Source organism: Chenopodium album, chromosome 24 (assembly GCF_948465745.1).
Source record: "Chenopodium album chromosome 24, dcCheAlbu1.1, whole genome shotgun sequence".
NCBI classification, from domain to species: domain Eukaryota; kingdom Viridiplantae; phylum Streptophyta; class Magnoliopsida; order Caryophyllales; family Amaranthaceae; genus Chenopodium; species Chenopodium album.
In genome coordinates this window covers 24,728,208-24,800,296 of record NC_137857.1, presented here as the reverse complement: position 1 = coordinate 24,800,296, position 72,089 = coordinate 24,728,208, and the positions used below count along the sequence as shown (strand labels likewise).

The window sequence follows — 72,089 nt, the reverse complement described above, 5'->3', positions numbered from 1 at the left end:
TGGTCCCAACACCCTGAGACGGCACTACCATTCCTAGACTCAGCCGTCCCTGGTGAACGGCTGGATTCTACCCTAGGTTGTGCCGTGTGTGTTGGTGATGAATCCATTTATTGCAAGGAATATATACAAGCGGTAAAATGAAAAAAGAGCTGAAAGAGTCAGAGACGGTACCTTTAGATTTGAGATCTGAAGGTAGACGGGTCCGCCTGTGTTGAAGAGGCTGAGTTTTCTTAAACTTGTGCTTGACTCAGACGGGTTACTTCTGCTCTCTCTTTCAAGATTCTCTCTAAGTTTACTCTGAAAATTTTTGTGAAACGTACCAAAAATATGAGGGTAAACGGCTATATAAAGAGGGTAAATGAAGGGGTATTCCCGTAATTTACCTAGAAGGTGAACAGTAAAATTTTGGCGGTAAAATTACCACCATTCAAAGAGTGACACGTGTCACAGATGCCACGTGGCGTACCACGTCACATCTGTGAGGGACAAATGTTTAGGGTAATTTTACCCCGCCATGTGGACCAACCAGAGGGCGACACGTGTCAGCCCAGGGATGGTCCAAAATGGACCTATCCTTGCTTGACACGTGTCATCCCAGATATTTGGGGAAATGATGGCCTTCAGGCCCGAATCCCGAGAAAGCCGCAATGCGGCGCAGCCCACAACTGATTAGGGTTCTGTGACCTTATCAGGGGCACAATTCCCAAGGACCCTATCAATAGGGAAATTCCCCTCTTTTGGAGGGGACGTTTTTTCCATTTATTACAAAATGTCCCTTTGATAGAGACAACTGAGCTAGAAATCCTAGCAGATCCCCACCTAAATTTCCGCACCTTTTTCTCTCTTTTCAAGTTACTAACTTGATCGTCGGAGGCGGAGCACCTACCAACAGGTGTCTCCGTTTGACTTGCAGGTACAGGCCGCTCCGGACCAGTCTTCGAGCTGTAACTCTCCCGAGGGACAAAAACACCCAAAACAATTATTACTCATTAAATTATTTTATTTTAAAATTTTTGTGAAATAAATATAAGTAAACGTTGTCTTTTATCTTTCTACTATTAATATATCATAAATATGGTACACATATATTTATGTTTTCACTCACCTAAATCGTATATGCACTTAATAATAATAATAATAATAATAATAATAATAATAATAATAATAATAATAATAATAATAATAATAATAGTAATAATAGTAATAATAATAATGACAATAATAATAATAATGACAATAATAATAATGACAATAATAATAATAATAATAACAACAACAACAACAACAAAAACAACAACAACAACAACAAAAAAAACAACAACAACAACAACAACAACAACAACAACATTAATAATAATAACAATAATAATAGTATTAGTAATAATATTGAAATTTGCTCTGCTCTGCACTGCTATCCTGAAATCTGCTCTGCTGAAATTTTATTTGTTCTGCTCTACTGACCCCTGCTCTGCTCTGCCCAGAAGCTTAAAAGAACAGGGTCTTAATTAGTTTAGGAATATGATTAAACCTTTGAACCCTCCACATGATCATTGGATCGTAGGTAAAATCCGGTTTGGGCCCAATTTAGTATTTTGGCATAACTTTCTCATTATTCTTCGGAATGGGCTTATAATATATCGTTGGAAATGTCTTTTTAAGCCCCATCCAACTACACTATTATTGGACCCTTATCATGGACCAAACTATATTGGACTGGACGTTTTCATAAATAGAGTATGAAAAGGAATATTTTCCAAAACATAGAGAAGTACGAAAAGGAATATTTTCGAAAACATCGAAATAATAGTTTTACTTTCGCTTTGTTCGATAATCAATGACGCGAAAGATATTCATCACTGGGTCTGGTTTTTGGGGAGACACAATTAGGTGTCTATAGTATGCCTATGAGATCACAGGAATCACTTTTCAGAATAAGAATCTAGTAGAGGCCAATACGGGCGAATGTGACTCCATGACTCACTTCGTACCATCACCCTCGATCCTCCTTTCGTAGTTCTAAACCATATGGAGTTAGTATTCTCATGGATTATAAATGGGGTGTAACTTTCACGGGCCAATCGTTGTTACCTATCGTTGTCCCTTAATCATGGTTGCCTTTTATGATATGATCCGTGAACGGTTTACAAGTTCGTTAAAAGCTTGTTAGCGGCTCCCTATTTTTCTTGTCCCTAATTGTTGTCCCTAACTGTATATCTCAATTTCCACTTCCGATGTGTGCCAAGCATATTCACCACATGCTTAACGTAGGCGCACTTTGAAAGACGCCTACAATTACTTTTCGTGTTTTTTTTGTACATCCTCGTATATGTCATCATAATTTTTTTTAAAGGAAACGAATTCTATAGCCAAAAACTTAAGTTCAAGAAAAAAAAAAGAATGATAATAAAACTTTAATCATTTATAATAATATCATTTTAATTACATTTTTAGATAAATTCTGATTACCTTATATATTATTGAAGACACGTACAAATATTCTAGTTAATTGTATACAAATTGAATATGCTTATAAAAATGTGAAGACAATAATCAATAATCAATCAATATTATGATACTTAAATTAAATAGACACCAGGAATGACATGTGTCAATTTCTTATGCAATATTTTCCGTCCAAAATTAAACCATCCTTCCTAGTTTATTATCAAAATCTTTTTAGATAATATATCTATATAATATGATTTGTTATTGGTTTTCTTATATATATAAACAATCAACTAAATATGTTATAATTAATATCTTTTCTTTCCAAAATCCTTTAAAAGAATATTTGTATATTATGATTTCCTATTCAGTCATTTTTTTTGGTAATCATGCTTTTTTATATAATGAGATGCAAGTTACATTGTGTTGGGAAAAATGAACTGATTTTGCTATTTTCTTTTCCCATAAAGATTTTTAAATCGCTTTGACTATCAAGCTAAAATCACTTTCCATTATTTAATCTCATCTCATCTTATCTTATCCCCTATTTTGTTTTTTTTTTTCTTATCCACTTCCTACACACTATTAAATTATGGATTGAAGTTTCTTGGTAATTATCAAGCTGAATCATGTCTTGGTAATCCTGCTAATATAGAGAAAGAAAAAGGCAAAGAAAAGCAAACTAAATTGTATTTTGAACAAGAACATGAGAGTGATGAGTTGAAGTGTGGGAGTAGGAATATTAATTTGAATAATGTTAGAGAGGCATTGATTCACATGATTATTGTTGATAAGTTATCATTCAAGCATGTGGAAAAACCTATTTTAGGCACCTTATGCAAGTTGCATGTCCACAATTTCACATTCCATCTCATGTTACTATTGCTCGTGATTGTTTAAAGTTGTATTATAGTGAAAAAGAGAAATTGAGAAAAATTTTTAAGACATGTCAAAGAATTTCAGTGACCACTAATACTTAGACTTTAATACAAAGAATCAATTATATGTGTCTTAAGGCTCATATCATTGATTATAATTGGAAATTGCATAAAAAGATTAGAAATTTTTGTCCAATTTCTAGTCATAAAGAAGAGGCTATTGGAAAAACAGTTGAGGCATGTTTAGAGTATTGGGATATTGATGATAAACTTTTTACTGTTACTGTTCGTTGATAATGCTTCTTCAAATGATGTTGCTTGTACACACTTGAGTAGAATGGTTAGAAGAACATGATGTATTAATGATGGAAAAAATCTTCATATTCGATGCATTGCTCATATGATTAATTTAATTGTGTGGGATGGTATTAGAGAGCATGGTCTGTGTATTGATAAAGTTAGAAATGCTGTGAAAAATGTTAATAATTCCCCTACAAGAATACTTAGATTTAAAGATCTTATGCAAAAAGCGAACATAGATTCCAAATCTTCTTTATCCTTTGATGTCCCCACTCGTTGGAATTGCACATACATAATGTTGGAAACAGCTTTGAAGTTTCAACATGTTTTTAGTGGGTTATCTCTTCCTGATGGAGAGCATTTGAATGACAATGAAAGGCCTCTTGAACCCGAAGTTTGGAAAAAAGTGGAGAGGTTGGTTTTGTTTTTAGAGGGGTTTTATGTGTTGACTAAACGTATTTCTGGTTTCCATTATGTACAACTAATAAAGGTCATGTGAAATCGCTTCTATGTATGAGATGTTGAATAATTGGGAAGAAAATGGGAATTTGAATTTTCAAGCTATGGCCATTGGAATGAAAAAAAGTTTGATAAGTATTGGGGGTATATGGATAAAATGAATAAGTTCATTTATGTTGCTCTTCTTCTCGATCCTCACTCTAAGTTGGTCATTGTTGACTTGACACTAATTGATATGCATGGAAAGGAAAAGGGTATGAAACTTGCTAATAATGTGAAGGAGTTCACTTACACTTTATTTGAGGAATATAGAAAAATGTATGCTTCTAATATTCCTCAAAGTACCCAATCTGGAGATAATATGGTGTAGGCGTCGTTTGAAGTGCGCCTACGATAGCATGTGTGAATATGCTTGGAACTCATAGGAAGTGGGAATTGACATATACGATTAAGGACAAGGAAAGTAGGGAGCCGCCAACAAGTTTTTAAGGAACTTGTAAACCGTTCACATATCATTTAAGGCAATCGCGATTAAGGGACAACGAAGGAAACAACGATTGACCCGTGAAGGTTACACCCCATTCATAATCCATGAGATTACTAATTCCATATGGTTCGGAATCACGAAAGGAGGATCGGGGATGATGGCACGAAGTGAGTCATGGAGTCACATTCGCCCTTAATTATTGGCCTCTACTCGATTCTTATTGTGAAAAGTATTTCTGCGATCTCAAAGGCATACAAACAAAATATTCAATTCGTTCCAAACTATTATTAAGCTAAATTGGTTAAATATTAATGCAACACATAATTCTAAAATATTAGTGATCACTTCGATTAAAATACAAGATTAAAGGAACCTAAACCAGTTTTCAAAATTATCTTATTAGGTATGATTTTCAATTACATATTCCCTTTAAACATGCAATATGGTGATCATAAATAGTAATAGAACAAACATTAATATTGGAAGCAATTTAACAATAAACCCAACAATATAAAATTGTTAGAAAATAATAGAAATAAAAGGAACATAATTCCTTATTACTTTGATTTTGCTTGCTTGGAACTATAAAAACAATAAACGCGTTAGTAACTTCAAGGAGAATTAATAATACAATAATATAAAATTAAATCAAATAGAGTTGATTTGGGGCCAAACCCTCAAACAGTTCTACCTTTCACGCCTTGGTTTAAAGACATAACCTCGGGTTAAGTACGAACTCCTTGGAGTGCTTAAGGAAGGTATTGTGAGAGAATAGGGTAGGCTAGTGTTTGGACTAGAACATAGAAGAGAGAATGAGAGAATAAATTGCTGCCTCGTACATCAGAAATGAGAGGGGTTTTTATAGGAAAAATGAGTAGAGGGAACATACACTACTAAAATTCGACTAAATTGCGACCGTTTTTTTACGACCGTCTGAAAAACGGTCGCAAAATTCATATTTTGCGACCGTTTTTTATACGGTCGCAATCTTACGACTACTTTGACAACGATCGCAAATTTGCGACCGTTTTACGACCATTTTTAGCCTTTTAGACGGTCGCTAGGATGTTTGAACAAATAAAAATAATTCCAAATTAAACTAAATCGTTTGATCTGCGACCATCTGTAAATGTCAAAATCTGCGACCGTCTCTGACGGTCGTAAACGTCATAATCTGCGACCGTCAAAGAGACAGTCGTAAATAACCATAATCTGCGACCGGCAAAGACGGTCGTAAAAGACCCTTTTTTTAATTAAAAAAATACGGTATAAAAGCATACCTTATTCACAAACCCTAATCTACTTCACACTCCCTCACGCCGCTCACCCCTCCTCTTTCTTTTCTCTCTCCTGCTCTTTCCTTCTTACTTCTCTTTCTCACGCTCCTCCATCTCTTTCTTCTCTATCCTTACTTCTTTTATTTCCTTTCTTCTTCTTCTTCTGACTTCTCCATTTTCGTTCGCTTCTCACGCCCCTCCATCTTCATTCTCTTTTTCTTCTTCATTTTTTTCAGAGTTGTAGTTTTGGTGTACGTATTTTCGTCGACAAACAAATTATGGTGTTTGGATTTCTTCAACAAACGAGTCATGGTTTTTCATGGTCAAATTCGACCTTAAAAATTCCAGATCTGGAGTTTTCTTGGTCAAATTTGACCATATAAACCTAAAGAGGAAGATATATTATGAAAGGTATGTTTATTTTTCTGAAAATTTTGTTTATTTTCGAATTTTTTGGTTGAAATTCGTTTTCCATTCGAATTTCCATGTTTGTTTGATTTTGTTATCGATTTTTAATTGCTTTTCTGTTCGAATTCCTTTGATTTTGGTTTTATTTTGAGTTTTTCATAATTTTGTTCGAATTTGTTCGAATTTCATAGATTTTTTGTTTGATTTTTTTTGTCAAATTTGTTGTTTGAATTGTGGGTTTAATTGTTGTGGGTTTAATTTTTTTTGGGTATAATTATTGGGCGATTTTTTTATTTAATTTTTGTTCGTTTTTTGGTTTAATTTTTGTGCATTTTTGGGCGATTTTTTTTATTTAATTTTTGTTCGATTTTTTTTATATAATTTTTGTGCATTTTATTTGCTCGAATTTGTTCTTTATGTGTTCGAATTTCATAGATTGTTTGATGATGTTTTATTTCATTTTTGTTTGCTTTTTGTTCAAAATTATGTAGGTGATTTTTTTTTCTTTTTCTGTTTTTCTGGGTTAAAGGTGGGTAGGTGGTGGTGAGTATTGGTTGTTGAAGGTGGGCGAAGGTGATGGTGGGTATGAGGGTGGCGGAGGCGGGTAGTGGTTGTTTAAGAAGGGTAGTGGTGGTGCGTGGTTTGGGTGGATCTGGGTTAAGGGTGGGTGGGTGGGTCTTTTTCTTTTTTTTTTTGTTTTTTTTAATGCTTTTAGCGACGGCTTATGGCAGTCGCTAAATTCAATATTTGCGATCGTTTCATAAGGCGGTCGCAATTTTTAATATTCGCGACCGTTTTTTTAACAGTCGTTGAAAATAGGTAAAACGGCGTTAAAAATTTGGGACCGCCAAACGGTCGTAATATTTTTTTCGGACCATGATAATAACGATCGCCATGTTGTGACAGTTGACGGTCGCAATTATGTATTGCGACTGTTTTCACTATTTTTTGCGACCGTTTGCGCCGGTCGTAATTTGGCCAATTTTTAGTAGTGATAAGGAACCCTAAAAAGGATAAAAACTCTAAAGAGACTGCCGCGACATGGCACAAAATCTCGTGACACGGAGAAACTTGTGTGACGCGGGAAATAATTAAGTTGCGGGATACAAAACGCGTGAAGGGTTTACGCGGAGAGGACACGGAGCAATCCCGTGTCACAGTACTGGCACTGTGTCACGGGAGAACATGTCGTCGCGCGACACAGTTTGTCGTTACGCGGTAGACTCTGTTTCCCTTTTTCCGTCGAAATACATTTTTCCCTTATTACATTCAGCCTTTTTAAGTGTCGCTTCATAATTTTGGGCTATTACAGGTTTATTATTTATTAATTGGGTTAAAATAACAAATAATGTGAAATGAATAAAAAGGTTTGGGCCAAAAATAAAAATTGAACTATGCTTTGACTAAACATTAGGACTGATCCGTTGACTATTTTATGAACGAACTGAATTTGATTGAATATGAAATTTAAGCACTCTCGAGATTAAATACTCAACTTGATCAATAATGGAGATGAAAGGTTGTTCATCATCGGGTTTGGTTTCGGGGAGACATTTTTAGGTGTACGTCTACATATGGCAACGGATGTTGATGTTGATGATGATAATAGTATAGGAGTGCGTTTTGATTATATAAAAATCTAAAAGAAAAAGTAAAAAGATTGAAGGGGACAAGTGGAAATGCGATAAGTGAGTTTGATAGGTTCTTAAATGATCAATTAGGGCCGAAGGAGGAAGAACAAGATACACTGACTTGGTGGGGGTAAGAATGGTGAGCGTTATCCGATTCATAATTGCATGGCACGTGACATACTAGTCATCCCATTGTCGACCGTTGCATCGGAATATGCTTTTAGTACGGGAGGTCGTACTCTAGATCCATTTCGAAGTTCTTTAACTCCTAAGGTAATGCGTCTTTATCTTTTTTATTTTATGAAATCAAGTTTTATTGTGTCTAAATATGACTTTGTTTATACATATTTATGTAATACTTTTGTATTGTAGATGGTTCAAGGTTATTTTGCACAGTGCACAAGATTGGCTTAGAGCTAAGGGAGTGCCAATTGTTGATGTTGAAGAAAATTTGAAAGATGAGGAAATGGAGAAAGGTAGACGATGAAGTTGTTTTCGTGGAGTTATGAGTGTGAATTAAGCAATCAAAGGGAAAGCAACTTGTCAAAATTCAAGTTGTCTTTGGATAATTTATGTATTTATAGTATTTGAGACTTAGAGACTTTATGTAATTTTATGAATTATTTGTTATATTTGAGACTTAGAGATTTTATGTAATTTATGTAGTTTTAATGATTGATAATTTCAGATTTTATGTAATCAATTAAATTATGCAATAGGTAACAGGTCCATAAACAAGTCCATATGAAAGTCTACAAGTTATTTATTAAAAAAAAAACACACAATACAGGTCTGTTGAGGTCCAAACCTGGTCCGCACCTGATTGTTCAGGTCTGGACCTTACCCAGACATGTAGAATCAAGTCCGGTCCTCAAAATTTGCTGATTCAAGTCCCGGTTCCAACAGGTCCAGTCTAGATCTGGTCCGATTTTGGACCGGTGTACAACCTTGATTGTAGTATGTTATGTATTGATTTTAAAACTATACAAATAACAAACAACTTTAATTTACACATATTGGTTAAATTCGTGTATCACATGGCACTAACCTAGTATAAGTTCTAAATAAATTGAGATTTTTAATTTGATACACTTTTGTAGAACCTATTGTAAATTTGTAATACACACTTAGGGTATGTTTTGATTTACTAAAATGAACTGAAATGATTGGAACTGGACTAAACTAAATTGAACTGAATTGAACTAAGCAAAATAAAACTGAAATGAATTGTGTATGAGAAAAGAAAGGAACTGTAATTAAGCTAAAGAGAACATGCCCTTAGTATGTATAAGTGAATCAATTGTAATTTAAAAATAATTTGTTTAATATATTTTCCTTGATTACATAGGAAACATTCCATTTATAAAAAAACAAATTACACTATCTAGTGACCTAAATACTCGTATATTTGAATGATACTAGTCAATGATATTCTAATTTGGTAAATGTATGGTAAACATTTTGTTTAAAAAAGTGGAGAGAAAGAACACTACCAAGAAGTGACAAGTAAAAAATTTGGTAAATGTATGTTATTGATTGAATGTAAAAAGCAGTTATTTTATTTTATTTTATTTTATTTATTTACTAGATTAAATCCCGTGCAATGCACGGTTTTCAAATAATTATAATGACAATAAATTTTATCCAAAAAGTATAACTCAGTATTAAACTGTATGAAATATATTTCTTCAAAAAAAAAAAAAAAAGTATGAATTATATTGTTTCAAAAAAAATTATGATATATATGTGAAAGAAAATAATTAAATATGTTAAGAAGTTATAATGGGCAATGTGATATTTAAAAAAGTTTTTGTAGATTTTGTACAAATCAAAAGTCAAAATTTAGATAAAAACATAATAAAAAGGTCTTTTTTAGTACTACGTAAGTTATTTGGAAGGAAAACTCTTTACGTTATATTGCCAAGTGTCTCTCCAAGTTCGCCTTTTTTTTTTTTTTTTTTTTTGAATATAATGTAATTGATTTATTATTATTTATTTAAAGTAAAAGTCAAAATTTCCAAAAAAAAAAAAAAAAGAAAAAACAAAAACGTGAGAGTGTTGTTTAAAAACATCGTACTAAATATTTTGCCATCTTATTTTACCATCACTAATTATCTACTCGTAATTTCTATTGTTACAATTAAAACAATAATACAAGGGGCAAAATGGGAAAGAAAAGGAGAGATATTTAAGGGGTAGAAACGGCGAAGTGTCGTCTGTCCTTTCCCGATAAGACCGGTGGTTGCTCAAATGGGGGAAAGCTTAGGGCATTGATCCTCTCGAGCACATACACAAAAACACAACTTCTCTTTCTCTCTCCTCTTCCTTCATTTTTCGTACTGTTCACTCATTTTCCGGCAACTCATTTTATTCATTATAATAAATAATATAGATAATTTTATATTTTAATTCTCCCGACACAACAACAACAACATTCAAATTTCAAACCCTACTTCTTCCCCTTTCTTCATTTTCCTTATTACAACTGAATTAACTGATTTCTCTTCACATTAATGCTTTATTTATTTTGGTAATTTATATTTCATATCTTTCCGGATTTTTTAGTGTTTAATTTTAATTACAAAATTCCCATTTATATAAAAATTTAATTAAGATCTTATTTTTAATATTCTAAATTATTTCTTAAAATTTTTGTTCAACAGGTTAGAAACAGCAGAAGTTGTAGATCCAAGAACCTGAGAGCTAGTAATTACTCAGGTAAACTAAGAGCTTTTATTAATGCCTTCATCGTCGTCGTCGTCTTGAAAACAACCCTTAATCAATTTAAATACAAATATTTACAGCTAATTTATGCGAAGCTAATATGAGCAATTATCATAATTCATAACCATCTATTTAAATTTTAACCATAATGTGATGATCAAAGGTTATTGTTAATATTGTTGTTTAGGTTAGAGAGAGAAAGAGAGAAAAAATAGGCTTTTGGAGTAAAATAGCTTTTTCGAGAGCATAAAAAAGTCTTGGTTTTAGGTATGTGCTTAACTATAAACAATTTCAGATCTCAACTTACAACTCACTAGCTATTGTACTAACTTAGCTATCTACCTATGTCTAAACTAAAATTAACTTCATAGCTTATTACACTCTCTTTAGTACTACTTGTACTACTGCAATTTTAATTAATATAAGTATCTGATGCTTCTTTTTATACTCTCATTTCCATTCTTTTTATTAAGAAATTGTATGTATAATATTAATACTTGTACATTTTCTCTTTTAAGAAATTAATTTTTATCGCGTTAAACAAAAATAATAATTTTACATTTTGAAATAATGATGACATACAATACCGAGTGCGGTTAATGGTTATTGTGTGTAGTTGATGAAGTGATTCAGATTGTTTTAAATTTTGATGATTAATTATTTATCACTGCACAAAAATAAAAAAGAGTTTGCTTTAAAGAGACAAGAGGCTGCTTACTGTAGCAGTGTTCAGCAGCAGTACATACTGAATTCTGAATTGTGATTAAAGCATTTTTTTTATTTTTTTATTTTTTTTGCTCTATGTATTTATTTTATTTTCTATTTTTCTTTGTTGCAGGAAAAGCCACAATAACTCTGAAACATCGTCATCAATGCATAAGAGATAGGACATACTAATAACAGCCTCACCACCCTCAAAAATCTAAAGAAAAAAAAAAGAGAGAAAAAAGACTGAAATATTTATTTTCTTTTATTTGTTTTACTTTTATTACTCACACTTCTGACAGCTGGGAGGAAAAGAGGCAAGTAGGAAGGAGGAGCAAAAGAGAGAAAAAAAAAGCTGATATTTATTTGTGGTTATTATGAAAGTGGGATGGTATGGAGGTGGACGAGATTCAGAGTTCACAGCAAGCTTGCAAGTACTCTAGGGTAAATTCTAATGGTAGAATTGATACGTCAAAGATAGGAGGGGGAGGTAGTGGTGTGCACGACAACGCCAGCCGAGGTGGGGATGAAGTAGAGGAGACGGACCTCCGCCGGGCTATCGTGCCCACCACCAGTACCTCCACCAACCCCGCTGCTGTCACGGGAAACGGCAGCAGCGGAGGGGTAGGAGGGGATATGCAAGTGGGGAGTAGTAACAGGTTTGGGAGGCAGTGGCAGCCTTCATCTAGGATAATTAGGGTTTCGAGGGCGAGTGGAGGGAAAGACCGTCATAGTAAGGTGTTGACGGCGAAAGGGCCGAGAGATCGTCGTGTTCGTCTGTCTGTTACTACTGCAATCCAGTTCTATGATCTGCAAGACAGGTTGGGGTATGACCAGCCGAGTAAAGCGGTTGAGTGGCTGATTAAAGCGGCTGCTGAAGCTATCAATGAGCTTCCGTCTTTAAATACTAGTAGTTTTCCGCCGGAGACACCGAGGCAGTTGAGTGATGAGCGTAAGCCTCTTTTAAATGGTGTAGATTCGGCCGATGTGGAGTTAGATGGTGACCCTGGTTATGGTCAGAACCAGCAGCAAATTAGTACAAAATCAGGTTGTTGTAGCAACAATTCTGAAACAAGTAAAGGATCTGGTCTGTCACTGTGTCGGTCTGAGAACCGAGTTAAAGCAAGGGAACGAGCGAGGGAGAGGAGGACGGCGAAGGATAAGGAAAGAGATGGTGAACCAACACGGGTTAGTGTTGCTTCCCATCAACACCATCAGAATGTAAGCTCAATACCTCAAACATCGTCTTTCACTCAATTGTTAACGGCGGGTATGAGCAATCTGAATGAGAGTAACAATGGAGCTGCAGCGAGCTCAAGCCCTTCACCTCATCACCATGTAGATTCGGAAGTAGATTTGTTTCACAAACAATCAAGAGGAGGAGGAGGCAATAACAACAATCAGTGGTTATCAACAGCAAGTACAACTTCTATGGCAGATTACTTTGGGACTGGACTCATGAGTCTATCCTCGTCTCGAGCAGGTCAGATCCAAATGGGAAACAATACATCATCACTCCCCCAAGTGATGACCATTTCATCCTTCGGGGGGTCGGAAAATCAGCATCAGTCACACCATGATCAGCTTTACCACCACCAGCATCAGAACCAGCACCAGCAGCAGCATTTCCCCTTCATGTCAGACCAACAACACCTAATACAAGTCGCAAACGCAGCGGCCTCAGCCGGAGCGAGTGGGGGAGGAAATGACTATAACTTAAACTTCAGCATTTCCTCTTCTTCTACTCCTACTCCCAGCTTAGCCGCTGGTTTCAATAATAGGGGGACCCTTCAGTCCAATTCTCCGTCTCTGTTGCCTTACCTCCAAAGGTTTTCTACTACAGACGGATCAAGCTTGCCCTTCTTCCTTAGCAATGCAACAGTCTCTTCCGCGTCACCAACAATTATCGAAAACCACCACCACCACCACCAGCAGTTTCAGCCACCAGGGTTGCAGCTCTATTACAGTGACGGAAACCGGCAATCAGACCAGAAGGGGAAAGGAAAGAACTGAAAGTTTTTCTCAAATCATATTCAGTTTGTAAGTTCTACCCTTCCTTAACCTTTTTAAAAATTTAACTTAATTTCTTACTGTTCTTCGTTTCTGTAAATTTTAACCTGTTTGATTGATAGTCTTTTGCTAAACTTTACAATTGTGGGCCATTTTTTAATTTTCTTAGTATGATATGATGCTTCAAAAGTTGCTTGTTGCATTATTACTTTTTGGATTGACGTGTTATAAATTCATGGTACTGTGAAAATAAAGGCTTAGCTTTCTTGGTAATCATTAAAATATAAATAAACCTTCTTGTTATTTGGTAATGTATAATTGTTGTTGTATTCTATCAAAGTATAAATGCTTATTGTTATACTATATAGTTTGTCCTATATGATTTATATGCTTGGATTTTGGAGATTAGGATTCGACTGGTTGTCTGGAATTTTATATTTGTGTTGCTGAATTGTTGTCCTAGAATAAGATTGGAAGTAAACAGGTGTTGATAATCCACCTTGTGACCCAATAAACCTTTACAGAGAATTGCACAGAAGATATGGGGTTTGAGTAGTATTGGATTTAGAAACCCAATGATCATATGCTCCCCAATTAAACTCTTGTCTGAAATACCCAATATGTTTGCAATGTATGTTTGTAATTCATTGGCAACCACCATGTTTTAGTCATTGGTTGGTAGACCATCTAGACATGTTATATCAAGTGCTCCGATAGGATTCTGAATGCGTTAATTAATTATAGTGTTTAGATTGGCTTTCACCTTGAATAAGATTTTGAATGGATTAATTAATTATAGTGTTTGGTTCGGTTTTCACCTTGGATAGGATTCTGAATGTGTTAATTAATTATAGAGTGTTCGGATAGACTTTCGCCTTTTAAAGTAATGTTATATATTCTATAACGGATTAAAATATTCTCTATCAACACTAGTAGCACCTATTACTCTAATATAGTTTAAAAAGTGATAATTTTTTTTCTACCCAGTCCACATAAGTGATGCATTAAGAAGGTTTTTCCCAATTTTTAGATTAGAATTTCCCAGTCCAATTGTTGAATAGATTAGAATTTTAGTGTACAATTGAACGGCATTATCAAAATAATTCATACATATATCGGTATATGCCTATCTTGTAAAACTTGTGTGTCGCGTGAACTACTAATCTGAAGAACGTGCTTTTCTTACAAGAATTCACCTAATTCTATTTTGTGTCAAAGATGTACTACCATCTACTCTTAGTTGAACGGTTGAACCCAAAACATCTTTTCTTGAATTATTTTTCCTTCAAATTATTACTTTAATGTACTCCCTAGAAGACTAGAACCCATTTAAATTTGATGTCTAGTTATAGTCTTTTTTCTAGGTCCTAATAAAAGACATGACTTCGGTTCCCACAAACATTAAAATTATAAAAAAACTAACTTAGCCTTAGCCTTTACTTGAGAAGATTTTTTTTATAATCCAAAATTGTCCAAAAAAACTTTGTTTTGATTTTTTTTTTTTAAAAAAATTGGTTTTAATAATTTTAGCTTTGAACCATTTACTTTAAATAATTACAATTTTTGATTATTGTAGAATAATCTCAACTTTGAGGTTTTTTTTTTTTATCAACAGGTCGAATGACCGGTGATGTGAATAAAATGCTACCATTTTTTTTTTGTTAAAATGTCACTTGCGCAATTTAATTGGTGAAAATAAAAAACTGAACCCCTCCCAGCCCCCATCCTCCCGTAAAGCCCAACCCCTTCCTCTTCCCATGTCGAAAAACCTAACCTCTACTCGAAACTCCCTTCTCGTCCTTCCCCCTCTTGGAATTTGCCTAGAGCCCTCCTCCCCAACCCCCAAAACCTCCCCCTCCCTTCCTCCTTAAAATGCCCCCCTCCCCTGGAATGGTCGATTTTAAGGGTTAGTGGGGGGGGGGGGGGGCAAGGAAGGGAGGGGGGAGGTTTCGTGGGTGGGGGATGAGGATTTTGGCATTTTTCGAGTGGGGGAAACCGGGAAAGGGCCGGACGGACATTTTTGGGTAAGGGTGGGTTTTCGATGGGGTAAGGTTTGATTTTATGATTAGGTTGGGCTTCTGGTTTTGTTAGGGCTGGACACGTATCATGAACTTGTTATAATAGGTTGTTGACCGATCATAGGCATGTTAGAAGAAAACACCCCCAATGAGATTGGTCCATCCTAATTGAAATTGGGTTTATTTAAAGTATATGGTCCAACGTTGGGATTATTAAAACCAATTTTTTTTCTTTTTTAATTTATTTTATGTTAACATATGTAAATGTAGTCATCAATGTATTTAACTTTCAAATTTTTTTTAGCATTTTAAAATATGTAATGTAATAATATAATTTCTTGCAACAATGCTAATTTGAAAATTTTCACATTTATCACAGCAATCTTAGAAGTATACACTGTTAGTTGCTCCTTTCGAAAATGAATAAATGTCATGTGTTACTTCTAATACAGAGTACTAATTACTTTCCGTCATATTTTGTTATTTTTACCTCTCTCACTCCATCATTCTAATTCTAAATCTTGTTCATTTCACTCTCTATCTTGATCACTTGTTAAAAATAAAAACAAAAGAAAAAAGCAATTTCTCTCAACTTCTCTCTTTCATGTCACTCTTGTCCTTTTAGAACATATAAATAAATCACTCACTTGCTTTACAATATCAAGTTATAAAAATAAGTTTTAATAAAACTCTGTGTAGTTGAAGTGATGAATTCATATTGTAAAAAAGGAAGTATAAATTTACTCTTACCCAACCACCGTTTTTACTTTTCTTAAAATTTACAATATTTCATTTATTTATTATTATTATGGCAATTAATTAAGAATAGATGAAATATTATTTTACATATCCTTGTTTTATATAAATGGACACACGGAAATTTGTGTGTGTGAATATATCAGGCTCGACTCTCTGTTTTTTCTTTTCAGATGGAAGGGTTCTTTTTTTTTTTTTTTTTTTTTTTTTAATAGAATTGTAGCTTTTAAAAAAAAATTAAAAGACAAAGTTAAAAGGGTATTTTGGGAAAGTGAAACTTATCACCTAAAACCCCCTTTCACTTTATATATAGGATATGTTTTAAAAGTTATGGTCAAAAGACTTGCGACTATTTTGAGTGAAATAGTTAATATGTAACTTTTTTTAAAAAAAAAAAAAAAAAAAAAAAATAGAGTTCCCTTATAGAGTGAATAGTAAGGACAAAAAGCAAGGATTAGCTGTAAGACTATGTTTTATTCACTTTATCTGATCGAGGATCTTAATATTTGCTATGGATCTTATTATTTGCTTCAAATCACATCGGAAAAATAAATTTCATGTAAGATAAAAAAAAAAAAAAATTGTTATACTCTATGGTTTTTTGTGCGCTTTTTTATCTTTAAAAATCTATAATTCCATAATGAATAATTTATAAAAATTAAATACGTAGTATTTGTACTAGTATGAATCTACTAAGATCTCACTTTGATTTTATTTTATTTTTTTTTAAATTTTTTATTTATGAATTAGTGTACATACAAGTTCAAATTTTAGACTAATGAAGCTATTAGATCAAGTTACATTAGAAAAAAAATGTGTTAAAAAAAAAAGTACAAATCAAACTAGGTAGGAGTAGACTACATGTTCACAGTCTCCACAATGGTAGATCACTTAGATCTCAATTTGATGAATTGTATATATCATTGTTGTAAGTCTAAAAAATCTTCATGTTTACTCTAATTTGCATGTAAAAATAGGTCGTTTTTGTGTTGGTAACTAAAAACTCTTTTGTTTATTCATAAGAGATTGTCGTTCATTTGGCATATAATCAAGTTCCTAACAACATGAGAGGTTCAAGCATATACGAGTAGATAATATATCTTAATTCTTGACCCTTGGTTATGTTAATAATTTGACAAATTGCCATAACTTAGCTCTTGTAGAGAAGATTATAAAAATTACCGATATTAAGTTATGTGGAGAATCGAGGTGTTATTATGCTTTGAACTTATACTGATGAGGTGTATGATAGGTCACATGTTAGTGGTTAAAACTAAGGGAATGTGTATGATAGGTCACAGGTTTAAATCTTCTAGTCCAATGTATATTTATAATGCTTAAAAGTGCCTTGAACTTACATATAACTAATTGGCATATGTATGGTTGTTATTACTCATGAGTGGATGGCACTGACATATGAGCACTTACTGAATCCGGATTAGCCTAAAGGATTAAACGGGTGGAACAAAAAAAATAAAGGCTATCAATCCTCAAACTTTACTTATATACTCGTGTAACATAATTCTAAATGCCTTTATTGTAGGCTCTTCTTCATCCCCTTGTCACTTCAGCTTTTATTCTCTCTTTCTTTTTATTCAAACAGTTGTTTCTTTTCTCTTTTGCTGTACTAAGTTTTGTCATCTTGGGTATAACCTTGTTTCCATACTTCTTCTGTATTATATTGCCCTTAGAATCTCACTATCTTTTTAAGGTTTTACCCACAATTGACCAACTAGTAACCTTCAGTCAGCCACTACCAATTCCATCAAACTATACTGTTGAATAACAAGTGTGGTGTCATTTCCATGTCCTTTGTTTGTTAACTTTGATAGATTAAAGTTACTTTATCTTGATTACCTTAGCTTGTTTAGCTGTTCATTTGAGCTTGTGGTTCTCCAATTTTCTCAAGGTTTTTTCTGGGGCCTCCATTAGGCTTTATAGTACTTGATTCCTCTACCTTCTTCCCCACCATTTCTCTTTGTTTGAAGTTCTTTTTAATAATAGTCTAATAAATCATGTGTGAGTGAGACTTGTCTTATGAATGTAGTCATGAGATGACAATTCGTCGTAACAAATAAGGCGAATATAAGAATATTGGATGAGTTTAAAATATACATCAAAAGCGTTCCTTTGATTTTTAAAGTACATATTAACACGACATGTGAAACTGTGTTATAAAGATTTCGTGTTTTTTGTTTTTTTTTTTTTAGATTGCACCTTGTCTCAGGAGCAACAATTTCGTGTTTTTTGTTTTTTTTGGATAGCACCTTGCCATAGAAGCAACATTTAGTTGGTGTATTGTTATTCTGTTAGTAACCTTTTGCAAGTGCTTAGGAATTATGATGCTTACATGCGGTCACTGGACTTATGCCTGGAAGGCTGGAAACCTCTTCTTTACATGAAGAATATTTTTGAGCTCATAAATATTTTCCCTTAGTGATCTCTAAATAAAATTTTATTAGCCATATACTTCCTCCGTTGTTTTTTACTTGACCTGTTTCTTTTATCAAGCTTGTCAATGCAAAACTTAACGACCAATAACTTTAATTCCTCATAAGTTAAATTATAAAAATTATATATTATGATAGTACTTATTGTTATGAATTTAACAAGATCCACATGAACATGTTTTTACTTACATGTAATTCACAAAAGATGGTCAAAGGAAGGATGATGAATAGTGTAAAAGTCAAAGCGTGCGGGTCAAGTAAAAAAGAATTGAGGAAGTAACAAATTATCAATTATGAGCGTGCTCTTAATTAAAATACTAGAGGAGCTTAGGATCATAGATTCATGATTATAGCAGTTGACACGGCGTTTTAAGATTCGAATTATGGATATAAAATTAGAAACTAGTTGAGTTATCGACGAAACTAACCCAACTCGAACTGACTACCTTATAATCCGAAATGACTCAATTAAGATTTTGATCTGTACGTACACAATTATTATTTTATCATATAATCATTGCAAAGAAATCTATAGTTGAAATCAAATTTATAATATTGGATTTTTTGCCATATGACATAAGAGTGGTACCAAATTAAGATGAAGACCCTTAATATGCCATATATGGAATTGATAAGGACTTTCAAAGGTCTAATGAGTTATTAAATTATTGGACCACTGATTGCTATCTCTTATATAAGTATATGTTTCTGTAATGTGACCCAATGCAATTTGAATGTGTCAAAATCATTGGCAATTAGGAAATCAACCAAAGCAAAGTAGTTGACAAGTATTTTATTGAGTATATCAGTATATGAAAGAAGTAATAAGTTAGGACTTGGGAGTAGTTTAACCACATAGATACTTTTAAATGGAGACATCAAACACGTAACATAAGTTTGAATAAGATGATATGTTTTGATAGTTATTATTCTTATCTAATTACTAGTGGACCATATCCCTTTAGGATAGTGAAGTATTTGTCTTTCATTTTAGGAATGATACTAGATCAGACCCTATCTCTAATGAATAGTGATATATTGTCTTGTCACTATCTATTTTAATTTTGTCTTTTTGTGGTGTTCATAATTGAATGTTTTCATTTGATCTGATATGATCTGATTTGAGTTTAAAATTCTGATTGATGATATGTAGATTTTCTAATCTAATCTAATCTTATCTAATTTAGTATACAAGTTTGACAACACTTGAACTTTATTTCTAAGGTAATCTTTAAGAAAAGTATTATATGAAATGTTAAATTTGTATTAATGTGTTCTTAAAGTTTTTTAAATTTTAATTTTTTTTAATTGATAAACAAAGCGAATTATAAAAATGATGTGATGTGATCTAATCTAATTTGATATGGTTTGATGTAAATATATAATTTTGAAATAAGCAATATAGGAAAAGTTGAACCATATACCTAATCTCAATTAGAAAAAGATCTCTTTGACACCAATAGAACCATGAGTATTAACATGATGTGGAAAAAATAGAATTACAGTATATACACCACATGCAATTACAAAAAAATACTAAACCTTTGAATTTTGAACCATCTGTATTTACAAAAAATTATTATAAGTAATTGTTGGAAAATATTTCTAAATCAAATTTTTACTTTTATTTGATCCTATTCTACTTTTGTTTTATTAATTTATCAACCTTTTTCCTACAATAATGCCCTGTTTTCTTCACCTTTAAAAAATAATATTAAGTAAAAATAATTTCAGTTTACTAAAAATAATTTCAGTTTAGTAATATTAATTTTAGTTCAGTAAAAATAAGTTCAGTTTAGTAAAATTTAGTTTTTAGTTTTCTTAAAAAAGAATTATTATAGAAAATCAGTAAAATAACTTCACTTCATCAAAAATAATTTCAGTTTTGTAAAATTAATTTAAGTTCAGTAAAAATAATTTAAGTTCAGTAAAGATAATTTCAATTCAGTAAAAATAATTTTAATTCAGTAAAATTAAGGTGAAGAGAACGGAGCCTAACCCTCACTTTTACTTAGTCTCCCTTTGATGATTATAATAATTCAGCTGAACTACTAATAAGCCTCATTATTAATTTTCCTAAAGATGCAAATTTAATAAATGTAACTAAAAGGATCTGGATAGGAAAAAAAATTGCTAAATGCTTACCATTGTTCAGGTTGGTGATACTAGTAAGATACTCGAAGTAATCAATTCCTTGATATGTTATTTAGCATTATTATTTTGAGATTAAGACTTTGATTGTTGTTGTTGTTGTTTTGGTCATAAAGACCCATGTTATTATGCATATCGCGGATGCCATCTATAGCTTATCATTATTAGTCATTTCTTTGTAATATTGAATAAAATGGAATTAAATGGTGAGCTAGAATTTGTGAAAGGATTGCATTATTTATCTCATGTGTCAAGTTCATTTGTCTAATATAGTGGAAATCTGGTATCCAATGTCATTTAAATCTGCTTATTAATGTCAAAGTTAGGAAAAGCTGAAGTTGATTGATGTTTTTACTTGACAAAAGTAGATGGTAGTTGTTATCATAAGCTAATTAAGTGTTAATTATTGGCATCCACTCTTGCAATGTTGAAATTTCAAATGGGATATGTGATGTGATGAGGTCTATGTGCTTCCTTTATGTATCAAGATTATATCTATTCTCTAGGATTATATCTATCCTTAGTAAATTTTGTCATTAGAAAAATCGCCAAAGATAGAAGACTCTTGGTATAGATTTTGATGTGCATCTTAGAAGACTAGTAAACTTTGCTCGTGTTAAGTTGTAATTAATTGATTGAATTGTCATCATATATGGTGCTAAACTAATCTTCAATTCTAATTGGTGTCAGAAAAAGGCATTTCATCACTAAGTTGGTTACTAAAGACTCACAATTACTACCAACAGAGTTAGATTGTTGTCATTGATGTCACGTAATACTTGAGGTTGAGATCGATCTTTCCACCTTGACTAATAACTTCTGCACTATCTTAAAAGACGGCCAAAATAAATATTTGATTGTCTTATTGATCACCAAGATTAACTAGGAGTGTAGCTAGGGAAGGGGCAAAGACCTCATTTATGTTGAGGAAGCAAAATCTGATAATAAATAGCACAATACCACTTTGTTTGAAGCCTCATTCTCTATACACGAGTTTTAGAGGTCAATTACTAGTAGTCCATTTTGCTGAAATTTGTTCAATCAATCAATCAATCAATCAATCAAAGCCTTAATCCCAAAAGTGGGGTCGGCTAACATGAACCAAATTTGATTATTCCGTGTAGTCATCAACATAAATCTTTCTCCTCCATCCCTTACGATCCAAAACTTCATCCTCACGTAAATCCATGCACTTCATATCCTTCCTCACTCCTTCCAACCAAGTCATCTTTGGTCTCCCTCTTCCTCGTTTAATCCCTCCATGGTCCCACTCTTCCACTCTTCGCACCGGTGCACCCTCGGGTCTCCGTCTTACATGTCCAAACCAACGCAGACGATTTTCCCTTAATTTATCTACAATGTCCGCCACACCTACTTTCTTGCGAATAACCTCATTTCTGATTCTATCTCTTAAAGTGTTTCCACACATCCACCTTAACATGCGCATTTCCGTAACCTCCATCTTTTTAATATGCTCTTTCTTAGAAGCCCAACATTCTGTACCATAGAGCAACACTGGTCTTATGGCAGTCCTGTAGAATTTTCCCTTCAACTTTAAGGGAATGCTGCGGTCGCATAACACTCCCGTGGCCGCTCTCCATTTAAGCCACCCTGACTTAATCCTGTGGGTCACGTCTTGATCAATGTCACCATTCTTCTGGATGATCGACCCTAGGTACTTAAAACATTCACTCATGGTCAAATCCTTTCCATCCAAACTCACCACTTCATTGCTTGTCCCCCTCTGAGTGCCAAAACGACATACCAAATATTCAGTCTTACTCCGACTTAGCTTAAACCCTCTAGATTCCAACCTTTGCCTCCATTGCTCCAACTTGACATTAACCCCATCCTTAGTCTCATCCACCAAAACGATATCATCTGCGAACAGCATACACCATGGAACCTCATCTTGAATTGGTCTAGTTAATTCATCTAGAACCGTTGCAAAAAGAAAAGGGCTTAATGCAGACCCTTGATGCAATCCGATTGTAATAGGGAAATCTTTTGTCAACCCTCCGCATGTCCTCACATTTGTTGACACATCCCGATACATATCCTTAACTAGGTCTACATACCTTCGTGGGATACCTTTCTTCAACATTGCCCACCAAAGTATCTCTCTTGGCACCTTGTCATATGCCTTCTCTAAATCAATAAAGACCATATGAAGATCTTTCTTCTTTACCCTATAAAACTCCATCATTTGTCTTATCAAATGGATTGCCTCCATAGTAGATCTCCCAGGCATAAAACCAAATTGGTTATCTGAAATGCTTGTGCATGCCCTCAACCTTTGTTCAATCACCCTTTCCCACAACTTCATAGTATGGCTCATAAGCTTAATTCCTCGATAGTTAGAACAATCTTGAGCGTCTCCTTTGTTTTTATAAACCGGGACCAAGGTGCTCTTCCTCCAATCTTGTGGGATCCTTGTAGCCGTCCATATCTTGTTGAAAAGGTTTGTTAACCAATCAATACCAATCTTACCCAAACACCTCCACACCTCTATCGGTACCCCATCAGGGCCAACCGCCTTCTTAGGTTTCATCTTCCTCAGTGCAATCTCCACCTCTACTCTCCTAATCCTTCGCACATACTCCATGTTGATTTCTTCATCACTCATAGAGGTATCTCCTATCACAACTCCATTACTTCCATTAAATAATTCATCGAAGTACCCCTTCCACCTGTCCTTGATGCCCTCCTCTTGCACTAGGACCATTTGGTTCTTATCTTTGACACACTTCACCATGCCAATATCCTTCCTTGCCTCTTGTCTTCTCTTTGCCATCTTATAAATGATCCTTTCTCCCTCCTTGGAATCAAGCTTTTCATAAACCTCCTGATATGCCTTTTCTTTTGCTTGGCGAACAGCTGCCTTTGCCTTGCTCTTAGCCTCCTTATACGCTGCAAAGGTTTCATCACTCCTACATTTTCCTAAGGCTTGATAGCATTCCCTTTTTTGCTTAATTACTGCTTTCACCTCTTCATTCCACCACGAAGTATCTCTCTGTACCGAAGTTCTTCCCCTTACTTCCCCTAAGACCTCTTTGGCCACTCTTAGGAAACAGTTCTTCATTCGTAACCAAGTCATGTCCGGATCCACCTCTCCATCCCAATCCGCTTCTTCAATTACCTTTTCTGTAAAAACCTTAGCTTTTGCATCCCTTAGGGTCCACCATCTTATCCTTGGTTCTTCTTGTCTAACTTTTTTCTTCGCCTTCTCTTTCAGACGAATAGTCATTACCAATAGCCGGTGTTGGGTGACCACACTCTCCCCTGGGATAACCTTACAGTTTATGCAACTTTGTCTATCTATGCTCCTTGTGAGCAGGAAGTCTATTTGAGTTGCATTTGCTCCATTCCGAAAAGTTATCAAGTGTGAATCCCTCTTCTTAAACCAAGTATTAGCCAAAATTAAATCATATGATTGGGCAAAATCCATAATAGCTTCACCACCGGCGTCCCTCTGCCCATACCCAAAGCCTCCATGGACACTCTCATAGCCATCTCGGCTCGCCCCAACGTGCCCATTTAGATCCCCTCCAATATATAACTTCTCTGAGTGGTGGACACCCTGCACCACCTCGTCTAGGTCCTCCCAAAATTGTCGTTTCTCTTCTGCATCTAAACCCACTTGGGGAGCATAAGCACTGATAACATTCACAATCTCCTTGCCACATAGCAACTTCAGCCTTATCAACCTATCGTTCTTCCGATAGACCTCGATCACCTCTTTTGCCAACCTCTCATCGAGAACCACACCAACTCCGTTCCTAGCTCCACCATTCCTTGTTCTGTGGCTCGTTTCTTGCCCAACATACCATACCTTATACCCCAAAACCAAGCCTCGAGCTCCTTCTCCTGTCCATCTTGTCTCTTGGAGGCACATGATGTTCACGCGTCGTCTTTTCATTACTTCTACCAATTCTGCTGATTTTCCCGTAAGAGACCCCACATTCCAAGAACCAATCCGCAAACTAAATTCTTTTCTCCCACGCTCCCTCCTGATCCCAACTCCAAGCCCTTGATTATTTGACACCACAATTGGGCAATATGGCGCGTCGCTTCTGGGCGACGACCTAGCAACCCTTACATACTTATCACTGCACCCGGGTCTGGGAAGTGCAGCGCGTCGCTCAGTAGGGAACGCCCCAATGGCACGCCCTTGCTCATTTGACACCACACTCGGGCAATGTGGCGCGTCGCTTCTGGGCGACGACCTAGCAACCCTTGCATACTTATCACTACACCCGGGTCTAGGAAGTGCAGCGCGTCGCTGAGTAGGGAACGCCCCCACGAAAATATCTGTTTGGCTCATGTCATGGGATGTGACGAAGTTTTATACTGGCTGTCACTGGCCTACCGTAACCCTCCTCCTTTATCCAGGCTTGGGACTGGCAGCGGGAAACCCACTGGCGGGAAACCCACTGGCGGAGTTAACATGAATGACATAACCTAGTGAACATTGACTTGTTATAAGCAATGAAGTTTCTTAGATAGTTTCTGCAATATGATTGGATTAAAGTTTGAATCTAGTCTATGTAATTTTAGCATTTTCATTCTGTTTTCGCTACATGTCATTCATATATAGCGCTATGTAAATGTGTTTTACTTTGGTTGATACTAAAATAGTGTTGCTTGTGAAGTTTTGTGCAGGTAGACATTGATGGAGCAACGTAAATAGAAGCCCCTGAGTCCCTCAAGAGAATGCAGATTATACCTGTTGATGTTCTCTACTTGTGAATTCAATGCTTCTGATTTTGTTTGGATTCTTACTTTTAAAATTTTCCCAATTTGTAGTCAATGTAATTTGATTCACATTGATGTAGTTGAATTTGTTAATTTATGCGAAAGCAAAGTCGTGTGTTTTGATCTACAACGTACAATTTGTTAATCGTTAGTGGTAATTATGATTCTTGGTTTTCTATAATCATGAAATTACAGGGCTAGAGTTCAAGATAGCTAGCAAACTCTGTTTCTTTACTGATTGACAGGAAGGCAGCAAACTCCCAACCAGGAAGGCAGCAAACTACTATTCTTTCCTGATTGGTGGCTTGCCGGCTGCCATCCCGGCTTCTCTTGTCGTCTGCGAGCCAGTTTTAAAATGCCCAAGAGCTGACTATAAGACATTCAAGAGCCTATTTGCAGAAGCTTGCACTACTATTCAGCTCAACTTGGTTTGTTATGTAAGTTTAGTCTTCTCTTTCTCATAATTGGTTTTAAGATTTAGTTTGTGCTAGTTTGTTTGAGTTAGGTAGTTTGTGTTGGTTTGTTCTCATTTCTGTTAGTGATTCTTATTCACAACAGTAATCTGAATTTTAAGAGCATCTCCAACAAGATCACCCCAACCTTTTTGGAGACCATGTGCAAGTATCCTGTATGAGGTTACGAAAAAATTTGGACTCAAGGCTGTTGCACAGGATACACCAGGTAAGGATCAGCCTTTACAGCTAGTCTGTGTCCCAATGATTAGCTACAATGACTAGCATTTTCTTAATTAGCTTTTAAATTTAATTTTATTACTCCCTTGTTTCATAATGTCACACGTTTCAATTTATTTTTTATATATTCATTCATATATCAACTTTGATCATTGTTTCTAGTAAGGGATCATCAATAGCCTGATCTACTAGCCTAATTTAGCCTGGCTCGGAAAACGTTTAGATTTGAGCAAGCCTAAAAACACATTTTTAGTTAAAACTCAAACCCAACTTGAAAAAAGCCTATATAGCTTGCTTTAGCCTTATAAGCCCGATGCTTTTTTGCAGGTTTAAATATGATATTTCATACTCTAGCCTGGCCGTATCTTGATCACCTCTAGAACTACTCCTTGCGTCTTTTTAAGTGTCCCACTTTTCAAAAACAATCGTTATTTTAAGTACCCTATCATCAAAGTTAGCAACCCCACTCTTATTATATACTCCCTCTGTCCCTTATTTATAGTCCCTTATTATGAACAAATTTAAGTTCTAAAATGATAGTCCCATTTGTTTTTTTTTCAAGTACTATTGATATCAATTTTTTTACCAAAAACAATCGTTATTTTAACTTAAGTGCCCTATTATCAAATTTAGAAACCCACTCACATTATATACTCCATTCGTCCCTTATTGATTGTCCATTATGACCAATTATAAGTCCCAAAATGATAGTCTTATTTGTCTTTTTTCAAGTACCATTGATATCAATTTTTTACCAAAATTCCCTCCAATTTACAATAATTTTTGTGCAAATTTAACTTTGCCATGTAAATTTGACTTTTCCATGTACTTTTATTACTTTTTTCTCTACTTTTTTGCATACCAAAAATTTACTTTTTCGAATGACTTTTATTACTTTATTATGTTTATTAATTCCCGTAAAAATCGCCCGTAAGGGACTATGAATAAGGGACGGAGTGAGTATTATTTACCTCTCTTCTTTATGAACCTACCATCATTTTGTAATATTTTCGTCTCTCACATTATATCCAGTGATCATCATTTATATAAATTTTTCTTTTTGAAAGAATCCTCATTTATATTTCACTCTCTTACTTTTACAAATTTTAAAATTCCTAACTATACCCACTTTTTTTGGTTCCCTCTAAGAGTTCTCCGTTGGGAGGGTTTTTCTAGCATTCATTGCTAGATTTTCTCTACTTTTTTTTTTTTACAGTTTTCCTTCAATCTTCTACTTATCTCTCTTTCTCTTCCATCTCTTTTCTTCTGGTCTCTATCGTAAATTTTTGTAGGGTCTTCCATCGGTGTTTTTGCCAGTGGTAAGTAGAGCTGGCAATCTTGACCCAGACCCGATGACCCGACCCGAATGACCCGACTCATGACCCAAAATCGATCCGAAACCGGTGACCCGAAATTGACCCTGAAACCGAATCAACTCGACCCGACCCATACCCGACCCGAGGTAGAATTGACCCGAAACCTGAAATGACCCGACTCGAGACAACCCGACCCGAAATTGACCCGAGACCCGAAGTTGACCCGACCTTTAACTTGAATTAATTGACCCAAACTGAGATGTGTTAATAGACCAAACAACATCTTACATAACTACATTGACTTTCATATAATAGCAAAAAAAAAAAAAAAAAAATGGTCAAACTGAGATGTGTGAATAGTGGAAAATGTTAAATTGTTGCGATTAATCTGAGACGGAGGGAATATAAGGTTGATACAAAGAAACTATTACAACAGTGACAATGATAGTAAGAGTATTAAAACTAAGATCAATAGGAGAGTGAGGTATAACTCAATTAGTTAGAGCATCCCTATTAGTTTCAGGAGATCCTGAAATTGATTCTCAATCTAAATACTAACAAAAAAAACAAGGTCAATAAAAGTCAAACAACTACTATATTCCATGAAAAAAGTAGCCTTAATAAATATAGTGAGTTTTTCGTCAAAACATATATATATATATATATATATATATACATATATATATATATACATATATATATATATACATATATACACATATATATATATATATACACATATATATATATATATACACATATATATATATATATATACACATATATATATATATATACACATATATATATATATATATACACATATATATATATATATATATATATATATATATATCGATTATCAGTCGACTTGAAATCAACCCGAAACCTGAAATGAGCCGACCCAACCCGAACTTGACCCAATAACCTTTTGACCCGAACTTTGATGGACCCGAAATGCCATTTTCCAGGTCTAGTGGTAAGCCCCAAAAAACTTTTTAATTGCTTTCAATAAAGGATCACATCTTTATGATGGAGTTTATTTTATTAGCTTTAATTTATTTGTTTGTTCGTCTGTCAAATTAGATTGAAGATTTAGGGTTTCACAATCTCCAAAAGTGTCTAGAAGACCATATGAGTTTTTTCACCCAAAAATTATTCATATGTGGATCTCAAGCCGAATTTGTGCTAACTCACAGATTGTATTGCTTCGGATGAATTTTTTTTTTAAAGGCGATCGTTGATCGAATCTGCGATGTAACTAGTTATAAGGTGAATTATATTTGTATTGGAATTTTAGATTTTTTCGGAATTGTTTGTAAGTGCCGTTTGGCTACCTTTCATTATAGAAATCCTATTCTTCTTGTAAAATAAAAAAAAATAAAAAAAATAAAAAAATAAAATATACCCACTTATATATTATTTTACTATCTTGCCTAAAATGGCACACACATTGCCATATGACGTACATTTAAAGAAATGGAGGGAGTATTAAAAATAAATTTCATTATCAAATACTTTGTACATTGTTATATACTCCGTCCATGTTTTTTTAAGTGTTACAATTTGACCGTTACGTAGTTTTAGACAATTTGATTGACTCGAATAAAATAAGAGGTAGGTGGGGTAGTTGGAGCATTTAAAAAGAGTAAAAAATTGATAGTGGGGTTAATAGTTTATTGAAAGTAATGAATGTGAGATGAAAGATATAATAAATAAAAAAGTAGTAGTGGATTTGGGTGGGAACCATGAGAGGAGAGAGATGTAATATTTTAATGTAGCTTTTAACTAAAAAAGAAAGTGTAACACTTATCAAAACACGAATGGAGTAGAATTTACTATCTCATAATAATTGACATAGTCAATCTCTACACACATGCCGACAGTAGCGAAGCCAGGATTTTGGATCAAGGGGGACAAATTTTAAATGTTTATAATTGGACAAAAATTTTAAGACAAAAATTATTGCTCGCATAATTTGTTTTATACCGAGTATATATTTAAATCGCATATGACAATTATTCCTATATGCATGACAAAAGAGGAGTTAATATGAGTTTCATGGCATATTAACAAAATTATCCAACAAAAGAATAGATGTTTGTTTGTAAATCCTAATTCTAGGTTATGTGATCCAATAATTGGTAAGTATGAATCAATCACCCTATCATAAAATCAAATAGTAAATGTGTTTTTGGGAACAAATTAATGATAGGTATGAGGGGTTGTTGTATTACCTATGAAAAAAAAAAAAAATTACGAATAACTAATTAATCAAATTATTATAATGTAATCTATATTAATGAAATTTAAAATTTAGTCTCAAAGAATTAATTTGTGGTAATCTATTATATATATGTGAACTACAAACTAGTGAACTACAGACTATTTAATACAGTACTTTATTATTTATTTTTTTTGGAAAAAAACCTTATACTAAAACTTTATATGAACTATATTGGGATATATTTTAGGAAATAAGGATATGTGTGAATATTGTGTAAATACGATGAGTGGGCGAGGGCAATCAAAACCTCGTTGAAGGCCAAACGCAAATTTGGTTTTATTGATGGCTCGGTCTCAAAGCCGACCACTGATGAGAAGATGGAAGATTGGGTGGCTGTGCAATCGATGTTGGTCTCATGGCTGTCCAATACGCTGGACCCCTCGGTGCGGTCTACAATTGGGGATTATGATGATGCAAAACTCTTGTGGACTAACCTCAAGAACCGTTTTTGTGTGGTGAGTGGTACTCGTGTGTGCCAATTGAAAAAGACTCTTGGTGATTGTAAACAAGGGTCGACTGAGACGGTGGCGGCATACTTTGGTTGTAACACCCCAATAATTCTCCCTTTTTCAAACCACTTCATTTAAATAAAATAGTGGAGAACCATTGACGTGCTACCGCCACGTGTTAAAACGTTAAGGCTTTATCAAAGTATCGCAGCGGAAAATCAAACACAAGTCTTTAAAATAACATAGTTTAGGAAATTAATAAGTCAAAGCTTACAAATTGGAACCATGTAAGGCCCTTATTTAAAACCATACCAATTTTCAAAATCCCAAAACATAATTAAAATAGTAAAACGTGAATAAGTTCAACACAAAGAACGAATACTCTCAATCACACCAATCCTTTGACAATGCGATTGTCAAATCCCCGAACTTCACATCATCAAGATAACCTGTGCAATACTGCTCCCCAATAATACAAGTGTAATAATTGGATCATCACAGGGTCATTGAAAGGCGAAGGCCATGACCAAAAGAAAGACACAAAGCACGCAATCAGCAAAGCCGAGTACATACAAGCTACAACGCACAAAACCTGGCACGCTCAACCAATTGAAGTAAATAAACATACAACTCGAATTCATTAATCAAGACTCTACACTTAAACAATTCAATTGACTCAACATACTTACTAACCAATTCCAAACACTTGACTCTCTATATTTAATTTAATTAATTTAATTTAGAGTAAGCAATAGATCAGGTTGTCCAATCCACCAAATCATTTTGGTCCCAAATGACCATTTGAAATAAAAGTTTAGCGCGATGCAAGAATGGGCGCGACTCCATTCTCACAAAGTTAGTCTAGGATCCCATCTAACTTTCATTATAAAATAAAATGTAAATACCAAAAGAGAAGAGGACATGTTGATCAAACAAGCCTTGAAAAGCCACGGGCTACCACCGTGTACCCCAACCCATAATTGTCAATACTCTAGAAGTGCACGCTTTCCAGAGTTTTATTGCTCATCCATGTTTCACTTTACGTGATTACAATTTTAATTAATAGCCGACTCAATCAAGAAGACCATACATAACAATCATACATCAATTTATTTTTAATCTTATTTAGGACAATGGTGATCACATCACAAATTGACCTTTAATTCTATTAAACTTCCAAATTATCTAAAATTGTTGAACATAGTCAACTCACCTAGCCATTTCGGCTTAATCCACCTTTACTCAACATACTAACAAGTTATGATTGAGTAATAAATAAATAATAATAACCTTGTGGAATAATTAATAAATTCATTCCACTTAAATCATTCAATTCCAATCCTTTAATAATCCAAATGTGGTTAACAAACCAATCCAATAAAATTATGCTTGTATCAACATTCCATACAAACATTTTATCCAATATAATTCAACATGTTTGCATCCATAATTCCATACAAACATAATCAATTCACCAAAACATGTTTCATAAACATAAGCACATGAATTAAATCAATGTGTAACCATGATCATCACAGGGTCATTGAAAGGCGAAGGCCATGACCAAAAGAAAGACACAAAGCACGCAATCAGCAAAGCCGAGTACATACAAGCTACAACGCACAGGTTATCTTGATGATGTGAAGTTCGGGGATTTGACAATTGCATTGTCAAAGGATTGGTGTGATTGAGAGTATTCGTTCTTTGTGTTGAACTTATTCACGTTTTACTATTTTAATTATGTTTTGGGATTTTGAAAATTGGTATGGTTTTAAATAAGGGCCTTACATGGTTCCAATTTGTAAGCTTTGACTTATTAATTTCCTAAACTATGTTATTTTAAAGACTTGTGTTTGATTTTCCGCTGCGATACTTTGATAAAGCCTTAACGTTTTAACACGTGGCGGTAGCACGTCAATGGTTCTCCACTATTTTATTTAAATGAAGTGGTTTGAAAAAGGGAGAATTATTGGGGTGTTACATTGGTCGTCTGACTAAGGTTTGGGATGAATTAATTGCATATGTTTCGGTGCCAATCTGCTCTTGTGGTGCGTGTACGTGCAACATAGTTGCACAAGTGGAGAAAAATTGTGAAGTTGATTTGGTTCATCATTTTCTAATTGGCCTTGATGATGCTTACGGCTCAATTAGAGGGCAACTTCTTGCTCAAGACCCTCTCCCAGGGGTTGATCGCGCTTACCAACAGCTTATTCAAGCCGAGTGTTTGCGGGGAGATGAACTCACCAAGTCTCGTGATAGTGCTGTAGCTTTTAAGCTTCAATATGATTCCTCTTCGAGAGCTCGTTCGAATGGCAATAGTGAGAAATTCTGCACTCATTGCAATAGGGAAGGACATGTTGAGTCTGGTTTCTTCCAATTGCACGGTTTTCCGGAGTGGTGGGGTGATCGTCCTCGTGGGGGGCGTGGTCCAGGCCGTGGAGCATCTAACAGCAGCAGAGGTGGGGGCTGTAGTGGGCGTACTGGTGCTCGAGGAAAAGGGGCAGCATCACCCTCTGTTCGTGCCAACAAAACAGGAGGGGCTGCCTCTTCGCACTCCTCTTGCAGTGGCTCTAATGTGGCAGCAGATGGTAATGCTTTAGTGGGCGTGACTGCGGCTCAGATTCAACAAATTTTGGATCACTTAAATTCTCTTAAGCCTAAGCTTCATGGTAAGAATGATTTAGGTTGGATTCTAGATACCGGAGCCTCGAATCATGTGACATGTGACTTGTCTCTCTTAACTAATGTGGTTAATGTGACTAGTTGTCCGGTGGGATTACCGGATGGAAAGAATGCCAATGCATCAAAAATTGGCTCGGTGATTTTAGATGGGGGTTTGAGGCTGGAGAATGTCCTTTTTGTACCCCAATTGAATTGCAATTTAATTTCTGCAACTCAATTATGTGATGATTCTAATTGCACTATGCAATTTACTAACAAAATTTGTGTTATTCAGGACCTAACGACGAGGAAGGTGATTGGAGCGGGTGAAAGACAAGATGGACTTTATTATTTCCGTGGTGTTCCTATGGTGAAGGCTTTGGTTGTGGACGGGAAATCTTCGGCTCGACTTTGGCATCAACGTATGGGACATCCTTCGGCAAAAGTTATGCAATCTCTTCCGGTTGTTAGTGTTTCTAGTAATTTTCTTAAAAATAAGCATTGTGATGTATGCCCTAGGGCAAAACAACATAGAAGTAGCTTTCCTATTAGTGATAGTAAAGCTAGTCGTAGTTTTGAACTTGTTCATGTGGATTTATGGGGGCCTTACAAGACTCCATCATCTTGTGGTGCTCGTTATTTCCTCACTATCGTAAATGATTTTTCTAGGGGTGTTTGGACTTATTTGATTAGTAATAAAATGGAAGTTGAATATATGTTTCTCAATTTTGTTTCTATGGTTCGACGTCAATTTAATCAAGAAATTAAGATTGTTAGAAGTGATAATGGAACGGAGTTTTTCTCTTTGAAAAATTATTTTTTTGACAACGGGATATTGTTTGAGACCTCATGTGTAGACACACCTCAACAAAACGGGAGGGTTGAACGAAAGCATCAACATATATTGAATGTAGCAAGGGCCTTAAGATTCCAAGCTAACCTTCCTTTTCGATTTTGGGGTGAATGTGTGCAAACGGCTTGTCACCTTATCAATAGAACACCTTCTAGATTGCTCAACTATAAGACCCCTATTGATGTTCTATTTGATAAAACTCCTTCGTATGATTATATTCGAGTCTTTGGATGTTTGTGTTATGCGTATAATCAACGCAGCAAGGGTGATAAATTTGCAAGTAGGAGCCGGAGGTGTGTTTTCTTGGGATATCCTTTTGGGAAGAAAGGTTGGAGAGTGTATGATTTATAGACTAAAGAGTTTTTTGTCTCTCGTGATGTGCTATTTCATGAGCACATATTTCCTTTTGCTAGCCCGACCAATGAAATTCCGCAACAAGGGTGTGATGTGAATGAGTATCATAGTGATGATGAGTGGTGTGAGCATGAGTGTGCTCGTGAGTTACCTCGAGAGGATGTCGTGGACAGGGGGTATGAGGTCGAAGAAGACGGGGAGGTGGAGCAAGCAGGCTGCTCCGCGACCAGCCCGCGGTCAGGTGCTGGCAGCCGCAGGCAGCATGCGGAGTACACTGCCAGCAGCAGCTCAGCTACTGGGCAGTCCGTTGGGCTGTCTGCTGGGGCAGGCGTGATTATCCCAGCAGCAGGGCAGCCACCAGGGGCCGATTTGGCCGTGGCATAGCAGCAGGCAGAGGCTGTTTTGGCCTCGAATGAGCAGCAGGCAGAGGTAGCTTTGGGGGTGAATAAGCCGGTACAGAGTATGGGTAAAGGGATGAGAGAAAAGAAGACTTCGGTGAAGCTTCGTGATTTTGTTACCCACACCATACGAAATAAAAGTCCATCTTCACCCGTGACATCGACCTCCTCAGGTACTGAATTTTCTTTAACACATTTTGTTAATCCTCATTGTTTTTCTGTAAAACATAGAAAATATGTAGCTGCTGTTACAGGAGGCAATGAACCGAGAAACTTTAAAGAGGCAATGAAGCATGAGGGGTGGCGCAAAGCCATGGCCGATGAGATTCGGGCTCTAGAAGAACAAGGTACTTGGACTCTAGAGAAGTTGCCACCCGGGAAGAAAGCACTTGGGAGTAAATGGGTCTACAAAGAAAAATATGATGAACACGGGATTTTGCAGAGATTGAAGGCAAGGCTTGTCATATTTGGTAATCATCAAGTAGAGGGTCTAGACTGCAATGAGACTTTTGCCCCGGTAGCAAAGATGACAACAGTACGAACTTTTCTTGCTGGTGCTGCAGTGAAAAATTGGGAGGTTCATCAGATGGACGTCCACAATGCTTTTCTTCATGGGGATCTGGAGGAAGAGGTATACATGAAAATTCCTCCTGGTTTTGCAAATGATAATTCTGACAAAGTTTGCAGGATGAATAAGTCATTATATGGCTTGAAACAGGCTCCTCGGTGTTGGTTTGCGAAACTAACCACCGCATTGAAAAATTATGGCTTTAAACAGTCATACTCTGATTATTTGTTATTTACTTTGACGAAAGGGAATTTACAGGTGAATGTGTTGGTGTATGTTGATGATTTGATCATTGCAAGCAACGACAAAGCTGCTTTGATTAATTTTAAAGCATACTTAGGGAACTGTTTCAAAATGAAAGACTTGGGAAATTTAAAATATTTTTTGGGGCTAGAGGTAGCCCGAAACAAGCAGGGATTTTTTATTTGTCAGAAAAAGTATGCCATGGATATTATTGCAGAGTCACTTCCTTCTGATGCAAAGCCCGCAGATTTTCCTATGGAACAGCATCATAGGTTGGCTCTATCAACGAGTGAATTATTACAGGATGTTGAGAAGTACCGCAGAATTGTAGGTCGTTTGATTTATTTGTCGGTGACAAGACCTGATTTGACTTACTCTGTTCATATTTTAGCTCAGTTTATGCAAAATCCTAGAATAGAGCATTGGTATGCAGCTCTGCGAGTTGTGCGTTATTTGAAGAAAAATCCAGGTCAAGGGATTCTTTTGAGATCTGACAGTGCTTTACAGCTGGAAGGTTGGTGTGATTCGGATTGGGCAAGTTGTCCATTGTCTCGACGATCCTTAACTGGTTAGCTAGTGTTGCTTGGTTTCTCTCCTGTGTCTTGGAAGACCAAGAAGCAACCCACGGTGGCTAAAAGCTCGTCAAAAGCGGAATATCGTTCGATGAACGGTGTATATTGTGAATTAAAGTGGTTGAAACAACTACTTTGTGACTTAGGTGTTCGTCATGAGAGTGGGATGCGCCTATTTTGTGATAGTCAGTCTGCTTTGTACATTGCTCAGAATCCGGTGTTCCATGAACGCACAAAGCATATTGAAGCGGATTGTCATTTTATACGAGATGCGATAATGGATGGTACTATATCTCCTTCTTATGTTCCTACAACACTACAGTTGGCGGATATCTTCACCAAGGCCTTGGGAAAGGTAAAATTTGAGTTTCTTCTTCGCAAGTCGGGCATTGGAAATTTGGGTGCTCCAACTTGAGGGGGGGTATTGGGATATATTTTAGGAAATAAGGATATGTGTGAATATTGTGTAAATATTTCCTAGAATATTTTTGTGACTTATCTTAGGATACTTGGCCTTGCCCTCCAAGTATACCTAGCTATATATAATGTAGCGGCCGTATTATTGTGAATGAGATGAATATACAGAAAACACATTGAAATCTAAATTTATCAAACTACAAACTAAATTTTTTTTTGGGAACAAATTAATGATAGGAGGGGTTATTGTATTACCTATGAAACAAAAAAATTATGCAACATCAAATTATTATAATGTAATCTATATTAATGAAATTTAAAATTTAGTCTCAAAGAATTAATTTGTGGCAATCTATATATATATATATATATATATATATATATATATATATATATATATATATATATATATATATATATATATATATATATATATATATATATGAACAGCAAACTACAGACTATTTAATACAGTACTTTACTATTATTTATTTTTTGGAAAAAAGCCTTATACAAAAACTTTATATGAACTACAAACAATTTAATGAAATCCAAAAACAAGAAAATAAAAAAAAAATTAAGCAAAACAAGAATAAAAAAGTTAAATCAGATGGTCAAAATCAGAAGGAGTAAAAAAAAAAAGCAAAAAAAAACGGAGGTAAAATGAGAGTGAGAGGGGTTAAACTGGGGACAATGAGAGTTAAATGCCTTATTCTCACTAAACAACCAACCACCAAGCCATGTTCATGTTTGTAAGTTATAGATGTATGTATAATAAATATATACGGTATTACTGAAACTTTTTATACAGCAATTTTCTTTCTTTTTTTTTTGAATTGGGGGGGACATTTTTTTTTTCGGAATTGGGGGGACATTTTTTTTTTTGGAATTGGGGGGACATTTTTTTTTTGGCTGTCCCCCATGTTCCAATGTGGCTCCGCCACTGCATGCTGATGCACTAATTTCACCTTAATTTATATAACAAATATTATTGTAAACATATATTTAATATATATATATATATATATAGGCCAGCCGCTTAAATGGCCTTTGTTTATAGGCTTCCTACACTTGTTTTCATTGGGGCTATCATTTTAAGCTCATTCTTTAGGTTACACTTGATAGCAACTGTAAATTTTTACCTACATCCCACGATATGGAATACTGCCTGCATCCCCTTTTCCTACACTTCCTATCCCGCCCCTTTTCATTTACGAATTTTCTGCAAATTTTTATAAAATGTTCATTTATGTATCATAAGATGTTCATTTTTATAACAAGGAGTTTTTTGTTCAAATTAATATTTACTTTGAATTGAATTTTAAGAATTAATAAATAAAAATCAGAGCAAATTTATTTATAAGGACTACTACATTTAAATCATTTTTTTGTTTATTATAAGAAGTATTGCATCATCCTATGTTCACTTTTGTTTTTTTTCTAATTTCAACAGATGTTCATGTTTGTATTACCAAATGTTCATTTCAAAAGTTATGTTTAAGTTTCATAGTAAATTTTATGCAAATACATACGTATTAGAATTCTATTCATTTAAATAAAAGATTGCTAACAAAAAATCTCAAATCTAAAATAAATTTATTTTAATTACAGTAATAAGTAATAAGGCATTTCTATATAACTATATTATTACATGTAATTGTTTCATAAACATGAAAGTGAACCAAATATACATATGTGTCTTGCTAAATGAACATTATTTGTTACATTTAGTATAATATAATATATATCCTCCTTGTTGAACCTTTAATCATAAACATGTGTAATTTCCATGAATATTATAATCAGAGCACTATATAAATGCCGCCTTTGACTTCCTCTACTTGATTATCCTGTACAAATAGAGATCGACAAAGTTTTTCAACAAAAAAACCAAATAATAATAATAATAATAATAATAATAATAATAATAATAATAATAATAATAATAGCAACACATTCCAAACAAAAGTATGTGAAATCTAAGGATTTAAATTTGAACATTTACGCATGAATAACAATTATTAATACAAAATTGAACACACTATAAAGATATAATTTTTTTTCTTCAATATATGAGAATGAAAATGTATAAATCTAAATGAACATGTATTATATTCTAAATGAACATTTAAACACACACCAGGCCACAAGTTTAATCAACTTAAAATAGAGTATATAGAACATCATTCTACTATGATCTTAAGAAATCATTATTACTAAGTAAAATTATAAGAAATCATGAACTAGTGAACTACTACTATTGAAATTTTATATTATTGAAGAATAAGGCAAATAAAAAGTGAGGGTGTGACTTTTTTTTTTTTTCAAAAATTATATAAAATTATCAACTTACAATTTGATTGTTGATCGTTCTTTTGTAGAAATTTTCTTCGATTTCTTGATTTCTTCTTTTATAAGTAGAGATCTAAGAGCATTTTGATATATTTTTCAAGAATTTTTAAGAAAATTTTAGTAGTTTATGAGAGAGCAAGTGGTAAATATTAGGGATGTCAATGGGGTGAGGCGGGGCGGATGTTGGCCTTCCCATCCTCATCACCACCTAACATTTTCATCCCCGTCCCCGCGGAGGGTCAATTATTCATCCCCATCCCCGCCCCGGGTCCAATTCCAAAACATCCATGTCCCACCCCTCATTTTGATATCCATTCCCACCTAATCCCCACCAAATACCCGCCTAATCCCTACCCAAATCTCCGTCTCTCAAATTCAAGATCCTACATAATTAATACGGATTATAATATTAAAAAAAACATTCTTAATATTACAAACATTTTTGTTTATAATGTAAGTGTAGTACAAAGTATTATAGTTAATATTTTATTTCACGTAATTATTTTATAAAATAGTATAAAAGTATACAGATGTGGGTATAAGGCAGGGATGGGGCAGGTACGAAGTGGGGCGGGTGGGGCGGGGCGGGTACAACTTAAAATCCACCCCGCCCCATCACCCATGGTGGGTATGGTTTTTATCCCCACTTGACCCGCCCCACTGACATCCCTAGTAAAAATATGATGAGAGATAAAATAGTAAAATTATGAGGAGAGAGAAATTTAAAATATTGGTAAAATTATAAAGAAAACCAATTTTTAAGAAAAGAGAGAAAATTTAGAAAATTAAAGGGAGAAGAGGTGTAGGTATTGTGGTAATTTAGTGTGGGTATGGGGGGGGGGGGGGTAGGCAGTGATGCCTAAAGGGGGGGTGTAGGTAACAACAACTAGATTGCAACTTATTACTTGACTCACTTCACTTGGGTTGCTAAGCACATATTTAATAAATCAAGCTCTTAATCAACGAACTCAAGTCTTCTATCTCGGTTTTGGGCTTCAAATATTTTCTCATAAAATAGACTCGATAACCCAACATATTGTAGAGACTAAAATCTCAAAAATTATTGTAAATTTGTGAATTACTATCAAATAATATTAACTACAAAAACACTAACAAACGCATATGAGTAATAATTCGCAAAGCTCAAATAAACACAAAAATGACGGTGGGATGGAGAATTAAATCATATACTACCTCCGATTTTTTTAGTTAAGCTCAAATAAACACAAAAATGACGGTGGGATGGAGAATTAAATCATATACTACCTCCGATTTTTTTAGTTGCAACTTTGGGGTATTATTTGGGAGATATAAAGTATTCCTACGTTGCAACTAAAAAAAATCGGAGGTAGTACTATAAAATATACTCATCATGTGTAATTCATGTACATAATAATATTAAAGTACACATGTTATAAAAAAGGTCACTTTATTAAATTAGGATCACTATGTTAAATTTAGGGTTATTATGTTCAACATAAAGTCAGTTACTCGCATATGAAACTCTAGTCCACAATGATTTTATTGTGAACCAAGTCATGTTTAAACAAGTTCTATTTTATTTTCCGTACGCTTCCAAAATCTTAAATGAATTTTTAAATGAGGTTAAATCCAGATAAATTCTTTGTAATGCTAAATATTTTTGTAGTAAAACTCATAGTGTAATGCTACATATAGATATAGTAACTAATTACCACTCAATCATTTCAAATTCCCTCAGGTTGTGTTTGGATATACTCAATTCATTTCAAATGAAAGTTTTCAATTTTAGAATTTGAATTCATCGTATTCAATTCCATAATATTTGTTTGGGAAATAGTAGAATTTCAATTCTCGGATTTCAAATTCCATCAGATTTAAGAATAATTTTTTATTGAAGGATCAAACAAAATTAAAATAGAAAAATTAACAAACCAAATTGACTAATTTGTATTATGACTATAAATTTAAAGTTGGAACGTTTAATTTTCGTCAATTTCTTCCAAAAATAAAAATAAAAAATCAACTTTATGCTACTTTATTAATAGTGTCTCTTTTTAATTATTAAAGTTACAGTTTCTTTTTTTTTATTTAATAGTGTTGTCTTTTTGTTATTAAAATTACAGTTTCATTGTTTTATGTTAATCGGAAATCAAAGATTCTACTTAAGATTATAAACCCTAATTTTTTTCCCCAATTTGATTATTAGAATATAAATCACAAATTTACCTTCCAAATTAATGAAGTAGCTTAATTTAGCTAAAATCAAAGCTCTATAAAACTTGAATCTTGCTTCAATCGAACCAAACAATCTTGAGAACAATAGGATTTGTATCAAAATTATTCAAATAATGATGTATTTTGGGGGTTGAAGACGACAATCTGATGTTGTAGAAGTGAAAATAAATTTCTTATCATTTAATAAGCATCTTGTATTTCATAAAAATTTGGGACAATATAATCCTTACGTAAGGGCCATCCTATCCAACTTTCGGGCATTAAAATACGTTTTAGGCGTGGATGATTATCATACGAGATTCCCAACATATCATAAGATTCCCGTTCTTGAAAATTCGCACTTTTCCAAACCCAGAAGACGGACGGAATTCTAGGATTCCCAGACCCTTTTTTCTTTTAGTAAGGAACTTGCTAGTTACAATGGTTGCGACGGCAAAGGTGGCTTAGGTGGCGTTGCAATGACGTCTGGTGATTGGACGTGGTGGTTGAAGTATTCAAGCGATGTTGGAGGATGGAGAAGTGTGGTAGCAAGAGTGCTAGCTGTGATAGCTGAAGGTAGTGGTGGTGAGAGAAACAAGGATTTAAAATTACGTTTGATTGTATTGGAATTTCACATTTTAAATTCTTACAAAGTTAAGTTTATAAGGGCTTGGATTTAGGCTTGATACAAATCCAAATCCAAATTCTTGAGTTATCCAAACAACTTATTTGGCCCAATTATAGGATTTCAAGTGAAATCCTTTAATCCAAACAGACCATCAAGAGTAACCTTGAAATTGTGAGATAGGGATGATATTCAAACCTACATTACCTTTTACCCAAATAATATTCCAAGAAATATTTTTAAGAATGCATTGGAATTGTTAAAAAAAAAATTTTCTTCTTTTTTTTCACTTGTGAAACAAATAAGTAAATAAATCCGAGAGTGCACTTTCTACACCCCAGTCCTGGCTCTCACTGTCAGGTCATGAGCTCTAGAAGTGACACTTATGGGTACATAACAGCAGCAAAAGTAAGAGAAACAGGAACATAACCGATGGATATCTAAGGCCAAACTCCGATCCTTAGCTCCTTTTGGTGACCTGTGCGGGCATCTAAGGGCGTTAACGCTTAACTTGCTATCTATTCTGACCTCCAGCTGGGTGAAGCTTGCTCTTGCGAAAATGACAACCTCCCTTATGGCGAGGAGTTCACACTGCAACACTAAGCTCCCTACAACTCTCTTACCTCCTTCCTGAACAAGAGCCCCTTCCAATGAAATCACGACCCATTTTACTACTGCTGAGTTCAGTTTCCCTTCATCCTTTTTCCAAGCACCATCCACTGTAGCTATGGCCAGTCGCTGCGTTGTATGAGCTCCTCTCTGCTAGTAGTTCGACTGTTCTCCATCATTCCTTTGTGGAAATTTCCCCAATGTTCTAGAACCCCTCTCCCTCTAGCTATTGGAAATTGTAGCTGCATAATCGCTAATCATCTGTATAAAGAAAGCAGGCGAGGTCTTGACACCTCTGAAAATGATGTTATTTATGTGCTTCCAGATACACTATAAAGTGACTAGGATGTAACCAGGATGATTTGGATTCTAATTTCTCACTCTTAGAGCATACCCCAAGATGTTCCGTAGACACACCTCTATGGGTAAAGACCCATCTTGTACTCTGAGTTTAAGCTGACTACAAAGCCATATCCGCTTCACCACCTGGCAGTCCCTGAAAAGATGTGCCGCCATTTCCAATTCTTTGTTACAAAAAACGCAAAAGGGGCTAACCTTCATGCCACGCCTCACTAAGCTTGCCTTGCTGCTACATGCATTCTACATAATCTTCCATCCTAGCATGAGCCAATTTGGTTCAATTTCCAGTACTCTTTCTAGAACCCAAATTCTTTCCTTTTTTTGGCCGATCCCATAAGCCACTTGTACCTAGATTTGCCAGAGTATTCTCCAGTGTCTGTACCACCACACATAACCTCATCCTTCATCTCCTTTCTTGTGTAAATGCTAAGAATAAGGTTGACATCCCTTAGAGAAAAAAGTTTCCAGAGTTCCCTACATTTCCATTCCCCTCTATCATTAATCAGGCCGGCCACCCTGTTGAAATTCTTCCTCACTTCATCACTAGTAGTAGGTCTCATATTTACGACTCCTGCTGCAGTCCAGCTTGCTTGAGTAACGATGCGTGGTTGAGCATATGGATATTTCTTAGACCAAGTCCTCCTTCTGCCTTAGCTTTCTCCAGAACCTCTTTCTTCTTTTAGTAAATTGGTTTAGCTTCCTTGGAACCAGCCTAGAAGAACCTCAAACATAGTGAACTGATTTTCCCCAAGATCTTTTTAGGTAGCAGATATAACGCTGGAATAATGTGCGAGAGCATGGCTAATAAAATAGTGTTGATCAGGATCAATCTTCCAGCCTTCGACAGGGAGGTGAATTTCCAAGAGAAGATTTTTCTCGTAATCTTCTGCATTAGAAAGTTGAGCTGGGAGACACTTCTTCCATCTATGTCTATTAGACAACCAAGATATGTACCGAAACAATTCCTGCTCATCATCCTAAGGGGTTTCCTAAGAATCCTGACACAAGTGGATGGAGTGTTTGGGCTAAACAATACAAATAACTTCTTCGCACTTATGATTTCTCCTAATATTTTGCAGAATTCATCTAAAGCTTTCCTCAGCTCACCATATACCTCCACACTTGGTTTGAAGAAAAGGAGCGCGTCGTCTGCAAAAAACAAATGTGTGATAACCGGACATCTTCTTGCAGCCTTGATACCCTCAATCCTCCCCTATTCCTGTAGCTAGACCAAACTCTGGATAAGATCTCCATACAGAGGATAAAGAGGTATGGTGAGAGCGGATCCCCTTGTCCAAGGCTTGCTTTCAGGAAGAACTATTCTAATTGATCACCATTCACAAGGACCGAGTAAATGACTGTGATTATGCATTGTCTAATCCAATGGATCCACTTTTCCGGGATGAGCATTTTCTAAAGAATATTGATGACAAAGTCCCAGCTCACCTTGTCGTAAGCCTTATTTAGGTCTATCTTCATGACTCCTGCAAATTTTCCATCTTTCTTCTTTTTTCTTTTTATATGCTGAATCAACTTGTGTCCCATCAAAGCACTGTCCGTCATCAGTCTTCCCGAAACAAACGCATTTTGGAATTCTCCAATGACTTCCTTTAGAATTGGTTTTAATCTGTTGACTAGGCATTTCGAGATCACCTTGTAAATAGTGTTTCAAAGGCCTATTGGTATGAAGAGGTCCACCTTGTTAGCATTTGGCTTCTTCGGGATGAGACAGATAAATGTCTTGTTCCACTCTTTCAAAATATGCCCTCCGTTTAGAAAGCTCACCAATGCTAAGTAAATGTCCTCACCCATAGTTTTCCAACATTCACTACTAGAAAAAAGCTAATTTCCGACGGATTTGTTCCGACGGACACGAAATTCCGTCGTAAACTTTGGAATTTCCGACGGATTTTTATTCCGTCGTTTGTTTCCGACGGATTTTATCATTCCGTCGGAAATTTACGACGGAAAATAAATTTGTCGGTGTAAATACACTTTCCGACGGAAAGTTTCGTCGGAATATTAAATTTCCGACGGATTTTAATTCCGTCGGAAATTTCCGACAAAAAAATCCGTTGGAAAATTAATTTTCCGACGGAGTTAAAATCCGTCGGAACATATAATTATATATAAACCCGGCCTTTTAAAAACCCCTAGGGTTTTCTCCTCCCCCATTCATTTCACCAGCCTCTCTCTCTCTCTCTCTTCCGCTTTTCTGTTCCTCTCTCTCCTCCGCTTTTTCTCTTCCTCTCTCCTCCTCCACTTCTTCTCTTCCTCCATCTTCTTCTTCTTCTTTCTTCACTTTCCTCATTTTTCTTCTATTTCTTGGTGTTTTATGGTCAAAAATCGTAATTAATGGTTTATTTGGTGAAATTCGACCATGAAAAGTGTAAATCTATACTTTTCATGGTCGAATTTGGCCTATTTAAACCAAATTTCAAGGATTCGAAGCCAATTTAAGTAAATTAGGTATGTTTTTCGAGTCTTTAACTTTTTTTTTTTTTGGTTTTGTGGTGGCTTGTGTGGTGGCTTGGTGCCGTGGTGGTTTCGTTTTATGGGTTAGGTGGGTGGTCGAATCTGGTGGTTTGGTCGGATGTGGTGGGTTTTATGGGTTAGGTGGGTTGGTCGGTTTTATGGGTTAGGTGGATTGGTCGGATCTAGTGGTTTTGTCGGATGTGGTGGGTTTTATGGGTTAGGTGGGTTATTATAGTTAAATGGGTTAGGGTTAAATGGGTTAAGGTGGTGGTAGATCTGGGTTATTGGGTTAGGGTCCTGGTGGTGGGTGGTTTAGTTCGGGTTAGGTGGGTTAGGGTTGACTGGGTTAAGGTGGTGGTGGCGGCTTAGAGTTTGGCTTAGGGCTTGAAGGGTGGCAGTGGGGGTTGGACGTGGTGGTGTGGGGGTGGGGTGGGTTTTTTTTTTTTTTGGCTTGTGGGGTGGCAGTGGGGGTTGGACGTGGTGGTGGGTGGTGGTGTGGGGTGGGGTGGGGTGAGTTTTTTTTTTTATTTTTTTTGGTAGAAGTTTCCGACGGAAATTCCGTCGGAATTTTCCGACGTATTTGTTTTAGTATTAATATTTTGATATTAATATTTTGATCACATCTTTTCTGAAATTCTAAAGCAATGCTTCAGGATACAAATCCTTATAATCCAGGATACAAAGCATTGGAATTGTTAATACATCCAACTTGTTAATATCAACTACTATAAAACCACACAATTAGTTTCAAATGCTTGTTTGTCTTACAATTATTAAATAAAGGCAATTCCTAAACTTCATTCTCATGGATTATTTTATAATATTGATTAATAACTAAGCATGCATGTTTAGTCCCTATATTACAAGTTCATAACCAAACAATAATATATTAGGTTGTAATAGCGGATTCCGAACTCCATTTTGAACTCTTCTTGAACCAGTTAAGCTGCAAAGTTCTTTCATCAAGCATCTTCTCCACTTCTTCAATAGGCATCCCATTGGTTTCAGGAACAAACACAATGACAAAGAACAAGGCTATAACAGCGACAACTCCGAAAATAAAAAACGTCCAAGAAGTGCCAATTGCATCTGTAAGTGACAAGAAGGTTTGAGCAACTATAAGATTTGAGATCCAGTTGGAAGTGGCTGCAATCCCACCACACACTCCTCTGTATCTTAGAGGGTATATCTCCGAATTTACGACCCATGGCACGGTACCCATACCGGGTGAAAAGAAGATGATGTATAGAGATAACCCTATTAGAGCCATCCATCCGTTTTTGCTAGGGCACCCTCTTGAGTACCATTTTCGACCTTCGGCTTTACATATGTTTCCTACTGTGTTATTTGATTTTAAACAAGCTCCCGGAAATAGCTGCAACAATAATATCACAAGAAAAAAGTATTACAATATATACATACATAATTTTATTGTTAAAATTAAAATAATAGTGATAGGAGTATATATATCGACCCTATGCTTTCATGATATCAAGATCAAAAGTGAACAAAGGTCATGGGTTTAAATCTCATATTCTCATCCAACCCCTCACTTTTAAGTTGAATATTTCACCTTGAATATGAGAGGGCAGCTCATGTTGTATCGATCTATACTTCAATCCAAAGGAATTTCATGTGAGGGGGCGTGATAAAATATATAAATTGATCATGGGCTTCAGCTTAGCCTTAAATAGAGATAGTAAATTAAATTAATGTAGCTAATAATCTTACAATTAAGCAAATTCGCGGATTAACCACAACCTTGGTGGACATTGATATTCTCATGAAGGCCAAGTGATCTAGGTTCCATTGATTTTTTTTTTTTTTTTTTAATTTTTTTTTTTAACGTGTAACATAAATTTGGCCAAGAAATTTATTAACATACACTCACACAAAGCTTGAATAATATGCCATAAACAAGTGTATAAGTGCAAGAATTTGTACCTTATTAGAAGGCGACGAACAAAATCCACAAGTTTGTTTCTTCAAGCATAAAGTACAATCCCAACGAGCATTCGTACCAGCAACAGCATAATCATCACAGGTAAGTCCATGAAATCGGTTTGTCTCAATCAAGCTAACAGGCGGAGAATGAGTAGTCGTTTCATGAAAAACAGCAGCTAAAATCGCAAGAGACACAATTACACCAGAAATACTGAAAATCAGTAGCTTCTTTCGTCCAGTCTTATCTGTAAAATATATACTTGCAATTGAACCCGCGGCATTAAGGCCTGCAGTAACTAGAGAAAGAAGAAGAGCCGTCTGATTCGATGCATAACCAGCTAATTGCACGATTGTTGGGCTGTAATACATGACAGTATTTATGCCTATGAATTGCTGAAATACTTGTAAACCAACACCAGCATATAAACCTCTTCTTATTGCTCGAGTTTTGACAAGTTCTATGCATTGAACTTTTTCACCTGCATTTTCTGTTAATTCTTTGTCTACTGACTCTTTTAAGGCTGTGATTTCTTCTTCAACGTCGTCTTCAGGGTAAATCTTTCTTATTATTTTCTTGGCTGTTTCTTCTTTCCCCTGGTTTATGGTTTAGGAATATGTAATGAGTTATGAGTGATTGATTTGATGTTGAAATTACGACTAGAGGGGGAGTTTAGTACCTTACGATATAGCCAACGAGGTGACTCTGGGAGAAGTAGCATTAGAATGAATTGGAAGAGTGCAGGAATTCCAGCAATTCCAAGCATCCATCTCCACGTTCCTGGTACCTAGACATACCAACATTATATAATGTTATTAATATATAATAATAATAATAATACATTTTTACCTTGAATTGTGACAAATGAATGAATGGTTGAATACATGCATTATGTATGAAAACTATGCTTATGGTTGCATGTATACTACCTCTGTGTTTTAGAGTTAGACTCATGTATTGGAGACTTGGAGGCGCATGTAGTTTAAGAAAAGAATGGGTGTAAAAACAATTAAAAAGAAAGTGTGTAAAGAGATATGGAAGACTATAACGAAAAGGTGTACGAGAGAGTGAGAAAAAGTGTAAATATTGTATGGAGAATGAGATAAGAGGTACTCCTTCCGGTTTTAAATACTTGCTCCATTTCTATCTTTTGCACTATTCATATATCTTAATTTGACTAATGCTTGTGATTTATATATAAGAAAAAATATAGTCTTGAGGGTAATTGTTGGAATAGTCTTTATGAATAGATTATTAATTTTTAATTGTTAGAATGCAAAGGAAAATGATTTTGACACATCAAAAATTGCTTTTGGCACATTTTTATTTAAGAAGAGTGTAAAAAGCTGTGCTCTCACAATGAGTGTGCCAAAATCAATAGATGGTTATGAAATAAGTAGAGGTTCGAAGTATTATGGCTAAGAAATTGTGCCAATTGTTTTGCAAGTCTTTGTACTACTAACACGATTTATACTCTATAGTATGTAACTTCAAGCATCCTAGAATGTAACTGAAGTTGGTTTCAATGTATCAATCTAAGAATTCATGCATACCTTAGTAAATGCCAAGTTTACTAAGTAGGACAAAAATTGTCCTCCAGTGATGAGGAAACCATTTAGACTAACAAGTGCACCACGTATATTTGTTGGTGAAGTTTCAGAAATATATAATGGGCATGTCATGGAAGCCATTCCAACACCTAGCCCAACAAAAACTCGTCCGACGATTAGGGCAGCAGGGTTAGGTGCTGAAGCCATAAGTACTGATCCAACAAAGAACAAGAAATCCGCACATAAAATTGCAAATTTCCTTCCCATACGATCACTCAGCCATCCTCCCACTGCAGCACCGACGATTGCCCCGGCTAGTGCCATGCTTACAATACTTTCCTGCATTTATATGTGTTTTAACATTAGTATATTGATAAACCAGTCCACATTTCCAGGCCATATATGCAAAGGGGTGAGAACATTAAACCCATGTTAAGGAAACTACATAACACTACCAAGTACCAATAGATCACATACTTTCCATAGGTGTTACAAGTAATGTGCTTTATAAGTCTCATTTAGTTTCATGTTAATAAGAACTTTCGATAATTATCATGACACAAATTATATGATATCAACTTTTTATACGTACTTTTGATTTCCAATAATAGAGTATAACATATGTGGTCAATGTTGTGAACCAAGTGTTTTAATTAATCTGGTCTATTACGGTTTTTTATATAATGATCCAAATATCCAATGATCCATATAGAATATGACTAAATTTAAACACTGGAACAATTCCAAAAATTTTAAATCCAACATTCCAACCCAAACAAATTAATCAAACTCATTTTATCCAATCTGTCTTTTCAAAACTACCGTATTTATAGTACTTCGTAATAGAAAGAGATCAAGCATGAAGATAATTCTCCACTAAACACCATTGAATGAACATTATTAATGTTTGTGGGATTTTCACACCATGTTATAGAATTAGGATATAAGTAGCTAGTTGAAACAGTAAAATAGAATTACATGGTCATTGTGTTACAAGATAATGAGCTGAATGAATGGACCTAAGAAAGGAATGAACGTGATTGTACTATGGAATTATTACACAATCGAAAGCCTTTACACCGAGCATTGCAGGTGGATTGATTTTAGCCTCAGACGTTAATTGAAACAAACAAACAAACAAACAAAAGGGTCCTTCTCTTTCAGTCAAGAATAACCACGTTGCAAGCCATGATTGTTGTGACGGCAAATATTGTGAAATGCACTTGAAACCCCTTATCCCCACTTTTGGTTTTCGTTTCATTTGTTTGGTTTTATAATAAGTAAATATTGAGAGTAAGGGATAGCTCAAGTGGTTTGAGTTTCCCGCCTGATTCCAAGAGATTATGGGATCGATTATCACCCCGGCCCGCTCTTGTGGCTCTCTAAGCACCAAAAATAATAAGTAAATATATTTTTTTTTAATTTCATTAATTTATTTATTAATTTTTATTTTTATTTCTCTTTTTATTTTTGTGCTCACGAGGGGTAAAACCACTAAAAAACAAAGTATGCTATAACCCCTAACGGACAAAATAACCCCTAACTGAGCAAGTAATCTCTCTCCCACAGTATGATCAACCACATATGAAACAATCATTTAATTTCTTCTATTCCATATTCACATTTGTATTTCCATTATTAACATATGTTGATACACCATAAAAATTAACTATTAATCAATGTGGACTCGAGTGTCTAGTCACCCAACACCTTTAAATGACATGCACCCATAGATAGGTACATGCACACTTCACATGTACGTGAGTTGGGTGTTCATTTTTATAGATTACGCCTACAAATAGGCTACAATCATGCTTTACATGCAGACAAGGACATTATCTTTGGTGTTCATATATTCACCGTATTAAATTGTCACCTTTTTGCTAAGGGATCACTTTTAGTTTCACCTAAAAAAAATACTAAAAACAAAACAAAGTAAATTTGGTGATAGATACAAAATCAATCTCCTAACAAATAAAACTTACTTTTGACATGGTATCAAATACATTCGAAGTCAATTTTATCTACCTCTTGTAAAATATTAGTTACGCGTGCACCGTATATAAAAGGTCTCACATAACATTCACATTTCAAGATCAAATAAATATTCATATCAAGTTGCGTTGCTGAATTTATAAAAATAAACTTGACACTCTAATCTTCAAATTTTTTTTTTGAAAGACACTCTAATCTTCATTTTAATTAAGCTTTGAGTTAAGTTGCTTGTTTTTTAGCAGATGTGAAATAATTACTTCGTATAAGCTAATCATTTCATAAGATTTTTTTTTTTTTTTACAAAAAAAGAATAACTTCTATTGTATGTGATACAATTGTGATTTGTGAGGAAACAAGTGTCACAAAAATTAACGAAACATAAAAATAGAAAATGTCGCATAATAAGGATCCCTTATTAATTTAGTTACCTGTAAAACAGTATCCCTGTCCACGGACTTGAAATCATCCCTAATGTAAAGAAGGGCCCCAGATATAACTCCTGTCAATTGAAATAATTCAATTTCAATTATAATTCCAAAACAATAGTTAGAGAAATAATTATTTTGACATCATAGAATAAAGTAGGCAGTATCTATGATAGTTACATTTCCGGTAAATTCTTTAGTTTTGTAATTCAACTTAATAATGCTTGTCCTTTCTTTTTTTGATACATAACTTTAATGTTGTTTTCGAATAATTCTCTCTTTTGTCTTATAAAGAATTAAGAAGCTAAATGTAATTTTAAATTACTGAAGAAATCTACACTTACAAAATTAAAAGCAATTAATATAGAGTTTCTCTAGTTCTTAATGAAAAGTTTAAAGTGATGGTTGAATCTTGATTTGTTTGTATACTCTTTTATGCCTCCTTACATTAGAGTTCATTGAGTTAGAAATGTGGATACAATATGAGCTCTATCATACATTGCATAACGCTTAATATATTCCACCTAGAAAGGAGAGGGTGGATGTTATAAAAACTTCTTGTGACCTTTGGTCATGTTAACGTTGTCTCTAATACCATGTTAAAGAATAAACTTAATCAAAAGTTATAATAGTTGAAACCCAAAATTGGTCTATATAATTATCATTTATGCTACATTTTTTCTTAAACATGTAACATGTATAACATGTGAAATCCTAAAATCACTTATGCAAATCCTGAAGCTTGAGACTAATATTACATTTATAAGTCTTTCATGTTAACTATATTTATTTGATGTACTTTTTTACAACACATAAATATAGCTAAGCTGGGTCAATTTTGTGGTTTAGGAATATAAAATGACTGAAAAACCTAATTAGTCATCCTTAAAATGATTAACAGTAAACTTGATTTGTTGGTCAAACTTCTAAAATTGATTTTTCTTTTTTAAAAATTCATTTTTATTTGGAAATTAATTTTAAAATGATTTTCAAAAAAAAAATTAACAATAAAATATGGCCAGCTCATATTTTCACATTATAATATGTACATAATTAGCCTTCTAATATCTACAATGCAAATATAATATTTGAAAATTTTGATCTAACATAAATTAAATACTTTTAAGAAACATTAATATAATAATAAAAATTACATAAATGAAAATAAAACTTGATAAATAAAAAATTGTTGATAATACTATTTTATACCAGCAATAAAGTAATCTAAATAATTATTTGGAGAAAATTAAGTCAATTATAATCTACATAATCATTAAAAATGATAGTCATATTTTAAACAACTACCATAGAATTTTCAACTGAGGTACAAAAATGCAAGCAGTTTGGCAAGGAATTAGCCTTTGTGGAGCAAAGATAAGCGAGCTTTATTTACTATTGAGTATTGACTGTTTTTTGTACGTTGCAAGGAACAACCGATATAACGCCCCACGTCATACCGTACTTGGCCATATTTGACTTATTCATATGAAATACATTTTCGAAAATTTCTTACTATTGTTTCTAGCACCATCCTTTGAGACACACCTTCACAAGAAGTTTGATTAGAAATGCATGGAAGATATAGTTTCTAACATGAATATTTTGACAATTACCACCTTCTGTTATGTCCATTTTAGCAATTACCACCTTCTATTTTTTTATTTGAAAATTACCACCTTCTATTTTCAAAAACATCAAAAATTACCACCTTCTTGCCCCCCAACTACCACGTGACGTCATTTTGGGCCCATTCTTTCATTTTTCTCCCCATTTCCCTCACATTTCTCATTCATATTTGGATTCTCATCTCCCCTTTCACTTTTTTTTACCCCAAACCACCAATAATTGTTCGTCAATTTTGATTTGGAGGAGTGAATTGAAGTGTTTTTGTTTGTTTGGGGGAAAAAAGTGAGAGGGGGATGAGAAACGAGTTAAGAATGAGAAATGTGAAGGAAATAGGGAGGAAAGGGAAAGAATGAGCCCAAAATGACATCATGTGGTAGTTGGGAGTCAAGAAGGTGGTAACTTTTGATATTTTTGAAAATAGAAGGTGGTAATTTTCAAAATAAAAAATAGAAGGTGGTAATTGTTAAAATGGACATAACAGAAGGTGGTAATTGTCAAAATTTCCTAATAATTTCGAGACTAATATAGCTTAGAGTACAATATGATTTGCTAAGATATATACCTGTATCATAGCCAAAGAGGAGGCCTCCAATACCGGCCGAGAAAGCTAAACGAAGAACATAAGGATTTTCCCACGCTAAGGCAATACACTGCCTGAAAGCCGATGCATCTGCTTTTGGTATACCCCCTTCCATTTTTCTCTTCGTTTAGAAATTATTTCTTCGAATGATATTGATATATTTTGGTCACAAGCTAGGTATAAGAAGAAGAAAAAAGATGGATATAAAGGGAAAAGCATATGTTATGTAGGAGTTTCTATCAAATTTGTCGTTTGCTTCCTTAGTTGTGGGAATACATGTGTTACGTTGTAATGTTGTAAAAATTTAAGTGATGATATTAATACTTCAGAAAACTTCTATTTCCGTTACTTTATCTTTTTGACTGCATAATGAGTTATGACCACAAGTTTATGGTAGTGGGTGTTAGGCTCAACACTTGCGAATCTGATCCTTACATAATAAATCACTCTTGGCTAATGATGAGTTAATGAGTAAATAGTAAAAATTAGATTAATATAAAGGAATAATTGGATATTTGGGACAACGAACTCTGGGCAGCCGTCTTCCCGACACAAACTCGGTAATTAATTACTTTTTACCACCAATTGGTCAGGTTGGGCTTGGAAGTAAGAATTGCTTACCCTAACACGTTTTATTTTAATCCACTTGATACAATACATTCCTAGCCCAAACATTCATTCAAACCCTTTTCCTAACCCAAAATTCATAAACAACGAATGGCCCAATTTTCCTTTTCGTGATCACAGTCCAAAATTAAGCAAATCTTATTTTTGTGGCCCATAACTTTGTTTAATTCTCATTTGGTTGAATAGCTTTTGAATAAGCTTTCCAACTATATATTATAAGCCTAATTCTGATTCAAAATGAATGAAATATGAGGAAAACACTGAAACTTGACCCAAAACACTAAAACAGTTGTATTCAAACGGCAATATCTTAATATCTTAAAAAAGATATATATATATATATTTTGACCTATTTGTAATTGGGTTGGAAAGTAGACTTCAAGATATTTTCAATGATATGTTATTTATATACGTTCTTCCAAGTTACGGATCCAAAATTTTACATATATATATATATATATATTGTGCAGCGCCGTGCCACGGCTCCTCTCCCGTCACCTAGTCTATGAATACCTAGATTTTTCCTAGGTTTTCGGACATCAATCTTCCACAACTACATTCTATTCCACTCTTTTAATACTCCTAATCGTATTCCTTCAAGCAATTTGAAGTTCCTTTCATTTGCAAAAATTAGAGTTCTATGTACTCTAAATCTAGGCGTGAAAGGTTGAATTTATGAGAGTTTAATTAATCTGAACTTTATATTATTTTAGTTTAATTCTTTCAATTTAATTTATATTTTCATTTAATTTACTAACGAATTATTGATGATAGATAGATGTAGCAACTTAAACGAACATGGGAAATGTAAGCAATTAATTTATTAATTGCTTATTGTTATTATTATTTTCTGTTACCATGATGAGATCATTTTGAATACTTTGACGCTTATAATTAATATTGCCTCAGTTTTTTAGTTGACACTGCTATTTAACTTTTACACTATTCACAAACTACACTTTAAATACTCCCTCCATGTTTTAATAAGTGTTACAGTTTGACCGGCACATAGTTATATGCAAATTAATTGACTTAAATAAAATAAGAGGTAAGTGAGGTAATTGAATTATTAAAAAACATATAAAAGAAAGATAGTGGGGTTAATAAAATTTATTGAAAAGTAATGAATGTGAGAGGAAAGGATATAATAAATAAAGTAGTAGTGGGTTTAGGTAGGGACCATGAGAAGAGAGAAATATAATATTTAAATGTAGTTTTATTAATTTGGAGCTAATTGATTTTGTTTATATAATTAAAAATATTACTTTTCACAATAAGAATCAAGCTAGAAGAGACCAATACAGAAAAAATTGTCTCCTTGACTCCATTTTGTACCATCATCCTCGATCCTCCAGCTGTAATAATTCATGACTATATGGCCTGGAGTTAGCAATCACCTGAATTGTGAATGGAGTGTAAGCTTCATGGATTATAATTCTAGGTTGTCTTGAACCCTTTCGTAGAATCAATTAATGGTTTACAAGTTCCTTAAAACTTGATCACGTCTCCGTACAAATACCTTGTTCCTGCTCCCTATCATATTTGTCAATTCCAATTTCCTATAATTGCCGAATAAATTCACTTATGCTTAGTATATTTGAGCAACAAAATGACAAATTAAAGTTTTGTAATTTTGAGGTTGTTTATTCAATTAGTATTTGAAATCAAATTAGATCAATTCGTCTATAGTCAATTCATCTATGGTTTATAAGGCTTTTTTTTTTTTTTTTTTTTTTTTTTTTTTTTAAGTCGGAATAATAATAATTCAACCACAATTTCAGATTAATACAAGTGGCTAACTACCTACGATAATCTTTTTTGAGTGATTAGGTGAAATGTTATCGTAGGGTTAGTATTAATGTTGTTTAGATATTAATGTATAGCTTCATAATGGACACAACAAATGTGGATGCTAGAAATATAAGAGGCGTCATACAGTCCGAACAAAGAAAATGTGATAATGTAATTAGGAAGATCAATTATGCAAATGGATGGACATCAAACTAATAATAGAATTCTAATTTGCATCAAAAAAATACTACTAATAGAACTCTAATTTGGTAGCCAATTTAACGCACACACTAAGCATCACGTGCATAAAAGACTAGTTTTACATATAATCACACTAATATCTAGCAGTAGTAAGAAATTTGAACATAAATGACAAAATGATGGCTTATTTAGAGGTCCACGAAGCTATGAATATATATATAATGTGGATGTCATAAACATTAGGCAACAAAGTCTTATAAGTTTGAGCGTTATGAATTCAATCTAATATATGAAATCAAACTAGATCTATTTATCTATACATCTAATGTGACACTTAAAAATTAAATAAACTAAATAAAAACTTTATATGAATCTCAATTCTTTACAATAATATTTTTTATTTTTCTTGTAAGTTGGAATAAGAAATGTTCAACCATAAATCAGATTAATACAAGTGGCTAACTACCAACAATTAATTCTTAAATTAATGACATTCTCGCAAATTAAGGATAAACCACGCATTATATGCTTTAGTAGTTGCTCATTAGATGAAACACCAAAAATAAAGTATATTGAAAAACCGTACATATAATTTTATTAAGATTCCATGTTAAAATTATTAGAATGGTCAACAAATTATTGCAAGCACGATCACAAAACTCACAAATTATCTTTCACAAAATACATTAAATAATTAGCTTAATTAGATCCATATTCATACATCTATCTTAACATGAACCAAAAATTAATATGATCAAAAGAATGTCATCATTAATAATAATACATAACTATGGACGACACAAATCAAAGTGCAAGCTACACAAGCTTGAGAGATATAATATATGATCCTTCCACTCCGCCATTCCTCGATTACTTCGAACCAGGAAGCAATTATCTAAGTACATCGAATATCAACCTCTCAATTCGAAACCATTTGGTTAAGCATGCAGCTTCTGCGTATCTACAATCAGCTATGATCATGCCAAGTCGAGATGAAAGTTGGCTCGTTCGGGGTTGGAATCGGGTATGGATTATGAATTCGGGTATGCAATCTTATTGGAGTGATTGTGTCACAGATCCATTTCGTGAATGTTGCTTGCCAATTTTTCAGTTTTTGGATAATATGTTTGGTGATTTGGTTGATATTTGGCAAGGTAGATTTGTGGTTAACTGATACATTGTTTTCTTTTTTTTCTTGGAAATCTAGTTTTGAAATGCTGTTTACATATCAATTTATTACAGTATGCATATATTTATTATAGCACAATCTTAAAATTTCAAGTGTTTTTTTTATACCTCGTTTATGCTCCATTTTTATGATTTATCATCAAAGCTTATTTCATATTTTGATTTAAAGGTTAAAAAAAATACTAGTTAAAGTACTTACTATCATTTGATCTGATGTTTAGGTAGGAAATCAACCTAGTTTTCTATTATTTATGAGTATAGGTAGGGGCACATCAATATAAATTGAGAAATCAATAAAAAGCAAACGCGTTAGGTATATGCAATGATCATCCCAAAATCTACTGTCACGGCTTGAAGAATAAATTGCAATTCTATCAATTTACCACGTATTGTTTGTGTGTATGAGCAAAAATTTTATGGAGTTGAAGAATAAATTACAACTAAAGCAATTAAATTCGTGGGTTTTTTTTTAATTTTTTTTTTATTATTATTTTTTTGACAATAAGAACTTCATAAATAAAGGGAAAATTACAACCTAAGAGATCTAAAGTAAGAAACTATACTAAATACCAGAAAGTAAAGTACAAGAAACATTAAAAACCAATTACTATCTTGGACAAAACACATGAAAACAAAAACATAAAACTTGGTTGTGTGCGCTTGATAGAGCCCCTGGGTGTTGGATGGAAGTGAAGCCCCTGGGTGTTGGATGGAATCCACGAACGAAACCATAAAAACCTATCAAAACAAACTATACTTGTGCATTGTATTGTCATCAACCCATAACATCTAAAGGTTGCATAGTTATAGGAGAAAGTGCAGAAGCTAGGGCATAAAGCTTGAAATAAGACCCTTGTACACTTATAGAGCTTGACAAAGGAAGGAAGTAGTAAAACGAAAATCCTTGGCCTGATTGACAAAAGCTTATGAGCAAGACTAAATGCTAACAATTTGAGAAATCCCTATGACCCAAAGATGGAATAGTCAAGAGGGATTATGGGCTCAATACAACAGTTTCAGTCACAATTCCATGTGACTCAGTACTCGGCCCATTCGAAAGGGTGTGGTTGGTCACTCCTATTCAAGTGGGATGAGATGCAACTTCACTAGAGCGCTATGAACCCCAAACATTGTGTTCGGGGAGCCTCTTTCAGATAGAAACTTTTGAAAGCAATGAATTCTTGACTGATCCTTTTCTAACCGACACTAGGAATTACTGTTCTAGACTAATTCCATGAAGACACTCCTACACTCAATCATGGACCAAAACACATAGAGCTTCATTCGACCACAAACGACTACTACCCCCCCACCTGAAGACACACTGCAATATGAACTCTCTAACTTTGCACAGTGAACTAGGCACACCCTAAAACCTACAAAACCAATCCTATAGAGGAAAACATAACCGAACCTTAAACCCACATAAGGTTGAATTACCCCCCTGAAAAAGACACCAAAATACAAGCACCTCCCTAGTCTTAGTAACATGATCCATAAACACTTTCTCTCTCTAAATTGAGAGCTTATCTCTCTAGAATTCTAGAGCCTTATCCCCAACCGCTTCCACTGTCTTCCACCATCTTCCACCTTCATCAATCTTCTTAACACAATTTTAATCATCAATCAAAAAAAAAAAAAAGGAAAACAAATGAAAAAGGGAAGGGGCAGCAGAACAAAAACAGAGGAGTACGTAAAGTTCAATTTCAATTTTCTTAGTTCAATAGTTTGATACTTATTACTTGATAACCACCTTTACCTTCAATTTCCTTGTTCTTTGCGGTTTTCCTACTTAATACAAGTAGTAAATAGTCCACTATTTTTGTTGTTCCCCTGTTTCGATTAAGATGACGGTAAGTCAAATTTTTGCTCATCATCTGGTAGTAGGTAAATTCATAGATTACAGGAATTTCTCGGAGACTCGAATCCAAAAGTGGATTTCGAACCAGTGGATTAAATATGGGAAAATTACTGTTCAGAAATTCGACAATATTTTCCTTTTCTTTTCCTTTGTGAGGATGTTCGTGATAAAGATGCTATGCTACAATAAGGCTCGGCCGCGTACCAAGCGGCTCTCTTGATCTTTACACCTTGGACACCGGGTAAGTCAATCAGAGATATAAAATTTGACGAGGCTGATATTTGGGTTCATCTCGATGAGGTACCTGTGAACTTATGCGAGAATATTGTCGTTAATCCAATGCTTGCTCTGCCTGGGAAAATTTTGTGTGTCGATGAACCCCTTCCAGGATCAATTAGATGCTTGGTTAGAGTAAAACTCCACATTCATGTTTTGGAACCGTTATTATCCGGATTTTACTTGGACGGTGGACAATCTGAGTTTAAATGGATTAATTTTAAATACGAGAATGTGTTTATTTTGTGCTCTAATTGTAATAGAGTTGGCCATAAGCAGAATACATGTCCTATGAATCATTATAGCTCTGCTCCTTTGATTGTTGATAAGAATGGCCCGGTTAAATCTGATACCTTGCTTCCCCATAATCTCTCAACTGTGAATATTGACCTGAAGAAAACAGAGAAATTTAGAACTACCGCAGTGAATCTAAAGAGCTTTTTCATAAACTCCGACCGACCCCAACCCCAGAACTTTCAACCCAACAAAAGACCCCGTGAGTTTACTACTCATTTTTCCTCACCTTTGAAAAAAAAGAAATAAGTAGCAACCCACATAAACCTTGTTCCAAATAAATTATGCCAAACACCATCCCAACCCAATATCTCAGCCCCCAAAGAACCTTTACACGCTTCAGTAAACAACGAACATTGCCGTGACACCTATCCACCATCACCTTCCAATACTACTACCCAATCTGCTCAATCTCCTCAACCCTCGAGGTTAAACCCTCGTAAAAGACCAAATTTCTATGTCTCTTCGTCAGGTTCATTACGAAAGGGGCCTAAAAGCACTTCACCATTAGAAAGGATGAATTCAGTTTGTCATAAGAAGACACCGCCCTCGGGTTCTACTGAGATTTTAATACTATGCTCTGAGGAGAATGGAGCAGAGGTTGCTGCTGCTAGGTGTTTCTCATGTCTCTCTGTTAAGAAACGTAAAGGAATTGGTACCTTTTCTCCAACTCAGATGTGTCATTCTGACTCTTTCTCTGAGGGCTCAGCGGCCGCCCGTTTAAGGCCACCAGGTGATAGATGAAGCTTGTGGCTTGGAACTGTAGGGGTTTGGTTCAGGCGGACTCCCCTAAACTTCCTTATATTGCATCCTTAGTCCGCTCTTATGCTATTGATATTGTATTCTTAGCTGAAATCATGGTATCTGTACATTCGGTAATTCATAAGTTATCTTCCCTGTGAGGTTCAGGTTTTGTGGGTATTGATTCGGTAGGTCTTAGTGGTGGGCTATGTGTGTTATGGTTTGCCCCAGTTGTGTTTGAACCTCTTTTAGTTTCTCCGCATGTAATATGTTGTTGAGTTGTGGAGAATTTGGTAATAAAACATGTCCTTTTCTGTATGGAGCGCCTCAGGTTTCTGATCGTATGACTGTGTGGTCGGAAATATCAGATATTTTAGCTTCTTATCCAAATGTAGTGATAGTTGGCGATTTTAACCAGGTTGAATATTTATCGGATAAGGTGGGAGGTAATCTGGATATTCCTGGCCGTCATGATTTTATACAATGGAAAATGGACAAAGGGTTACTTGATATTCCGTTTTCTGGACCGTCTTTTACTTGGACTAATGGGAGAACAGTTATGGACCCCACTTTTGAGAGATTAGATAAAGCATTGGCTACTTCCCATTGGCTTCAGGATTGGCCGGCTACCTCAGTTCATCACCAGCCTTTTTTGTTTTCTGATCATGCGGCTATTATTTTGTGTGACTCTGTGCCTTCTGGTAGTTATAAAAGGCCTTATAGAATTGAAAATTGGTGCCTACACTCTGAGGAAGTTATTGCTACTATGGTTCGGACTATTTTTGCCGAGCTTATCCCGAGGTCTCTTATGTTTTCTTTATCAAAAAGGCTATGTATTCTTCGTCATCGTCTACTTGCTTGGTGTGTTTCGCATAAAAAGGCGTAGGGCATTGATTGGAAAGCTCTGGTTGCGGATGTTGCTAATGCTTCTTTTAATCTTGATTCTCGGAATAGTCGTTGTTTGCTTAGCACTTTTAGGAGGGAGAAGATTGAAGAGGCTCAGGCAGCCTATCTTTATTGGAGACTACGAGCAAAAGTGATGTGGGATGCGTTTGGTGATTAGCATACTCGGTTGCTTTTTTCTGCAGTTCAGGCTCGACGTCGGAAGAACACTATTCTTGGTCTTAGGACAACGACGACTCTTGGGTTTCAAGTGTCAGGGACATTCGTTTCGTGGTTCAGGATTTTTACAGGTCACTGTATAGTACAAATTCAGATCGGCTTTCAGTTTCTCAATTCCCTTGGGATTCTCTTCACCTCCCTTCTTTGTCTGACAGACATCGTCAGTCCTTACTAGCTCCCTTTTCGGCTGATGATATTAGGCAGGCGATGTTCAGTATTGCTGATGTTAAGTCTCCAAGTCCTGATGGTTTTACTTCAGCCTTTTTCAAGACCTATTGGACTGAGGTGGGTGATCATGTTGTGAATGCTATTCAGTTCTTTTTTGCTCATGGCTATTTACTTAAGGACTGGAATCGGACGTTCTTAGTTTTGCTTCCTAAAGTAGATCACCCTGAACTTGTTTCTCAATTTAGACCGATAGGTCTCTGTAATGTCATTTATAAATGCATAGCTAAATGTCTTGCTCATTGTCTGTGTTGGATTCTACCAGACATAGTTTCAGACTTTCAGAATGCCTTTGTGCCTGGTAGGTTGATGTCTGATAATTGCCTGATGGTGCATGAGATCCTTTCTTTTATAAATGCTTCCAAAGCTAGGAAACATTTTTACGCAGCCTTGAAGCTAGACTTGAACAAAGCTTATGACAGAGTTGAATGGGACTTTCTAAGTCGAGTACTTCATGTTTTTGGGTTTCCTCCCTACTGGATTTATCTGATTATGCAATGTGTTTCTACGGTCTCTTATCAGTTGCTAGTTAATGGTTCTCCCACAAAGGGTTTTCGTCCTCAGCGTGGTTTGCGTCAGGGAGATCCTCTATCTCCATACCTGTTTGTTTTGTGCATGGAGGTTCTTTCAGCAATGCTTCGCAAGGCGGAATCTGAAGGCCTTTTTCAGGGTATTAAAATAGCGAGGGGGGCTCCAGCCATTTCACATTTGTTCTTTGCCGATGACTCCTTACTATTTTTCCAGGTCTCTCCTCCAGCGTGTGAACAGGTGTTGAATGTGCTTTCTGCATTCTGTGATATTTCAGGTCAAATGCTTAATTTGCAGAAGTCGTTTTGTCAAGTTTAGTCCTAATACTCCAGAGGACTATTGAGCTTATCTGTCTGGTTGTTTGAAAATGCGGTCTGAATCTAGATTGGGTTATTATTTGGGGCTTCCTGTTGATTTGGGTCGTAGTAAATGCTTTGAGTTTTGGTTCCTCTTAGACAAGGTGGCCAAACGCTTACAGGTCTTTGCAGCTCTACAGCTTTCGCCGGCGGCGAAGCTTGTTATTATTAACTCAGTGCTCATTACCTCCTTTAATCACATTTTGTCTGTTTTCAAAATTCCTGATTCTATATGTTCTAGAATGGATAATCTGTTAGCCAGGTTTTGGTGGAAGTCCTCTTCTTCTAATCGAGGATTAGCTCTTCATTCTTCGTCGTTTCTCCATCTTCCGAAGGGTTTAGGAGGATTGGGAATTCGCAGCATTGCCCCGTTTAATTCTTCCCTGTTGGCTAAGCAGAGTTGGCAGCTTATTCAGTGCCCTCAGTTGTTGGTTTCCCGGCTTTTGTTTGCGATATTTCCGGCTCTTCGTTCTTTAGATTCGTTCTCAATTTCTCGTCCCTCTTGGGGTTGTAGGAGTCTTATGTCGGGATTTTCCGTGTTGTCAAAGGGTTTGTGTTGGAAGGTTGGTTCAGGTTCTCGTGTTCGTATTTTGGAGGATTCTTGGGTTCCGGGGGGACCAGTTCATTTTAAGGATCTTTCGACTGAGTCGGTTCGACCGACTCTAGTGTCTTCTTTACTTGATCTGCGTTCTTGCGCGTGGGATGCTTCTATCATTCATGGTCTGTTTGATTCTAGCTTTGTTGCTAGAATTCTTTCGTTGGATCGGCCATTGCAGCTGATGGATGATTTTGTTTACTGGAAATTCACTAGGGATGGTGTTTTTTCAACAAAATCTGCGTATGCACTTCTTTGTGAGCCAAGGGTCTTGTCTAGTAGTTTGTCTCAAATTTCTCCAGCATGGTGGAGGAAGTTTTGGGCTTTACCAATTCATCCTAAGTGGAAAATCTTTGGTTGGAAATTGTTGCGTGACGCTCTTCCTTTAGCGACTATTCTCCATGCGTGAGCTCTCCCGATTGATCCCGTTCGTGCTTTTTATCATGTGGATGCGGAATCTGTGTCTCATACATTCAGAGATTGTCCTATTATCCGCAGTGTTTGGCTGTCTGGAGTGTTGGGCATTCAATGGGATCTTATGTAGTTTCCTTTGTTTGTTGTTTGGTTCTCGTGTACAATTTCTTTTTTTCGTCATTGAGGGACTGGAAGGGTATTGCCTCGTTATTTGCTATTCTCTGGGCGATTTGGATTTCTCGTAATCATCTGAGGTTTAGGAAAGTTGTTTGGTCGCCTGGGACTATTGTTGGTCTGGCGTCAGAGTGGTTACTTCGTGCTATGCAGGCTCAAAATTGGAAGAGGTCTTCGCAATCGTCTTGTTTGGTTCGTTTGGAGGATAAGCAGGACATGTGGCATTGTCTACGAGGGTTACCTAATATCTCTCCAACTGTTTGTTTGATCATAGATGGGGCCTGGGATTGTTCTACATATAGGGCTGGTGCAGGCTGAATAGTTCGTGAGATTCATTCTTCTAAGGTTCTAGGGGGTGGATGTCGGGCTTTTATGGCATGTTCAGCGTTGCAGTCGGAGCTTCAAGCTTGTGTTTGGGGTTTGGAGTTTGCTATCCGTAGAGGCTTCTTAAAAATCCGGATTTATACAGATTGTGCTGCCCTCCTTGCTCTTTGTCATCCTTCTGGGTCAATAGAAATTTCGGTTTGGTGGCTCATTCAGGAGTTGCGGGCTTTGGTTCAATCCCTTTTGGTTTGTCAGGTTCAAAAGGTTCCTCGTTTGTGGGTTACTCCGGCTCACTGGTTAGCTGGTTGTGCCCAGCGTCGTCAGTTGTTGTACCTTTTGTTTTAGCTTTCCGTTGATAGATGTTGTATTTGTTTGTTTTTCCCTTTTATTTGATAGCTCTTTTGTCAAAAAAAAAAAAACATGATCCATAAACACTTTTATTGGCCCTTGTAAACACCTAGGAGAAGACCAATGAAACAGAATAGACAACCCACCCAAGCTAAGACAACCAAATAGTCTAAGACAACCAACCACCCCAAACAAAGGCACTCCAATATGAAAAAGCCTAATTACCAAACTTATTAAGGGCAAACAAATACAAAAATTAACTTATAGAACGAGGCAGCAAGACCATAGCAAAATAAGAACAAAACCAAGTGAAAAAAGGCCAAGCCGTCTAAAACAGGATATGGTTAACGAAGGGGACGACTAAAAGAACAGCAGACACAAACCCCGACCCTATAGGCACCGATTGAAGGGCTCTAGAGAGCGGTGACAGGGGAGCCGTGGGGCGACGAAGCTGAATTCTCGAAAGCCTCGGTTCTAGAAAACCGACCTCACTTAACCAAAACAAAAACCCTAACCCCAACTGAGAGTAGCCCGTTGGAAGTAGATCGCCAAAGATTGCTTCACCAAACTTGACCCAAAGCAAATACCCTCCGTTTAATTAAACTACCTTGAAGATAAACTAAACTACCTAAAAGCTGCTCGCCGGAAACCTAAGTTGTTCAGGCTATCGGCGGCAGAAAGGGAATAATAATATTGGGGGTTTTGGTTTATTTAGAGAAAAAGGGTTAACATTGTATTTAACTTTGTGTCGTTTGTGTAAAAAAAAAAAAAGATAATACGTATTAATGACTTTATGTTTAGATTTTTTTTTTTTTTTTTTGGTAGAAACTTAATGTGTGGATGATGGGAGAAGTTTCGAACCATAGGCCCTATATATTTTAAAACAAATAACAGGATAATAAATTGTGTGTATAAGAGTTAAATAGGTAATAAATACTATTTTTAAATGGAGTAATGGTAGATTGTTGTGAAATAGAGAGAACGAAAGAGAAATTGAGGAAAAAATCGGTCAGTATATTTCTATTCCATTGACGGGGTATATATATACACTATATAATTAGGGTTGCTTGGATAAGAATATAAACTCTAGATCTATCTAGAATATTCTATAATGATAGAAGGAAATGGGCATCCACACAATATTCCATAACACTACCTCTTGGATGTCCATTATCGAAGATTGTGGCTCGTTAAAACCTTACTACGAAATACCCTGTGGGATAAAAACATAGTCAAGGAAAAAGAGTACATCATTCTTCGTAATACGCTTGTAATGTTGCCTCATTAAAAACCTTACCAGGAAAACCCAATGTGGGACAAAACCATGGTTAAGGAAAAAAGAGTGCAACACGTATTTTTTCCCCTTGATGAAAACATAACGTATTAACGTGAAATCTTCTAGTGCAGTAAATCTGACGCGATATGGCTGGGTAGCTTCTTCCATGTAGCAGAACACCATTTCTTGATGATCTATCCTTTCAAATTGAACTTGAATCTTCAAATCATCAGATGGACTTATTGAGGCGTCTTCATTTCTTCATACTTGTGAAAATAATACAAGTGTTTACCACTATTTCATTCGATAGTTATGTTTCGAATTATCATAACAATTAGATGTATGCTTTAAACAGGAGGTCATATATATTATAAAATGATGATTAATAATTGATTTATTCAAACATAATTTCATGGCAACACTTGATATCATCATATATATTTAATTTTCCAATATCATACATAAATTAAGAAATTCTAATTACATATTTTGCTCATGGCTCTTCTGGACCATAAGAATATTATTCTCACAATGATATTTCAACTTTATTCTTTAATTAGACATTTCATGTTTTTATATGAGAGTTCGCCAATGAATATAAAGACTTGTTGAATCTCACATACTCAAACTTCAGGTTGAGATATCGATGATGTAGTCACATTGACTTTTCATGAATTTGATAATAATTGCAATATTCAAGATATAATATATGTTGGGCTGGGGATTTAAATACGTCGTATATAAGTTTTTCAGTAACTCTTCTTACATGAATCATAACAAACTATTATCAAAATGACGTCATTAATAATTTCATCACTAGTGTAAGCCCATTGGAATATAAATATTTCTTTGTAATTTCCAATCAATGTTGTGCATAGTTATATACGCCTTACTATGTATTGCTTAGACATTCACACATACCACAATCATTATATAGAAACTAGATAGTGCATGCATTATGAGATATAAGAATCATGATAAGATATGGAACAAAATATACAATGAGTAATGTATCTAACAACTTCCTAAACATGCAATACGCAATCCATTAACCTATGACTGGATATAAGACTCAAATTAATGCAAGATACTGTATAGTGTGGATTTAAAAATCCATATTTCAGTGGATTTCTGGTCCATGATGAACTTTTAATTATTATCATTATGTCGACATTAAAATGGACATATATATTTCAGATCCCTTATTCACTAGTCCATTCTATAATGCAAATGCATATTATTTATCAGTTCTATAGTATATCACTATTATAAAAATCAGTAAGATACAAGTTCACATGCTAGTCTAATATGAGATTTGAATATATCTCCACTTGGTACCATTAAAACCTTTTTTTTCATATCATAGACCATCTATTATAATTTTCAGATATCTATATATATCACTTCTATCTACGGTATTTCATACATATGGTATTAATATCAACTGCACTATCTCACCATATATCACATATATTGTAACCGATCTTATAATCTACACTTCAGGTGTAGTGATTCAACGAAAATAAACAAGATCCATCTAAATGTATGCACATTCTCCTATGACCAAAATATATCTCTCTTTTCGTTCGTTTGAATGGGTCACAACGGTGTACAAATTAAATAATAGATGTGCAACCTATCTTGACATAAAAGTTGGCATGTAACTTTACAAAGTTTCATTATAGGGATCAACTAATTATAATTTTATAATTTTGCCAACTTACTTCAATTCTTCCCCGCTAATTTGGTAAAATATTTCAAATATTAGGGCAATTGTTCACCAACTTAGAATATAATTTCATGTGCAACAAATTTCATCTCGTAGGATAATCATATATATTTAACAAATTTACATCTCTTCTGGAGAATAATGAAATTTTGTTCACTTTTAGAGATCAATATTAATAGGGGGTAATAAATTGTGAAGTTGTCTATTTTCTTATTCTATTTATTATGTGCTGACATACAATAGCCCCAATCAAGAGAATTGTAATACAAATATAACCTTTCTTGTAATTTCACTAGGTAGTGACCTTCGGGATCACTAGAAACATTGATAGTATAATACTAGTTACTTAAAATTTCCACATATAACTTGTACGTGGTGAGCTTCTGGTCACCTATTATTTGTCAACATATAAATTATTGTAGTGAAATTCTGGTCACTAATTATTCAGAAAACCAATATATTATCTCTTGAGCTTTTCTTTTAACACAACCTATTAAAAATCACAATCCAAATATACCTTAATCTCAATGTTACGTCTTGCCATTCAATTTATTTCATATATTTTACATAAGAGAGCATTAGCACATTATTACTTTCATATCAAATGAAAATTTAGATTTCCATAACGGGAATTTATTAAACCCCGGATGGCCTAATATTTTTATTTTATTTTATTAGTTATCATATCCAATCACTTTTCCTTTAGTATTTAAATTATGGTCAGTTTTATAATACTGGTGTTCACTTAATTGGAGATACTTTATGCATGGCCATGAGTATGATGTGATATAAGTACACCAATATATTTTTTTCTATAATTGGCAAGACAATTAACTCTACCCATACTCCATTGGAGCATTGATTGTAATCTTGATACATGCTAATCTTGTTGGATATATCATACTCTTCTAGAGTCTTTTATATAATCATGAAACATAAAAATTTTACCAAAAAGTGATTTCTTTTAGAATTGTAATGGGATTTATCACTTCCTCAAATTTGTCATTGTCAATAGTTGTTTCTTTCCTTTTCGAAAATACTTAGTTATCTTAAAAACTTATTGATCTATAACGCTTCAAGCGTGCTATGGGGTTCATCAGTAATTGATGTTGTCCTTCTAAGACATCGATTTTAAATAGGAGCATTTACTACTAGTATATGATCAATGACATTTATTTATATCCATCTTCAGGATGGTATCATCTTTAATTAATATTTAATTATATCATGTGGCTACCTCTATTAAATAAATCATTGATATTTAGGCTAGTGTATGTACCAAACCGACCATCAACATATTTAATTATTCATGTGCAAGGATTACATAATAACAATGGAATAAACACTATCTCCGATCCCCCTAATCCTTGCATATGGGGGTATAAAAATAGTCCTACAAACTTTGAATCCCTTCCTCCTTTTAAGCCATAAATTCTTTTAGCAATGCATGTATCAAACACAATAAAATTATTCTTATAAACTCTTACTCATAACTCCTCCCCAATATCATTAATCTTTATATTGAAAATTCTTAAAACTATGGGCATAATAAATACATTTTTCAAGCAAGTTTTTCACAATGTCATGTTTAATTACTTGAACTCATAACACACTTTTTTGCTATATATTTAATGAACTTCAAGTCCATGTGTACGAGAATATATACCAATCCATCTACATTTTTCAGTAAGAGAACGTAAAATTAAGACATGACATAATTAGTTCGAGCTTTAATCAAAATATAACTTATTCAATCCACTCAACTATACTAGCCAAAATTAAGCTTTGGAAATATAAGTAAGCAAAATTAACATTGATAATAATTCTAAATTCCCTTATGTTACCTGATTGTGTCTCCCCAAAAACCAAATCTAGATATGAACATCTTTCACGTCATTTATTATCGAACGAGGTGAAATGTGAAAGATTCTCGTTAATCTCTTTGTTTTTAACAAAAAATCTTCTTTCTATTTTCGAAAATCTTTCTTTTCATACCTAGTTATGAAAAACGTCCATTCTAGTTTAGTTTGGTCCATGATATAGGTCAAATAATTGTATAGTTGGATGGGTCTCAAATAGAGCTTTCCAACGATATATTATAAGCCTAATTCTGATGAATAATGAGGAAGTTATGGCCAAAATACTAAACTGGGCCCAAACCGGATTTTACCAACGACCCAATGATCATGTGGAGGGTCCAAAGGCTTTAATCCCATTTATAAAGCAATTAGGATTAATTGGAAGCTTCTATAAGTTCCTAAGAGATTTTAATTATCCTTTTTTCAAAAGATAAGATCAAAGAGTTTGAAATTGAATAAAACTCCTCTTTTTGATCATGTTATGTATGAAATGAAATGTGTTCAGATATTTTTTCGTGCCTCATAATTATTATACAAATCTTATATGGTTAGATAGATACTGAAATTATATTTCTAATGATATATTATAATAATAATTCCAAGATATAACAAAAAAATATGAAAGAAATACGAAACTATATCCAAAACTGATACCGTCTCATTATTCTTGCCATATCTTTTATTCGAAAAATGATTTTAATATTATTCTAATTGGGTTGGAAATTAGACTTCAACACCTTTCCAACGACATAATATTTATCCTATTCCGTCTTATGGATCAAAAGTTATGATCGTCGACATTTTTTCCTATAAATAGAGGTCATATCACTCCTTTTTCAATCATCAACAAGCTTGATCGTCAACATTTATCAACAAGCTTGACCACAAACAATCACCAACTCTCTCTTCTCTCTTTAAGCAAAGCTTATTCTTTCTCCCTTTAGATTTTCTAAGCCTTGCTTGCCTTTTCAAAACACCATTCATCCATCACGAGACTTAGACATACCTAGCCAAGCTCGAAGCTGCCTTCTCCTTAGACGTGAAAGGTTAATAATTTCTCTATTTCAATTATTTAATTTAATTGTTTGATTTAATATTTTACTAACATGTGTATTATTTTAATAGAAAGAGTTACAAGGTATCAAAGTAAGTAGCTTTATTATTCTTTGGTATCGAAAGCATGCTTAGATTTAATTAATATTCCTAGTATAATGTTAGGATGTTTTTATTGCTTTCTAGTATCATGTTTAGGGTGCTTCCTATTTCTTCTATCATGCTAGTATCATGTTAGGGCTGAAACTTTAATGTTTAGTGACATGCTAGGATTTTTTATTAATCATGCTAGTATCATGCCTAGGATCTTGCTAATATAATTATTATTATGCTATGATGATATGATGGTGATTTGTTGTGTGTATATATAATTATTATTATGCTTTATTGAGATTATGATGATGATTTGTTGTATAATATTATTATTATTGCTTGATATATATTATTGTTATTGTTTGATCACGCCCTCTTTGCAGGTTTAAAGGGAATTTGTACTTGAAATCGCGCTTAATAAGATAATTAATAATTTGATTTAGATTAATATAATTTTAATTCAAGCGATCACCAATAATAGATTTATTGTGCATTAATAATCAATCAACATAGATTAAACATGTTTATGATTAACCTAGATTGTATGTTAGTCAGAAAGCGCACATGAATATGAGAAGAATATAGTAGAGGCCAATTACAAGGAGACTTTATGCTTGAGAAAAAGGGAGAAAAGAAAAAGTAAAAGAATCAAAAGAAAAATTAAGAAAATAAGAAGAAAAAGTAGAAGAAGAAAAAAAAGATATGGAGGCAAACACTCCTCACAAAAATCTTTATGGTTGACATTTTAACTCTTTTCCTCATCAACAACGAAAGAGTTGGGGGCTTCGGAAGCATGAATAGGAAAAGGATCCCTAAGAGGTTCTTTGAGAAAAAAGAAAGGAACATAGGATAGTAGGGGATATGGTTAAATCTTTGGGAGAAAGGTGTATGAGAAAGAGGAAAAAGGGTATCTACTCCCTCACCACAAGGTCTCACATCACTAATGAGGGAGTGGACAACTGAGCAAACCGAATTTGCCCCAACCTTGAATTCGGATTTTCAAGGACGCGACCCCAACCCACGGGGGGAGCACAACCAAAGGGGAGGAGCAAAGCTACGACTTGTGAGTGAGAAACTTGTTTCGAATGACGACTGCTATACCCTTAGAGCAGAGTGAAGTAGAAATGCCGTCGCCCGAGAGGCTGCGGTCAAGATAAGGAATCGTACGCTCGTACATTCACTGTTTTTGAAGCTATAAATTCAAGGAATTAAAAGAAAATGTTTAACAAAACCTTGCTAGGGATTGGGGTAATTCAAAGGCTGCACGTATCTTGCAAATTATACCATTTCCCTGGCTTGAATCTCATTAAATCCATAAACACAGAAATCACGACAATTAATTACTCACTTTCCGCGTTTCCTTCAATTGCTATATCATGACCAAAATGTTAGTAACTTCAATAAAAAATAAATCAAATGGAAATTAAATTAAATAAAAAATAGAGTTGATTTGGTCCAAACCCTCAGTTATTTCTACCTTTCACGCCCTTGGTTTAAGTATAGAACTTCGGGTATTGTATGGACTCCTTAGAGTGCTTAAGGGATATAAAATGAGAGAATAGGGTGGCTAGAGTTTAGGCTAGAGCAAGAGAATGATTTTTGGTGTAGGGAGAGAGGATGATTTTTGGTGTAGAAGAGAGGAAGAGAGAATGATTTGGTGATCAAGCTTGTTGATGATTGAAAAGGGGGAGATATGACCTCTATTTATAGGGAAAAAGGAGGGGTCGAATCAAGAAAAGATAAGAATTCGAATCGGATAAAACTCTTGCGATAGACAGCAGTTTTTACGATGTTTGTTTTTATCATATCTTTTGATCCAGAAATCGGAAAAAGATGAATAAGATATCGCTGGAAAGCTCTTGAAGTCTAATTTCTAACCCAATTAGAATCGGATTAAAATATTTTGTTTAATAAAAGATATAACCGAAATAGTGGGACGGTGTCAGTTTTGGATAGAGTTTCGTATTTCTTTTATATCTTTTTCGTTATAGCTCGGAATTAATATTATAATATAT

The 72,089-nt window shown here is 34.7% G+C and overlaps 3 protein-coding genes and 1 pseudogene across 5 annotated transcripts; 3 read left to right on the top strand and 1 right to left on the bottom strand.

Annotated features, from left to right (window-relative positions):
* Window positions 1–10,123: 10,123 nt before the first annotated feature.
* LOC145611460 (transcription factor TCP2 pseudogene) lies at window positions 10,124–25,584 on the top strand (annotated as a pseudogene). Of its 2 annotated transcripts, none has more exons than XR_014106385.1 (4): window positions 10,124–10,415; window positions 10,549–10,603; window positions 11,448–13,354; window positions 25,362–25,584. The product of XR_014106385.1 is annotated as a transcription factor TCP2 pseudogene, transcript variant X2 (transcript). The 2 variants fall into 2 exon arrangements; XR_014106384.1 differs by having other exon boundaries at window positions 10,125–10,415; window positions 25,352–25,584.
* A 4,482-nt stretch (window positions 25,585–30,066) lies between these two features.
* On the top strand, window positions 30,067–34,450 carry LOC145610688 (uncharacterized). The gene is made up of 5 exons (XM_081665988.1): window positions 30,067–30,211; window positions 32,268–33,145; window positions 33,236–33,511; window positions 33,884–34,005; window positions 34,126–34,450. Exons 1-5 carry the CDS (start codon window positions 30,067–30,069, stop codon window positions 34,448–34,450), a joined length of 1,746 nt encoding a protein of 581 aa, XP_081522114.1.
* Window positions 34,451–45,746: 11,296 nt separating this feature from the next.
* LOC145612165 (putative inositol transporter 2) lies at window positions 45,747–53,129 on the bottom strand. The gene is made up of 6 exons (XM_081667540.1): window positions 52,982–53,129; window positions 50,797–50,867; window positions 48,377–48,712; window positions 47,503–47,610; window positions 46,826–47,419; window positions 45,747–46,256 (listed from the first exon to the last, which is right to left on the bottom strand). Exons 1-6 carry the CDS (start codon window positions 53,112–53,114, stop codon window positions 45,771–45,773), a joined length of 1,728 nt encoding a protein of 575 aa, XP_081523666.1. The 5' UTR covers window positions 53,115–53,129; the 3' UTR covers window positions 45,747–45,770.
* A 3,279-nt stretch (window positions 53,130–56,408) lies between these two features.
* On the top strand, window positions 56,409–62,171 carry LOC145610687 (uncharacterized). The gene is made up of 6 exons (XM_081665986.1): window positions 56,409–56,772; window positions 59,710–59,970; window positions 60,147–60,241; window positions 60,310–60,839; window positions 60,933–61,014; window positions 61,161–62,171. The coding sequence occupies exons 1-6, from the start codon at window positions 56,409–56,411 to the stop codon at window positions 62,169–62,171; spliced, it is 2,343 nt and encodes a 780-aa protein (XP_081522112.1).
* The last annotated feature ends 9,918 nt before the right edge of the window (window positions 62,172–72,089 follow it).

Excerpts from the sequence above, each read along its gene's own strand:
- LOC145612165 (XM_081667540.1), bottom strand. The coding sequence starts at position 53,114 with ATGGAAGGGGGTATACCAAAAGCAGATGCATCGGCTTTCAGGCAGTGT. Across the intron at positions 48,713-50,796 it reads ACAGGGATACTGTTTTACAG|GAAAGTATTGTAAGCATGGC; the intron begins GTAACTAAATTA and ends ATATAAATGCAG. Across the intron at positions 47,420-47,502 it reads CTCGTTGGCTATATCGTAAG|GGGAAAGAAGAAACAGCCAA; the intron begins GTACTAAACTCC and ends ACCATAAACCAG.
- LOC145610687 (XM_081665986.1), top strand. The coding sequence starts at position 56,409 with ATGGACGACACAAATCAAAGTGCAAGCTACACAAGCTTGAGAGATATA. Across the intron at positions 59,971-60,146 it reads CGCCCGTTTAAGGCCACCAG|GTTTTGTGGGTATTGATTCG; the intron begins GTGATAGATGAA and ends TGTGAGGTTCAG. Across the intron at positions 60,840-60,932 it reads CGTCATCGTCTACTTGCTTG|TCGTTGTTTGCTTAGCACTT; the intron begins GTGTGTTTCGCA and ends TTCTCGGAATAG.
- LOC145610688 (XM_081665988.1), top strand. The coding sequence starts at position 30,067 with ATGGAAGATTGGGTGGCTGTGCAATCGATGTTGGTCTCATGGCTGTCC. Across the intron at positions 33,512-33,883 it reads CTCGTTATTTCCTCACTATC|ACCCCTATTGATGTTCTATT; the intron begins GTAAATGATTTT and ends CTCAACTATAAG. Across the intron at positions 34,006-34,125 it reads TTTGCAAGTAGGAGCCGGAG|CCCGACCAATGAAATTCCGC; the intron begins GTGTGTTTTCTT and ends TCCTTTTGCTAG.